This window comes from Brassica rapa, chromosome A02, assembly GCF_000309985.2.
Source record: "Brassica rapa cultivar Chiifu-401-42 chromosome A02, CAAS_Brap_v3.01, whole genome shotgun sequence".
NCBI classification, from domain to species: Eukaryota; Viridiplantae; Streptophyta; class Magnoliopsida; order Brassicales; family Brassicaceae; genus Brassica; species Brassica rapa.
The window spans coordinates 12,300,698-12,360,068 of NC_024796.2; the positions used below are offsets into that span (position 1 = coordinate 12,300,698).

The following is a 59,371-nucleotide window of genomic DNA, read 5'->3' on the forward strand; positions in this document are numbered from 1 at the left end:
AACTTGAGAATTTGATGTTGTTTTAATGGTAGGATGATACATCCTGGAAATGATTTCTTTCAGAGATACTAAGTGATATGTTTGAGACATGAGATGGATGGGTCATGCCTGATGGCTTATGACTTAAGCAGATGGATGGTAGTGTGAGTTATGTTAGAGAAGACGAACGTTGTTTCTTTCAAGTGAATCTTCAAGTTAAGACAAGGTTAGGTGTTGAGACCATATGAACAGAGGCTGGTTCAAGCATACAATAGAGATTCTGAGTTACAAAGACATATATAAAATTTGACGATGGATTTAGAACTATGGATTTAACTTTTACTTATTTTAGCGTTAAACCCATTATGGCCCAACAAAATATTGAACATAAATTTTGTTTCTCTTTTTCCAAACAACATAGAACTTTATTGATCTTTAAAAACACAAATTCATATTACAATTTTGGAATAACCAGACAAAAACAATACCAATAGACAAAATTTTCGAAAAACATATTATTACATAAGTTTATATATGTGCCTTTTACTGAAGTCGATAGAACAAGTGAATTTGACGATGCTTCACAAAATTAAAACTTATTATAAACAGCTACAACTAAACAAATAAATCACTCCACAATATTTGCTATTACTTTATCAAAGTATTACAATAAGGCAGACTCTATTCTTATACCTCCCCTATAATTCAAACAAAAATACTAAAAACTAAAATCAGCTAACTTATATCTCCCATTAAGGGATCCATCGCAGCAACATATACAGAAACCTCCGGAATACTCATCGCGACACACACTGCATAATTGTTTCAAAAGTCTGTGTAATTTCACTCATTTCTTACTGCAACGCCAAAATTTCATGCAAACCTTTTAACTTGACGTCTAAGGAACCGTTTCTCTCTAATCCCAGCTTTCACCGATTGTTAGGAAATTACATGAATCATTGTCAACAACCCCGCACTTGAAAAAATATGTTGGCCATCAACTTTCTCATTTTCACAGTATCAAATCAATATTGTATAGCCGTAAATTAATTATACAAATGGAATTATTTATCATTTGAAATAAACAATGCAAAAAGCATGTATATATGTCAGTTTGTATTTTTGTAGAGAGGGCAGAAATTGAAAATGTAAAATCAATAATTCTAAATACAGAAAAAAAGTTTTAAATTAAATATAGATTTAAAAAAAAATTTATATGAAACAAAAGATTTTAGCTGAAACTTAAGAATATTGACTATTCATCACTTTCTGTTAATTTTAATAACAAATAAAAATCAAATTAGAGTGTGGGGTTGATTGGTTGTTCTGTAGTTTTTGTTTTTGTTTTTGCTTTTACTTTAGAAAATAAGCTGTGAATTGTTTTGCTTCGGCTTTAATTGTTTTGCTATATATTTATTTTCAAAGCATAAAATCTTTAGAAAAGTTGATTTTGAAAACTAATATATTTTTTTAAAAACTTTATACTGTATCTTTAATTTTAAAAGCTAAAATATGATTGTTTGAAAAAAAAATAGAAAAAAATGGATGTCTAAAACATTTACCACCATTACCAATCAACCCCTGAGTTTATTTATTTCAAATTTGTTGGACAACATGATAAATTAATTTGCATATTATTACTTATATTTTTGGTAGTCAATTTTGAAATAATATATATACATGCTTTTATAAAAAATAAACAAGCTAAAATTAATTAAAAATTATAACAAGAAATTTATCCGGGCGTAGCCCGGACAAAGACTCTAGTCAATTTACAACTTATAATCATGAGAGAAATAAGTTTACAACTTTAAATTCATGGAGTTTTAGCACGAAATCATAGTTTGGTGGAAATCTGATGCTATACGATAGTTCTTGTAGGGAAATAGATCGTTCACCCTTTAAATAACTATAGTATCTTTAGCATAATCGAGACTAATTAAATTTAACAGTAATCAGAGTGTTTGTGGCGACTTCACTCATACACGCATGCAATACGCGTTATTACCATTTGCATAGTTATAAAATGGATTAGGGACCACTTAAATAGCCATTATTGTATCGAATGTGTCGTTTATATGGTTCATACGTTCCCCTAAACATTTGCTAATCTGGTTAACAACAAAAGTGAGGTTTTGATATGTCTTTATGATTTTAAAAAGAACACTTGCGAGGCATCTACATTATCTGTAATTTATGAAATTACTGGAAGTATAATTAATATCCTATAAATTAGGAAAAGAAACGTACTAATGTACCTTACCATACACACATGATCAATTCGTCAGCAAATATAGTATACATGATCAAAAAATTATAATTATATATTAAAATAATTAAATTTAATTTATCATTTTAAAAGAATCGTTTAACGTTATATATAAATAAACTAGGCAAGATTCTTAGTATTGTTTAATATATTTATTAATCGATTCTAAAAATATTTGGGCACAAAAGCGAAGCTATTTAATTGGGAGGGATCATTTAACTTCTAAAACGTTTTCAATTTTTCATTTGTATGCTTAATTATCTGGTAAATGATTTGGTCTGGAATACTGAAAATGAAACAACTGACCAAGATTCAGTGCCGTCCCAAACATTTTGGTGGCCTGAAGCATTTTTTTCAAATGTAACCCTAATAAATTTTTATTTGTTAAAAACACATCTTCTAATTCCCATTCAGTCTCTTTTGTGACATATAGTAAATCGTAAATATTTTTATCAACTTCAACTTTAAAAAAAAAATTCTGCAGAAGCAACCTAAATTGGAATTGCTAACATATTTGATAAACAATCCATGAATTATAATAAAATCTCCCATTACTTTCATAGAGTTCAATATTTCAGCAACTCTTTTAACTTCTGCTTGTAGTGCCATTTTTAGAAATTCGATCTCCGAACAGAAATAATTTCATAAATACCACCCGCCAACAACCATTGTTATTCTAAAATTCAATTCAAAAGGACTTTATAACTAATTATTAATCAACTTGTTAACAAGATTTAAGATTTTTCCATACTAAGTAAAGAAATAAAGAAGAAGATTAAATTTTTTAAAAAAATATGAAGGAAGAAATAAAGAAGAAGATTTGTTAACAAGTATTCGTGGTTTTATATCAAGCTAAATAAAATGAAAAGTACTGTACATAAAATAGAAGATGTGGTCTAATTTTATTAAAAAAAAATTGTGGCCTAAAGCTAATGCTTTAGCTTCCTTATAAGAGACACGGGCCTGCCAAGATTTAAAGAACACACACAGTTAGCTAATGTGGATAGAATTTTATACTTTTAGAAATTAAATAATTTCAAATATCTATAAGTATTTTCCACATTTAGAGAATTCAGCTATGCACTACGTATTTTTATAATATGAATAAGAAACAAAAGCGATTTTAATTTGTATAAATATAGAGTGGGTGTATTCTTTTTTAAATAACAACTAAAATATAATATATATATATATAGCTTTTTCCAAATTAAAGGCCTCAATAACTTTACCGTACGTAGTTACAAAAACATAATTTTGAAGTATGAAATTGGAATCATATTTATAATTTAAATGTAACTACATAAAACACTATCTGCGAAACAAGATAAATTTACGAAAATAATACTTTTCTAGGTTAAAATCCGCACCTTCTGCGGGATAAATATTATATATAAATTATTTTTATGTATTATATATTATTTGAAATATTATAAAATGATAAATATATATTAAATATTTAAAAATTTAGTAACTATTACGTATATTATTAAATTGATGCGAACACATAAATAAATTTTATTAATCCGAACAAACACTTTTTCTATTCTATATGGTCTATAATTAAATTTAAATGAGATTAACATAGATATATAGTATATTTTTAATGTTAATATTTATTAAATAATTTTGTCTACTCATATTATTTTTTGATCATTTGTCTCTTTTTATAACAAAAAAAATTAAATCAATGATAACAAAAAAAATTCATTACATTTAATAGTTTTAGTAATTTATAATTTTTTTTATAAAAAATTCATTGTAAAGTTTAAAATTTAAATATTAAGTTGTCAATATTTGTTCAAAGCTTTTATCAAAAAAATTGTTCAAAGTAAATTTCAAAATTACAATATTTTTATATGGTATATAGTTTAATTTAAACGATGTTAATATATATATATATATCTTAATATTTATTAAATGAGACTTCATACTTACATGATTTTGTAATCATTTATATCTTTTTATAATAAAAATTTCAAACCCTGGTTCACGAAAATTTTAATGTGAGACTTTTAACTGTTTTAGTAATTTATAGTCGTTTTCAAGAATTCAAAATATAACATATACGGAAAAAATGATAGATGATACACTAATTTTTATCAAATATCTATTATTTAAAATCATTAACTGTCATATATAATTTAGTTACATTAGGCAATTCTATTATTTTTATTTATGGAAAGAATAAAAAAATTAATAATTAATTTATGTTAGTTTAATAAAAACTTATTATATATTTAGATGGACCAACATATTTCTCTAGAGATTCTAAGAATCATTGTGGTGATGACACATGTTTACCTCAAATGTTGTAATGTTTTTTTTAAATATAGGAGATAAGGAAATTAGACCTACTAACCAAAAAATTAAACATAAAATTCACTAACTACCCAAAACCACTTCCTCTCTCCTACTTTCTCTTCCTATTTTTTTCTTACTTTCTCTCTACAAATCTAATTTTTTTTTTGTTATTTGGCAAATAAGCCCTACTTTTTATGAAACCAAAAAATTATCAGATTTGTTTTTCTTATAAATTTCAGTAGTTTTGTGATTTTTGTCAGACGGCCAAGTTGTTGCCAAATAAACATATTAGAGCCCTAGTGGGATTGACTAGTTGACTAGAGACGAGAAAAAAGAGATGAAAGAAGAAGAAAATGTGGGGGAAGCACATGGAGTGAGCACGACGAGGTCTCTTTGGTTCGCAACCTTTCCATTAGTGCATGAAATCTTTCTATTTTCGGAATGTATTCTCTCTTCCGCTTCCTTTCTCAGTTCATTCAACTCCCCCCTTTCAGTGCCCTTTAAACGTCATCCCCTAAATCTTTAACCAATAAATTTTCCTAGGAGAGCTTTGTGATAACAACACCACGATGACCATATTGCTTACAAAAATATTATATATAATATATTATACAGTCATCTTTCTCATTGGATCCGAACTATGTTTGTCTCCTAAGTCGAAATTTACAGTCCAAATTGTTATATATGAAGGTTTTTGTATACTGTCTATTGGTTTATTGGTGCTTGTTCTTCGTCTTATTTGATTTAAAAATTGAATTCGAATCTGGATATAATTCTCTTCCCAATATTTGTTCTAGAAATCTATGTAATTGCTTACCGATGTATATTTCAGCTGGATTCAAATGATTGATTCTACGTACTATCAGTTATATTTTTTTATTTCTTTTATTCACAACTTGTTATCTTTTGTTACGAAACAATAGTGACGTAAAATATAACAATTACATGATTTAAAATCAAAACCTTCAGCTAGGAACATAGTTTTGGCTTCTTGGCACTACAGAGATACGTAGAGTGAAGTTCTCAATGTTTCCGTTTTTTTCGTACACATCCAAATAGTCCCTGACAAATGGGCCGTTGTAATTTAAACTAGTAATTAGTGCTGTGAAATTAAATCTTACCGCTTGATCCGCAGCAGGGCAGATATGGGTCGAATGTTTTGAAATATTTGTGTTGCAGGACGGATGCGGATTAATTTAATTTTTCATGGGGCGAATGCTGGTCGGGAAAATTTAAATTGTGGATATCCGCTATAAGCCGCAATTTTTTTTAAACATTTTATATAAAATAATAAACTAATGAAATTTTCAAAATATTAAGATATAATTATATATATCTTATATTATTTTTAATAAAATAAAAAGAGATATATAAAATATATGTTTATATTATTTTTAATAAAATAAAAAGAGATATATAAAATATATATTTATATTATTATTAATATTATCTATAGATCCGTGGATTACCTGCAAATTTGATGGCACAAATGCGGATAAAAATTTATATGCAGGTCGAATTTCTTTTTTAGTCTAACAGTTAGATTTTTTAACAAAAACAAATTATTCAATTTGCTGGTTGACAGGTCACGGGTGGCATATTTGATCCGCAATTCAGCCCTACTAGTAATATACTAGTCAAATACATTTAGTGTTGTATTTTCGAACCTCACGTACATTACAACTCTAGTTAGAACATCTCTAACCATGACACCAAATTTGTGTAGAAATTACACTAAATTTGGTGTTTTGGAGTCATATTTATTTTTGTCATCTCCAACTATAATACTAAATATTAAACCAAAAGTAATATTATATATTATTTGATGTTTTTCAATTTTAATAATTTATTTTTATTTTAATTATAATTGATAAATATTTATTTATCACATTTAGATATTATCTTTGTTTGAATTTTGTAATTTTACGTTTCTATAATTTATTTATATTTATATTTTTGATTTAACAATATTATACTTTTATGTAGTTAATGTATATAGATATTAAAAGTTACAAACTATTATTTATGAAAAGTACATAAAAATTATATATTTATCTTATGTTTTGAGTTCTTATTTCAAATTTAATATGCATTTTAATCTTATCCAACCTATGTTATTAATTTTTATATTTTATAAAATACTATTTAGAAATTTATAGTAGTAAAAATAAAGTATAAAGTTCTATGATATTTTATTTTTTAATAATATAAAACATTACCATTTACTGGTTTTGTACTTGAAAATAAAATAAAAATATTTAATTTCTATAAATAATTAAAAATATAAATAATACACTGTATTTATGTTTAGTTACTAATTTAAACTAATTAAAAATAATAATTGAGCTATATTATTAAATGTAAAAATAAAATATGTATATTAAATATTTGGTGTGATGAATAGTAAATTTGGTGGAATAGTGTAATTTTTAGTGTTCCATTGGAGATGAATTTACACCAAATTTGGCGTTTGGAATCCTATTGGAGTTGGCTTTTGTAAGTGCGTAATTGCACATACACTACACTATATACAAATGTGTAGATTTTTATCCTAGTAGGAATATCAAAGGTAGACTACACCGAATACAATCTGTACTGTACTTATCGTAATAGGATATTTCCTTATTCATTATTCAATATCATTTCAAATTGGTAGCAGTGAAAGATCTTGAATTTCCAACTTGGAAAATTAGTAAACAAATGTTGGAATTAGAAGTGACTTAGCTAACATGTTCTTTGTTGCTCTTTTGTCGAAATGTGCTCAGTGATAATGTCATTGCCTTGAACTTCAATCTTTGACAGAGTGACAATCTAGTATCATATGTGTTTTGTTCATTCGTGAAAAATCAGATTTGCAACTATATGAATAGCGGTTTTACTGTCATAAATGGGAAATATAGGAGAATCATGTGGAACAACATCAAAGGAGACAAGTAAGCGCTTGATTCATTTCAATTCATGCAATGCATATGACATGGACCGATACTCAATCTCAGCATAAGACATTGAAACTTTGTTCTGCTTTTTTGTCTTCCAAGAAATCTGAAAGTTACCAAGGAACAAAATGTAAGTGGTTAAACGATTAAAATGTGATCTTCAAGTCTGAATTGACACGAAAGAGAAGTCCTTTAGCAAGATAACCTTTAATGTAATGAACAATATGCAATGCTGCATTCCAATGATCGTGAAGCGGTGTTTGCATGAACTAAGATGCACACTATATATAGCACACTTCAGGTTGCGTGAAAGTAAGGTAGATTAGTTATCCAACAAGACAACGATAAGCCTTCGGGTCATCAAAAGCAAGGACCTGTCACCAAAGAGAGCTTATTGAGTTTAATTAGAGTTGGGCATATGATTACTTGATAATTAACTTATGGTCATTACTTATCTCGTACTCAGTTTGAAAAATTAAGACATTAAGTAGGTGTTGTCAAGTAAAAAATTAATAAATTTTATTATCTGCAAGTCTGGATCAAATATTATCATTATATTTTTAATATTTTGTTTATCTTTTCATTACATATTACTCATTACATAGTTTAGAAAATACTTGTTCTTATTAAAAGGACTTGTTACCCGCTAATTTTTGTTTGTTATTCGTTAAAAATACTTGCTATATGTATCTATATTATTGAAAGAAAAGTATTTTTAAAAAATCTATTTATGCAAGATTATTGCACCCTTTCATTTAACCAAACCTTTTATATAAAACTAAATATCATAATAAACCTTTATAATAGCAAAATAATTGTGGGACCCTTACATAAATTAAATCCATCACTATTCATTTAGCCGAAATTGATTTTTTTTTCTTAATACTAATTACTTCTTATTTCTTTTTTTTTTCTCAGATTACCTTTACAAAACAGGTTAAAGAAAAAAGAAAGAAAATTAATATGTAAAATATTAGGAACCAACTAATATGTAAAGCATTGGGTCCAATTCAGTCTCCATTGGATTCTGGTTGTGTATGTAATTACATATTTATAGATAAAAATATATCAGATAATTTGGAGTTTTCAGTTTAAATATCAGATAATTCGGGTGTTTCGGATAAAAAAAATATTGAATAATTCAAATACTTTTAATATTTTGAATAAAAATATTCGACTAATTTGGTTTTCGGGTAATTCGGTCTATAAATAGAATTTTCAGATATTTAGTTAGTTAAAAATTAAACATAATTAATATTTGTAAGTACATAATTTATATTTTAAAAATTCATCTACCCATTCGGTTCTCAATTCGGTTTCAACTTTTCGGTTCCAAAGATATATGATCTGCTCGGTTATTTAAAAAAATCAGTTTAATTTTGTTTTTGGTTTTTCAGTTTGGTATATTTCAGCTCGCGGTTCTGGATAAATATGTCCAAACCTATATACTATCTTATATAAAATTTTATTTAATTTCAAAAATAAATCCGCGCTTGAAAAGCACGGATTAAAATCTAGTTTTGATTTAAAGTGCTTACAAATAATCAAGTACTTTAATAGATGAGTATTAAATTTTGGCAAGTAATAAACCGAAACAAGTCTTTTTTTTTTACAACAACGAAGAACTAAGTAACGAAACCACCCGATTCAGAAAATCAAACCGGTGGGGTAGAATCGACATAAAGCATAGCTGAAGGAGAACTCCTCGCACCTCGTGCAAGCTTGTCCGCCAAAGTGTTTTGTGCTATTGATATATGTCTGATTCGGACGAAACAAGTAATTTATAAGTATTAATTTTATTTCAGATGCTTAATATAATAGGTATTTGATTTCAAAATCAAATTATTGAACGAATCAAACCGAATAGATAGCTGAAGATTAACAAGTGCTTCTTCGTGCCCAACCCTAGTTAGTACTTAGTAGACACTATATATGTGCTTGTAATTGAGTAATTGCCAACTCTTTTTATTAATAATATGACATTTCAAATTTTTTATCTAAATAAACAGTTTTGCTTATAATTGTATAATTGTGTACTAAGTGTTTTGCTTGTATTTACGGGCTTAAAATTCTACAAACATTTGTTAATAGATATATTATCAATTCAACAACCACTAGAATAAGTTATTTTCATACTATTAGAATATTTAATAATTAATTATATATTAATTTTTTATACTATATTGTTTTTTATTTTAATAAAATGGTTTTTATTACGTAAAATAAATTTGAAAAATCCATATATACATAAAACAATATACAAAGATTTATATTTACTTAAAATATTATGATGTAAAATATTTTGGATGACAGAATATAAAATATTCTTAGATAACAATGATTATCAAATTAATAAAATTTGTTTTAAATTTATGAGTAATAATATATTGAAAAATCTAATCTATTTATTCATTAAGGGTAATAAAATTTTAGACTCTCTAATTTTTTAACAGGAGAGAAAAAATCACTTTACAAATAATAATATATGTATTTTTGAATTTTTTGCTAACTTTTTCAGAAATTATCACTATGAGTGATTTTTGTTGTTCTTAAAAAAATATCTTAAAAGATATAGATGATTCATTCTATCTTATGTGTTATATATATTAAAACAGAGTTGATTTACTATTAAACCAAATATAATATCTATATATATATATAATTATATATATATAATTATTTAATATTATTAAAGAATATATAATATAAATTTGACTATGATATTATCGTTATAATGTTTTAATTATTCTCAAGATAATGATAAATTATCAGTTAAATCACTAAATTTTTTATTAAAATTAATAATTGAGCAAAAATATAAATAAACATAAAATTCTAAGGAGCATGACAAAACATAAAATTCACTTCTCAAATAATAGTATAGATGTCAAACTTTAGTGTATGTTAAAACCAGATTTCAAAAATTCATGTTTTGAATTTAAATTTTGTATTAGTTGTATGTTTTTGTACAAGTGAAGTGTTTATGTATTGATCCGTACCATTGGTCCATGTTTATGTATGAATTAGCTGATTTTCTATTACCGGTTAACGACAACTCAACGTTTGACTAACGGAAATTAGGTTAATGTATGTTAAAACCAAATTTTAAAAGTTTATATATGAAAATTAAATTTTGAACTAGTTAATGTATGTTTTCGCACATATAACATCATTATGTATTGGTCGGGACCGTTGGTCTTTGTAGGAATTGGACGATCTCCCATCATTTCTGCTATCAGATGCTTTGGGCCTTGTCTAATATCACTATTTAAATTGGGTTTAAAGACCAAAATAAACTAGAGTGAGTTACGTATTAGGACACATTTTTCAGTTTTTTGACATTTTAAGACACTTCTTGCTTGAGAGACACAATTCCTTTTCCCAATGCAGTTTTTAGACTATTTTGCCCTTTGTCATTTAACAAGCTAGTTGTGATGTCACTAATAAGAGAAGAGGAAACTAGTTAAAGTAACGATATAGTAACTTGCATTAGATAGTTGTTTTTATTTTATATTGTTATTATTATTATTCATTCCATTTTCTATTTTCTTGTTTTTCTCAAATTATAAGATATATAAAGAAAATATAATTGTTACAGTAATATGTAATTTCTTTTTCTCTTTAGTTTAAGATTAATTTTATATATTTTAGAATTATGTTAAAATTGCATGGACATAAGAACTAGACAGAAAAATGTGGACATGTACATAAATAGTCAAATAAGTAAACAAAAAAGATGCGAACATGAACATAAAAATTCAAATACGTAAAAGTAGTTTAGGTTGTAGTTAGTTTAAAATTATATTTACCCCCATTATGTTTAAGTGATTATTATTTCATTTTCTAATTTGTAAATAAATATATAATAAATGTATAAAAGTCTAAAAAAAAAATTTCTTGTTGTTTTGATATCCACACACACACACATATATATATATATATATATTTATAAATGTTTTTTATATTGAACACAAATTATATGGACATGGATGATAGAAATATGGACATTAAAGATGTGGACATGGACATAAATGTGTGAACAAAAAGACAAACATGTTCATATGATGGTTCATGTGCTTTTGCGGAAAGTTTAGGTGGATGAATGTTTGATCTGTGAGCAATATGCGTGGACATGTCATGGACAGAGGCTCATGTGGATGGGTGTGAATGAGGCTCAAGAACACTATAAATGAAGCATGGTAACTAGCAAGCACATAAATGTGAGGGATGATTATCAAAATAAAGACAAATTTTTATTTTTCAAACAACAAATAGGTTCCTGGTTCAATGTACACACAAATCAATGGACTTTAATCACCCAAACATCATGCCAAAGAACAAAACCAGAAACATATTCTTTTCTTACCTTCTCAATCTTCTCAAAAGAATCAGTTTTTCTTGGAAGCCATCCGTATTTATAGCATCAACGCAGACTTCAGACAACAACGGTGGACAGAGAAGTAAGGAGCCTCCCAAGCAAGACTATATCCGGTGAGCCGGAACATGGCCAGTGTACATCCGACCCTACAACCCACACGAAGAGGAGGACATCAGAGACTTTTCTGATCTCGTCACGGAGCACCAAAGATCTAGGGACAGAGCTCGAGCAAGTACCGGAGACCCAAGACCTGAACTTAGACACCGTTCTTGAGCAAGAGGAGAGCAGAGGAACCGGAGACCACCACGCACCGGAGGAGAAACCAACGACACGGAACGACGAACTCCCAGATCTACTACAATTGCGTAGGAGAGACCAATCGAGAGGACATCAATTGAAAGAAGAGAAAGCGACATAATCTCTCACGGAGGCGGTGAGATAAACCAGCAGTGGGAGAGGAAGATCAATCGTCAAAAACGAACATGGCGTTGAGGGTCCTCGTCGGCTCTTCTCTAAGCCACGACATATGCTTTTGATACCATTACTTGTCATTGCCAAGAACTAGAAGTAGAGAGAGAAGAAGATGCTTCTATGGCTCCATCATCCGGAAAAGCTCTAGTGACGCAGCTGATTGTCTTGTGATGAGAACATAGCTTGTTTCTCGCCGTATGATATAACGAGTCTACAAAACTCTAATATTGAGTTGATTTGAGAGGAACCCACACAATCGTCGAAATTAGGGTTCATAAAATTGGGAAAGTGATTTTGAAAAATTGTCTCGAAACAGGAGAGATAATAAGATAAACGAGATTTGTATTTTTTTATTTGTTTGGGCTGATGAAAGTTCAGTTTTTTTATTTTATTGGACTGTATATTTGAACGGATTGTTTTAGTTAGAAAAGAGTCAGAAGTGAATCAAAACTTAGTTAGGGGTATAACTGACAAAAAACATAGACAATGTGTGTGACCAACAACAAGTGTCCCAAGATGTAAATCGAAAGTGGAAATGTGTCCCACAGTGTAAATTTTTCAATAAACTAAGGCTAGAATTCAAATTCATACCATCTGGGCTTTCTGTATTTTTGCCCATTTACGTGCTTAAAATTATTTGTTTCTTGAGAATCCAATGTTTACTAATCTGCTGCCTTTTATTCCTTCTGAAAATGGAAACTAAAAGAGTAAAAGTTACTGAATAGTTGTAGCTTGAAAGGTACAATTCGTAATATATTCATTAATCTTGTAGAAATAAAATTCATACTTTTTTCTAAATAAATCGACTAAAAACTAAGAAAAGGTTCAAATTTTTGTAAATGTTTTAAAATTACAGATATTAAAAAGACCAGTCTACTAGATTTCTGGTCACCGATGAAAGTTTGTTTTTTGGATTTGTCGGCTAAACGGCAGGCTTTTCACTTTTGTGTGATGGCCCTTCACTTCCGGAATTTATTTTGTCTTTGATTTCTCCAGTCATATGCATAAGTCAAGTCACGTCATTATCCTACTTCTTATTATAACATCTTTCCTCTTCTGCTGTGTATTGTATAATGCATCCAGTTTCGGAGTTGCTTGTATTAAATTATTAAATTACATTAGACCCTAGACTTAAGCAATGCAATGCAATGCAATGCAATGCAATGCAATGTTCAAATTATAATTTATATCAACACGACCATTTTTGTCATCGAACAACCGAGAAACAGGAGTTCTAAAAAAATTGTGTACATGTTGAAAGGCCAATTTTTCAAAATTTAAGGTCACATCAACGACTATGTCCCTCCATATTTATCCCTGGACATTCTATCTATTAAATTTAATTTAATTTGTTATTCGTTTCAATTCGATCCAAAAAATCTAGATATTTATAAATTTTTGAACAAATAAAATACTAAAAATCAATCTATTAACATCGAAGCAAATCACAAACACTATAAATAGATATCCAGTCATTGTATGACACTTATAACTTTTGTTTTATTATAGCTAGTAACTAAATTTAAAATTTACAAACAAAATATATTTTTAAGAAACAAATGTGTATTGAATTTGTATTCATCAAAAAAAACAAGATATCTATAAATATTCGTAAATATCTAAAAATATCTATTTATTTTTAAATATCCAATTTGGATATTTGTATTTTTTCGAAGCAAAACAATTAAGAAAAATTAAATATCCATATCTTACGAAACAAATCAAAATTCGACTATTGCTTTGTGCCCCTATCCATATATATGGGTTGTGAATTAATCATCCACGTGAAACACACTTTGAATATTTCCCATCGGATCAATGTGAACACTTTTTTTGTATGACGGCTTTATAAATGACACTTATAAATATATTGTCTACATGCTTTGTATAGAGGATTCGAACCAGACCACGCAAAGGCGTGCCTACAGTGTATTGAAAAAGGCATTCGCCTCAGGCCTCCGATTAATATGACTATTTTTAGGGTCCCAAAATTTAAAATAATTTCTAGTATAGTGGTTTAGACTTATTAAAAAAAAAACATTTCTACAAAAATTAATTAATTCATTTTTTGAATTCATGTATTTTTTTCTATATGACATAATATAACATATTTACGTTATAAACTTATTCTTTTACAATATTAGACTTGTGTATTTGGTGAAAATAATATATCATATTAAAAAATTATTTTCATTACAGTTGTAAATAAATTTATTTTTAAAACTTGCCTTAGGCCCCTAAAACTCTTCGCACGGCACTGAGACCACGTTAACGTTATCGTGCAAGATTTTACAGATCATGTATATATATTTCAAGGCATGTTTCTAGAATATACCAGCATGGACGCTAAGAATTAAGGATGCTATATAATACATTTTATTAAATTACTAGAGATTTTTTCCGCGCGAAGCGCGGATTGTGTCTTATAAATTTATTTTATTTATAATATTATTTGTCGGTTTGTTTCTTTTACATTAATTTTTTGTTTTTCCAATGTTAGTTTTTCTTAATTTAAATTTAGATGTTTATAGTTTTTCTTTTTTCTGGTTGTAGATGGAGAATTATATTTTTTATTGATAGTTTTTGAATGTGACATAAACTTTTTGAAATTTTAAAATAATGTTATATATAGTACAATTAACACATTAAAGAAGAGAAACATATTTAAGCACATTTTATACAGGTTTTATATACATAATTTTAAACATTATATATGTATATATTATAAGTTTGAAACATGTAAATGCTTTCTAAAGTTAAATACTTGTTCTGAGTTTACATAACTTATCGAAAGTTTTATCTTTTTTATTTAAATCACAGAAAAAAATCAAAAAGTCAGTATAGATGGGTTTTCTTGGGCTTTTAAATCAACACTGAAAATTTACATGAATCATATAACAACAGTTTTATAAACAACTCGATAAATTTGACCGAGCCAAAACTTTTCACACAATATGTTCTTTCTTCTTCAAATTGCGAAGAGCCTATAAGCACAAGAAAAAATCATAATTTTTGTTTTCACTTATATAACATTTTTTTTCCTTTACACACGGAATTTATTACACTGCTATAAGCAATTGAGAACTCTATTCATATAAGATTCACATCTATGCATTTTGACAAAGAAGAATTTTAGCCATCTTTAGTTTCAGAATGAATCAACTTCAGTCATATACACTATATTTTCTCTATGATTCAAATCTTACAATTTTAATATATGTGCAGATTTCCATGTGAAAAAACACGCACGCCATCTATCGTTCAACCTATTACTTTTTCCAAAGTAAACACTATAATCCTCGTTTGGTTAGCTCCACAAACTAATCTCTTTGGATCAGTATAACCTTTCAGAAAATGATAATCTTAACATCTTACAAAAAAAAACAACAAATATTGACTTATTTATATGAATATATATTATTTTAAATCATTATAGTGGACGAAGAAAACACCATAATTTGTACAACAAATTTTCTTAGATTCACTTCATCATATTCACCATTTTACCATTTTAATTACATAATTTTATATGAGCTTCTTCACCTTTCCCGGTTATTTTCTCTTTATTTATAACTACAATATAAAGTTATAAACTATATATATATTATAAATTAATAATTTATTTACTCTTAAAGTACGATTAAAAATAGAACATAATTCAATATAGATATATGATTCTATTAATAAATTAGCAGTTACAAATTTGAAATTTTTAGAAATATCAAAAGTTTTATATTAGTTAATTATCTTCTAAATGATATTTATTTTTAATTCTTTTTGGATGAGAATATTTTAGCTGAGGTGGATAGCCTCAAAAGCCTTGAATTTAGTCCCTTTTATATAGTAGGATTATTTGCAAAGCTATAATGAAATAATAAGGTGGATATATATATATATAGAGAGAGTAACTATTCTATATAATTTCATGTTTTTTGGAAGATTTTGGCTTTTTAAGTTGGAAGATTAGCTATACATCTATATACGTACTTGAACCTGGACCTGAATCGGCCAAACATGAACAATTTATTTGGCTACTTCTATCTGAAGTTGCTTGGGAAAATATTCGTGAATCCGATGCTTTAGTCTTTGTCAACGTCGATTTCTTGTTTATCAAATATTAAAAAATAATTAAAGTAACAAAGAGATTTATTAGAAAACTATTGCAACTTGATGTTAATGTGTATATCGGATCTATAAGGAATCGCCACCAAGGCATATCCTATGGTTTAATTATTCCACGCAATCATTCATCTAAAATCTGAATTTATATACGTGGCCATTATATGTATCATATTACTACTTTTGCTAAATATACTAGTGTATAACTTTTTTATATTGCAATCCACTCATAAAAATTGAATTAATAACATGTCTTTTGATTATCAGGAAGTTTTGGATTGAAGTTCTTAATTCTTTTGGATCTAAGACCATAACGTGTCCTTCATTTGTTTTACAAAGAATGTAATTTTGACATTTAGTTCTTGGTACAAAAAAAAATTGTCATTTTAGAATTTCAATGCAACACTTATTTTAAATTTATTATTAATTACAATATGCATTGATTTTATAAATAATATATTTATCTCAAATACTATTAGTTAAATAAGTATAATTATTAAGAACATAAATGCATGTTAATTATTTTTTAATTTGTATGAAACTGTCAAATTGACATTCTTTGTGAAATGGAAAGTATACTATTTATTTTATCTCAAATTTTGTTCAATCTTCTGATCTCTAGATTTTGTTTTGGGTACTATTCTAGCTGAGCTAATAACTTTTAAAGTTAATGGCATGTCTTTAAATTTCAAGTTTTTTTGGTTATCATAAATGGTTCTGAAAATATTTTATTCGTTTAAAAATAAACCATGTTTAGAAGAAATGCTTCAAAAGGATTTTTTTTTTTTTTTTACATTTTCAATACATCTTTTACTCTATCTGTTTCGCAAAAAGTATCAATTCCGTTTAGTAAAAAGTGTCAATTTGACAGTTTTCACACAGATTAAAAATGATTAAAATGCATTTAAGTTTTTATTAATTACAATTATTCAACGATATTGTTTCAGATAAATAATTTTTTTTATAAAATCAATGCATTTGTAACTATTATTAAAGTAAAATTTGCATTAGAATTGTAAAATGATACTTTGATGTAGCAAGAAAAAAAAATTAAAATGACATTTCTCAGAAACAAAGGGAATATAAAGTATTAATGGTAAATTATAAATTTCAAATAGAATAATGGGCTTTTTGCAAAATTGACCTACAACTTAAAGTCAAACACAAAACTATCCTCCTTTTTTTTTTGAAAATTGGTTTTGCCCTATTCACCCCACAAGTTCATATAATTTACGAAAATACCATCAATTTTTTTTTTTTTTTCGAAAATGACATCTTTACTCTCTCACCCTCATCATCTTCAAGTAATTACAAGATTGCCATTGATATCAATACCACAACCACCATGAACAACCAATTTGAAGCTCTTAATGCTCCCAAAATCGATTTACCCTTCTTCTTTTTTCATTCTTGTGAACTAAACACAACATATCTCTCACTTTCTCTCCACAATGAGCTAAAAAAACCCAAGATTTTGATTCTAAATTTTTTATGGTTCATAGAGTCATAGAAGCTAACGATTCTGGGTGGGTGACTTTCGTTTGTGATTCTGTGTGCTTGGAGAAGCCTTATGTATGCTAAGGAACTTATCTCACCAATTTAAGGTATGACATCAAGTTTTTTTCCAGATCTGTTCGTCAGACGGAAGTCGTCTGGCTGTAGACGACTTACCTGGAAGTCGTCTGGTCAACGCAGAGGTTATTTTTGCAATTGACTTTGAAATCTGTAACCTGAGATGACTGAAAGTTAAGTCGTCTACTATTGTTTGGTTTCAAAAAAAATTTCCAAAGAACCTAGACGACTTACATTTCAGTCGTCATAGGTTAGTTTTGCATTTGACTGGATAATTTCAGAAGTTTTACTTCCCCAGACGACTTACATTTCAGTCGTCTGGCGAAAATTAAAATAATAATATTTTTTTAAAAGTAAACGACTTACAATTAAGTAGTCATAGGTTAGTTTTGCAATTGAAAAAAAAACTTCAAGATTTAATTATACACCAGACGACTTAATTCAGTCGTCCAGGATTTTTTTCCGAGATTCTGGTCAAACCTGGTAAATCCTGGATGACTTACATTTTAGTCGTCTCGTGGACGATTGAATTATAAGTCGTCTGAATAAAATTAAATCTTGAAGTTTTTTTTTCAATTGCAAAACTAACCTATGACGACTTAACTGTAAGTCGTCTACTTTTAAAAAAATATTATTATTTTAATTTTCACTAGACGACTGAAATGTAAGTCGTCCAAAAAGTCAAACTTCTGAAATAATCCAGTCAAATGCAAAACTAACCTATGACGACTGAAATGTAAGTCGTCTAGTTTTTTTGGAGATTTTTTTTTAACCAAACAATAGTAGACGACTTAACTTTCAGTCGTCCGAAATAACAGATTTCAAAGTCAATTGCAAAAATAACCTCTGCGTTGACCAGACGACGTATAGTTTAGTCGTCTAGACAACTTAGATTGAAGTCGTCCGCGTCTTCTCCGCTAGTTTTTAAGTCTTCTACGTTAGTTTTTGAATAACTTGTATTTTTAAGAGTGATAAGTAACTTCAAGATATGTAAAACTCATATTTACAAAATATGTTCTCTCCCTTAGTTTTACTAAATTTGACTAAATTTTTCAACACAAACTTATAAAAAAATATGATATGCTTTGACTAGTTACTATTGTTTGTTTCCATCTCTTAAGTATTATTGTTATAGACAATAATGATGACTATTGTTATGAGTTGGAAGAAGGGTTAAATGCTTCTTAAAATGTTGTATCAATATGAAGCTGCCAACATTCGTGTTTATTAAGATGAGAAAAAGGCCATTGGAGTTTATTATTGCATATGAGAGATCCAAAGATAAGAAAAAGGCTAATGAAGTCTATTCTTGCAATGCCCATTTGCAGGGGAACTCTGGCAACAAGTCCCTGTTTCACCACAGCTGCCAGATAGTTTGGGTATAGAGAGCCTCAAAGTTTGGTTGCAAAGAACGACAACTTCTCAGGTGTTACCTCCAGTAGGTTTAAGCTCTTCACCTGCGATACCATGGATACTTTGGAATGTGTGGACTGCAAGAAATAAATTGGTGTTTGAAGGAAAAGTTTTTCAGGTTAAAGAGATCATCTCGAAAGCCATTGCTGATGCAAGAGAATGGGAAGCAGCTAATCTCAAAAAAGCAAAGGAGCATGCGAAGACAACGGGATCGAAGCTGAGACTACACGCTGTTCCAATGTGCTGGACTGATGGAGCTTGGCAGGAAACCTCAAAAGCTGGAGGCATGGGTTGGATCATCAAGAATGAGGATGGTGCTGTGCTACACAGAGGATCAAGCAACCGGTTGTTTGTCTGCTCTGCCCTTATGGCAGAAGCTCTAGCAATGCGAGAGGCCCTCATCAAAGCTAAAGAACTCAACCTTCAGAGTATCCAATTATTCTCGGACTCTCAGGTCCTTGTGTCGGCCCTGCGATCAGGGTTGGATGTGTTAGAGATTGCAGGTGTCCTTCATGACATCAGGAGCCTTGCCACTCTCTTCTGTCCATTAGCTTTCAATTTTATTCCTCGTTTAGATAATCGTCAAGCTGACTCTTTGGCACGAGCAGCTCTTGAACGTTTGAATGCAGTGTAAAACTCTTATTTAAGAAATGCAGTAGTTGATTGACAAAAAAAAAAAGAAGTCTATTATTTCATTGATTTGTAAATGTGTAAACACATTGTTAGCACATTTAATACATCTTGGAAAACATTATTACTGATTTTACAAAAAATTCACAACTAAAAGAGTAGACATGCAATTCACAAAACAGACCACAAACAAAACTATTATAGATCATTCCTCTACAAAGACAAGCTTGGATTCCACTTGAGTAGACAAGACCATACGACTTTTAAGAAGTCCAGACGACTTCTAAGAAGTCCAGACGACTTCCAGGAAGTTTAGACAACTTTGTCAGAAGACTTTTAGGAAGTTCAGACGACTTCCAGACGACTTTACAGGAAGTCCAGACGACTTTTAGGAAGTCCAGACGACTTCCAGACGACTTCCAGACGACTTCCAGACGACTAACAGGTAAGTCGTCCCAGAAGTCTTCCAGGTCTGAAAAACCTGCATATTAAATCCAGATTTGAAAAACCTGCATATTCAAAAACGTTCAAATGGCTTAAAAACAGAAAAAATGAGTGGAAGATTAGATAAATCTACCTTTACAGAACACACAAAAATACATATCTAAAAATAATAGATCTACCTTTAAATTAGTGGAAGATGAGTATCATCTAATTAAAAACCTGCAAAAAAAATAGATTAGTAAGAAAGACATGAGACAAAACTGAAAAATTCATATAAAGTTTGGTGTTTTCAAGTCAAAGAGATTAGAGTGGGTTTGGAGAGTTTTAGTTTGGAAAAAAAGTAAGAACTTTATACAACAAGAAGTTACCAAATGAAGAAAAATCAGACATAAGAACTTACCAAAACGCTCAGAAAAATCCAGACGACTTCCTGGAAGTCCAAACGACTTCCTGGAAGTCCATACGACTTTGTCAAAAGACTTCCAAGAAGTCCAGACGACTTCCAGACGACTTCCAGACGACTAACAGGTAAGTCGTCCCAGAAGTCTTCCAGATCTGAAAAACCTGTATATCAAATCCAGATCTGAAAAACCTGCATATCCAAAAATGTTCAAATGACTTAAAAATAGAGAAAATGAGTGGAATATTAGATAAATCTACATTTATAGAACACACAAAAATACATATCTAAAATTAATAGATCTACCTTTAAATTAGTGGAAGATGAGTACCATTTGATTAAAAACCTGCAAAAGAGATAGATTAGTAAGAAATACATGAGAGAAAACTGAAAAAGTCATATAAAGTTTGGTGTTTTCAAGTCAAAGAGATTAGAGAGAGGTTGGAGAGTTTTAGAATGATGAACATTGCATTTTTGTTGCAGCCATTTGAGAGGAGGAGAGAGAATATGTAAATTTTTCTTTATATAGGGAGACAAAAAATCCAATTAGGTTAAATATTTTTGATTCAGACGACTTCCTGGACGACTTAAATTTCAGTCGTCTAGTGAAGAAATTAAAACAGACGACTTACATGTAAGTCGTCCAGAAGAGTTTAAAATTTTTAGCGGAAAACTAAATATTTTTAGCGGGAAACTAAAATAGAAGATTTTCCACACGACTTACAAGTAAGTCGTCTGGTTTAAATTATTTAAGCGGGAAAATAATTTTTTTAAAAAATTTTAGGCGGGAATATTTGGACGACTTACATGTAAGTCGTCTGTTTTAATTTCTTCACCAGACGACTGAAATGTAAGTCGTCCGAGTAAAATGATCCGGCTAGGTTAAAACGTACATTGGTAAAATTAAAGGTTCGGTATGATGTGGACGACTGAAATATACGTCGTCCGAGTAAATTATTCAACAGACGACTGAAATATAAGTCGTCCACACCCTAAACATAACCCCTAAACTTAATTATCTAATTAAACACTTCATAAAACCAAATCAAACTTGAAAAGTGTTTACTATACACAGAAATAAACACATATAGGTGAAAACTAATTTTTGAAAAAAACATTTTAGTTTTCCAAAATCTAACCCTAACAATACATACAATACTACAACATATGTTTGCCAAACTCCTAAACCAAAGTATTTCATGATTCACTACTTCCACTCATCTATCTTCAAAACAAATCAATTTTATCATATCTTAATTTATATCACTTAAAACTGTTTATAATTACTTGATTTTTATTTTTCACGCATCAAAATATTTTTTTACAAGATTTATAAATTATTTTTAAAATAAACTGGTACCAGACGACTTAAACTTCAGTCGTCCAGACGACTTCCAACATCTAAGACGACTCAGACGATTTACTGGGGCTATATTCGTAAAAATGGCTTCTGTTTTTTTGTTTGGTCACAAGGGGCTGAGCTGTAATTTCACTAGGCTTTTAGGTTAGTTTTGCATTTGATTCAAGTTTGAGTATAGGTTTGGGATTAAAATCAAGTTGTGGGTTAGTTTTGGCAAAAATCCCTAGAATAATTGTGTTTTTGAATTTTGATTGACTAAAAATTGTGGAAAATAGTTAATTACAAAAATAATCTATTTATAATCAAAAATTAAAATATTTTTGTAACATGTGTGAAAACTCTAAACCTTAGAACATTTTGAAATAGAGAAAGTATATTATAAATTATTCTTAAGTGAAATTATGCATAAGGTTTCTTGCAAAAACATACTAAAAATCAGGGTTTATGATCTCGTCAATAACTGTGTCAATTATTGTATCTAATCAATAATTGGCTACCGGTTAAGCCACCGCATTTTAGAGCATTGGCGGCATAAAGTTGATAAAATCCTACTATATAATAGCAGCTAAATTGTGGCTTTTTAAGCTATGCCACATAGGCACAAATATTCTCATCCAACCAAACTGCCATGTCATTTTGGACTGGGCTTGGATTTTAAAAAAATTTATCAGCTTTGCAGCCCTTTTGACCCATCGTGCAGCTGTCTCGATCCCGTTTCGCAGTCCAGCCCATTTGCCCAGCCCTTTGTCTAGTGCTGGGAATATGAATTATTATCCGTGGGCCCCGCTCCATTTGACCCACTGCGGGGCGGGTGCGGGTCGAGTGATTTGAAAATTTTGGTTTGCGGGTGCGGGTGCGGATTGAGTGATTTTTATGCGGGGCGGGTGCGGGTCAGCCAAAATTTAGTGCGGGTATCCGCCAACCCGTAAAAACTAAAAAAAAAAAGTTTTTTTTTAAAAATATTATTTTTAAATGGAAAATTTTTTAAAAATAATTTAATTTTAATTATAAATAGATTAATATTTATTATTTTTAATAAAAATTATTTAAAATATTAAATTTTATTGTTATTTTTAATAAAAAATATTTAAATATTAAATTTTATTGTTATTTTTAATAAAAAATATTTAAATTAATAATTTTTAATATTATTAATATTATCCGCAGGTCTAGCGGATCACCCGCGGGTTTAAGCGGGGCGGGTGCGGATTTTATATTTTCTTCTTGCGGGTCATGCGGGTCAAATTTTTTGAGTAAAAAAAATCAGTTTACCCGCGGGTTGGCGGGTCAGCGGGGCGGGTTTGACCCGCAACCCAGCTCTACCTTTGTCGATTCTATTTCATTCGCAGGCCCAGCCCATTTTTTATACATATAGCAAGTTTATTGTTCTATATATGATTCTTAGTATTTGAATATAACATATAACATATAAATCTAATAATATTAAAATATATTTTGTTTTTGTTAAGGGTAGTAGAACATTTGACCTGAAAACTGAAGAACTAAAATATAAAAAATGAAAATTATATGATATTCATAAAACTTTCCATCTGCTTTGTCTTAAAAAAATAATAATTACGTTACTAACATTGCATGATGTTACGTACAAACTTTTCTTAGCTTTTATTTTGTAGTTTTATGATAATTACAATAGTATACAAAATGAGAATGAATAATATATATAGAAATTATATCGTTAGTTATTGAAACTACTTTGAAAATTTTAAATATTTATTTTTTATTTTATACAATTTTAAATCTAAATCTCAAATCCCCACCCGTTAATTATAACCCTAAATAACCACATCACACTAAAATATTTCATTTTACTAAATTTAATAAGTAAAATGACACTAATACCCTAGATATATTAAAAACTACATTGAAAGTGGAATAAGCTTATATTGAAAATGGGTGCCCCTTTCATGCTTCTAAGGAATTTAAATCAAAAGAAAGGGTTATGCAATGGAACATGTCTGATTGTTTTTTACCTAGGTGAGCATGTTATTAGAGGTGAAATAGTTACAGGCTCTCATATTGGACATAAAGTGGACCTTCCAAGAATCATACTATCGGAATCAGTAACTAAACATCCATTCACCCTTGAAAGGCGGCAATTTCCAATCAGGCTATGTTACGCAATGACAATTAACAAAAGTTAGGGCCAGAGTTTGAAATGTGTCTTATTGTATTTGCCACAACCCGTTTTCATCCATGGACAGCTCTATGTTGGTCTTTACCGAGTTATTACCCAGTCAGACCTCAAAATTATACAAGGAAAAAATCAAAAGATAGGAAAGGTTAAAAACATAGTCTACAAAGAAATATACGACGGTCTACCTCGCTCCCTTAAAAAATATTATTTTGCAACACAATTCACAACACAATCCAAAAATACTAAATTCCTTTCTCTCTTCCCCAGAATCACGATCAGATGCTCACCCAGAACAGATTCCTCGAAATCACGAACAAATTTCTATACCATAAGATGCAAGTAACCAGTAAGTCTGTCGACCAAAACTCTCCGAACTCAATAATGAATCTGTACTAACAAAATTCTTTTATAATAATAGGCCCGCTCGCCATAGAAAATGCCATCTCTACAAGACCATTCACAATATACTTCGCAGACATCGTCTACGTCTTATCTTATTTTTATTCCTTTTCGTTAGCTACCAAACTCTATTCCCTTTGGACAATTACTTATTTATACTGTCAAACTATTTAGTTTTGAACTGTGTGAACTGGATAACGTTCCCTTTGGATTGGAATGGATTGCGTTTACACAGGTACTAACATTTTATTAAATAATATTTGTTTTAAGCAATAAATATATAATACAATAATTTTTTGTAGATCCAAAATGGTACGTCTAACCATATGGGACAACGAGGCGGCTAATTTCAGGGAGTTAAATCGCATATCTACTAGGAAAAACTAAATCGTAATCATCACAAGTATCATTCCAAGGTTACATGAAGGTAATAAACTAAAGAAAAAGTTTATGTCAAACTAAATGCTTACAAATATTACACTTATACAGGAAAACTATCACTCACAACCACATCAGGATCGCACTTTTACTTTGACACCGACATTGATATCATACAACGCTTCTAAAAGACGAATAAACTGCTATCCTAAGCCTGATAGCAAACGACACCACTCAATACTCAAAAATACTCTTTTCTCCTATGAAATTTGATTGCTCAACACAATATATTATTCAAACTTACTTTTGTTTAGAAAAGAAAAATTGATCGCCGCATCACATTCAAACAAAAACTCTATGGTTAAATCTACGACACACAAAATTAACAAACACTTTCTTAAACTAAAAATTACTAATCAAAAATATAAATTTTCTTAATTTGAACATGTTATCCGCGCGTAGCGCGGACACCGAATCTAGTGATAAGTAACACGTAATTAACTAGCAATTAATTATTTGACTTGGTTTTTTTTTTATCGATGGTTAATTATGATATTACAAACTATGAGAAATATTACATGATGATTATATAGCCGGCAATTCTATCTGTTTTATGAGGATTCACGCTGACTGCATCATCTTGAACCGTCCTATGAAATTCATACCTGACAGTACTCCTTGTACCATGCCGAAGATCTCTTATATGTTTTTCTCCATAAATCTGCATAATTTGCTTTTGCTGGGATTCGAAACCTAGACCTCCTAATGTAGATACATTAATTAACCCTTAGTTAAACCACTAGAATAAAGAAGGTTTTCACATTTGACTTGGTCTTACAACTATTTTCGCATACATTCAGAAACATCTTCAAAATTACAAACTAACCCATAAAAATTCAAAATCCGCCTCAAGATTTAAACTCAAAACTTGGAAATACATAATTGAAATATTAGCAAAATTAATGCCGTGATTATACTATTACTATATGTTGTTTTCGTGGATAGTTGAACAATAAAATTGGTTGGAAACGGCAGCACAGACTATGTGGCGGTGTCTGATTAGCTTAGTTAGTCAAATGGAAACCAAACCTAAACGGCTCAAGTAAATAAGCTTATTATTTCCAATTCAAAAAAAAAAGCTTATTAAAATATTTAATTAACGTTTTTATGTGTGTGAAAATATTTGGAAGTCGGTTTCGTCGCCAGCTAGCTTAACACCAGATAGACGGTGAGGATTAAGTTGTCAGAATATCAAAGAATCTGACGTGGCTTATACTATTCTTCTTCTTGCTTTTGCCACAGCTTCTTCTACCTTTAAAACACCAATCATTGCTTCTCCTTCGCCTGCACCTCCTCTCTCTCCAAATATTTCTTCTTCCTTCTGAAATTTCTGCGTGGTAAAGAAAGGGTAACTTTCTATATATTTTGATATAAAGAGAAAAGCCAAGGAAAAATAAATTTACTTGTGTGTTTTTAATTTATTATTCTTGCAATGGTTTTGTTTTGTGAAATCTTTCTTGGTGAAGAAGGTAGCCTAGAAGACGGAGAGTGGGTTAACGAAAGATAATAGTAGTAATCAAATCACTTCAAGAAAACCAAAAAAAAAAAGAGTTTTTCTTTTCAAATATTTCCTCTGTTTCAGAAGATCATAAGCGAGTTTGCGATTACCTTCTCATCTCTTTCGGTACAAGTTTTACTACTTTCTTGATTTTTTTTTTCTTTGTTATCAAGAACTTTAAATTTGGTTCTAACTTGTTGTTGATCATGATCTTTGAACAGGCATTTAAATCAAGAAACCATGACCACAAGTCTACTAAGCGATCCAACGATGCTAATCTCAACACCAGAGGTCATGATCGCCTCTCACCCGCCGTCTCAAGCACCGACAACACAAATCTCAGGCGACGAGCCAGAGCCTGTGACGTGTGACTGTTGCGGATTAACCGAGGAGTGTACTCAATCGTACATAGAGATGATCAGAGGACGTTACATGGGTAAATGGATCTGTGGTCTTTGTTCTGAAGCTGTGAAGTACGAGGTTATAAGAACTAAACGATTGCTAACTCCAGAGGAAGCTATGGCAAGACATATGAACACATGTTACAAGTTCAAATGCTCAAGCCCACCTCCTAATCCGACTGGACACCTGATCTCTGCGATGAGACAGATCTTGAGAAGAAGCTTGGATTCTCCAAGAATGCCTAGATCGATGCCTAGTAGTCCTTCTAAAGATGAAGATGATGATTGTGTTCCAAATGTTTTGTCTAGGTCTGATAGCTGTTTCGCTAGTTTGACCTAAAAGCTCAACGTTGGTAGAAAATAAGTTTTTAACCGGGTGATAACCGCGGTTAAGGACCACCACCTGGTAAGGATCCGGTTTTCAGATTGTAAGTTTTCGTCATTAACCAAAATTGGTCTCTGTATGTGTTTTTTTTTTGCCGGATTTGCCTACCTGTGGAAAGATTTTGCTAAATGCTTAAAATGTACAAGTCTTGCTTTGTTTCTTGATTCTTCCCAATTGCTAATAACTTTGTCGTTGTGTGCTTAGTAGTTAAACAAGAACAAATAATGTTGATACTATTCGATTAAAGTTTGATGATATAACAGGATATTCTTACTACTTGTATCATATTGAAAAGACATGTATGAACAAAAACCATCGAAGGTAGTAGTAGTAGGGCCATGGTTATCTTCATGATGATTCTCTATCACAAAATAGAAATTGAATAAGGTGCTTCTTTAAGCCATTAGACAATTCACTAATTTCTTTCTTTTTTTGGGTCTCAACTTTCACTTATTTTGATCAGAAGGGCTATAATGCAACGTATGAGTAGGTAATTTACATATACAAAACGTTTTGAGCTGTTTTTTTCTTGTTTATAATTCAATTAGATGGGTTGGTTGTCTAATTTTCACTAACTCACTAAACTATCATTTGTATTAAAAGAATAGTATCCAAACTTGAAACTTATTCTATCATGATAAATCCAAAATAAGAATCATATTTGAGCATAATTGTAACGTGTAAGCGCTCACATATTGGCTAACTACATTGCTTCGACATTTCGATTACTTAACGAGTATATTTTCCTTCAACTTGCTATACAGAATATAATCAAACCGAAAGAACAAAAACATTTAGAAGATGTAAATGTAAAACGTACACAACACAAGTTTCTATATATGTTTACTGAAAGTCTGAAAGTATCAAGTTAACAATAACTTTAGGCAAACAGAAAATTTGAACTCCAAGTTTTGTTTTCTATGTTTCGTGTCTAGAAGTTACTATAGTATCTAATATCTTCTTCTTTTTTTTTTGGTAGGAAGTATCTAATATCTTCTTACCGAGCATCTATTGTCGTTTTACTAATGTTTTCTTAGGATGTGTTGTTTGCTTCAATATGGGTTTTGATTTATTGCTATTTGTTTTAGTCTAAACTGGATATGTTGGATTTCCTTCGGTTGCTTTTGGAACTAGGGAAGTTTTTTTCACTTATCATCAATTATCACTCTGTACATTATATTACTGGCTCTGGTGTGGGTTAATTTGATGTAACTTTTTTGAAACATTATGCTTGAAGTTGAAGTGATAAGGGAAGTGAATAAAAGAAGAAGAGAGACTGGAACATCATAAGGAGTATAAACGAAACAAAGATTTGTTTTGAGAGATTCATGTTAAAAATTTGTGTAGATTTTGAGAACCTTGTAAGACTAGAAAACTGATCTAATACGCGATTATATTTATATGTCATGATGAGTTTGTGGAGATCTGTAATTAAGTGAAACATGTAAATTTACTTAAAAGCATTTTCAATTGCTAGTGTCAATAAAGTTGGAAATTTGAGTGTATTGACTGTTACATTTGGGGATGGCTTTGACTCTTGTACATACATTATGATAAGAGCTTGGCTTTGATACTTTAACTTTTTATGATTAGTTCAACTAATAATTTCGTAAAATAATGGAGTCATGCGTCTGCCGTCCCATGTTTTCTGTCACTTGGGCTCTTTCTTTTTTCGTGTCTATGTCATTTACTTTTAATTTCCATTTGCACAAAAATGAACTTATTTACATATGCAAAAATATATAATCTTTCTTTTTATTTTGTCAAAAAGAGAATATAACAGTATTGTGTATAATTGATTTCAGAACAAAGCCCATAGGCATTAGCGAACAAAGCCCGAGTGCCTGCACATAATGAATACATTGGATAGTACAAGAAACTTGAAATATAATAATTTTTACATCATTTTATTTTAGTTCGTTACAAATTTGGTTCGAAGTCCATGATTGATTTCAGAAGTAACCTTCAGATTTGTTTGAAAGTTTTAAGTTCTAGAGATGTCTACACGTGTTTCACAAAAAAAAAGATGGCTACACAAAACGGCCACTGCAAAAAAAAAAACAAGTTATTCCAAACAGTCAATCCGTTAAGAACTCTTCATAAATCATTTTTTTGATGGATTTTCGACAAAAGCTGATCGTTGGATAATAATAATGATATAATAAAATTATTTTAAAAAAAATTGCCATCTACTCACTTAAACTAGACTAAGTTTTGGTAAGACAAAACGTTTCTCCGGAGACCATTTCCATTTGATTGTGTTTTATCTATATGGATAAAAGTAATTTCTCTATTCCTAGCATCTTTCGTTAACAAGTCCGTCCGACTATTTCTATTCTAAGAGATATGAAACAAGTTCATGTTCTCAAAGTTATCATGTAGACTGCGGAAGTCATCAATCTTTGAAACGAATACTGGCGAATTCATCGGATTTGTAGTTATATCCACTAGATCTAAGCAGTCTGTCTCAAAACGGATCAAAGAGATCATCATGTCTCTCATACATGAAGCTGTCCAAAGTCGGGTAAGGTCGAGATACTTATGTTGCACGTTCAATACCCATTTGATCCTTGACATCACCATTATTGATCTATGAAACTTCGCTTTGGCAAGTTGGGATTCAAAGTATCTAAAGAGTTACAATCTCTATAACTATGGTAGGAGGCAACACTTCCTCCTTTTGGTTAGCCTTTTTTCAATATTTTGTTTCAAGGATAGCAAGTTAGAAAATGTTAATCGGGGAAAAGAATTTTTTATTAAAGAATTTATTGCTCTTCTCCTTCCAAATATATTTCTAATAAATTCATGGGAAGGTGTCAAGTGGTTCCAGTGGGCTCACATTTTTCTTTTCTAAAACAGAAAATTCATTGGAAAATAATTTAAAACAGAACAAAATTGTTAATTAAAGTTTGTAAAATATACAGGTTTGAACTACCAGAATGTGACATATAAATCATTAATCTTTTATAATTTTGCGAAAGTTTCCAATCTAGACCGTTTCTTAATTTTTCCATATTTTCTTTATTTTCCTTTTTAATAAATTTTTGATAGTGAAAAAATTGGTGAGATATAATATAGATGACCTTAGAGATCTCAAACCGGTCAGCTGAATCTGATACATTCTAATCTGAATTTTAAGTGCATATTTAATTCTATCCGAGCATGGTTTGTTCTAAACAACTCCGGACTGCTACGTGCATGTAGATCAGAATCACACTTAAATCTAAGAAACTCTGACTTTTTTACGGATTCCAAAAACTAGCGTAAGTTTAGCACTGTTTAAAAAAATCGGAGACCTAATAAGTAATCAACTATCACAGGTTAATCATAGTTGACACATTCAAGTGAAGCCTTTTGCAAGAAACACGCATCCCATTAGATAGGATACTAACACACTCAACTTGAGTTATGGATGTTAATTTGTCGCTGACTTTAAGAAAGATTTTTCAACTTACATTGTTCATGCTGATAAAAAAAGAGTTATATAAGTAATGAAGGGTTTAGGTAACTAAAGATGTTTCAAATATATATTTCATATCTGCATGTATACGTTCCCTGTATAATTTCATCGATCTTTTTCAAATTGTTGAACATTTCTTTGATATAGAGTGAGACAAAGAGAATTTTTTTTTTTTTTTGGTCACCGACAAAGAAATTATAAACTTAGATTTAATAATAGTAAAAATTTGATGTAGCTTTTACATTGACAAAGAACCACTATAAATCCAATGTACGTAGCTCTTACATTGATAATGAACCACAATAAGTATGTCATTTCTCTTGTTTAAGAAAATTGGATCTGAGATTCAAATCTTTATAACCGGTGAATAAATGCGAGTAAAAACAATCTCTCCGCCGGTGGGAGATAACATGTGGGTATAAGCTCTAATCATATCTCTTATATATTAAAAGAGAAGCATTGTAATAAATACATTCACACTCTAATAGACACGTGGCAGCCTTACAATGATTTGATAATAAATATACTAATGTGTTCACACTATATTCATAAATGTGTTCATACTATATATTTTGCGTTTTTTTTAAATATAAAACTCACATTCATGATTCCAATAAAACTTTAAATTTTCCGGTTCGAATAAAAATAGATAACGAATCAAAAGCCAAACTATATCTATTATTATTTTTTACGAATAAAGTTGAACAAAATATTCATAAATTTTGATTCGAGTCGTTATCCGTTTCGACTTGAACCAAAAAATATGGATATCCGTAACTCTACAAAAGAAATCAAATACTAAAATACAATATCCAAAAAGACGCAAATCACAAATACCAATATTTTAAGGAACATATATCTAATTCAATCTGTTATATGCATATATATACATATATGTAAAGAATTATATATATATATATATGTTATATATATTATACTTTATATCAGTTTTACAATATTTTTATGAATTAAATTTATTATATTAGGTACTAGAATTTTAAAAGTTAAATAATATTTTGTTTTTGTAATAAAATGTTATTATTAAAATTTTCAATTATTTTTAAAATTTTATTTTATTTACGGATCAAATCGGATATTCTTTAAAATTCTAAAACTTTTCGGATATCCGAGTCACCAAATATCTAGGTGGCTAAAGATTGAATCGACACGAATGCTTCCAAATACCCAGATATTCGATCTGTGTCCATCCCTATTTACGGATACAATTTTATTTTCTTTATATGAAAAAATGACTAGTGTCAAGGCTTTTTTTATTTTAAATTTATTTTAATTTTATCTTTCATGTATTATTTTGAACAAAAATGTCATTTAATATTAATTAACAATATCTTTATATATTTGTCAACTATTTTTATATACTTTTTACATACACATATATTTGCACCTTGATGTGAGCACATTGTAACTAAGTTTTCACCACAACTAAAGTATCTAATTTTTTTGAAAGTTGAAATATTTTTTCTTAATGCTTCTTTCACTACCAACCAAATTGTAGTGAAATGATTTGTCTTAATAATTTTTTTTTCTTTTTCTTAAACTATTATCTGTTTAGAAACTATTGGTTCGACATGATGACTATCTAAAATTCATAACATGAAAATAAATAAATAATATTAATTTTTGTTTTACCGAAAAAACAAAAAAATCAAACATTTTAACCGAATAAACTAAAATGAATATTAATTTAAAATAATAATTATATTTTAGAAGATTAAAAACAAAACAAAAAACCGAAAATCGAACAAATATCCAGATTAAACAGATTTAATGTATTTTTATTAAAAATAACAAAACTAATAATCACATCCCGTGCAAGACGCGGGTTATTACCTAGTTATAATTAATACGAGGGAAGTGCTAATTTTATTCTTTAAAATTATAATTAATTACCATATTTTTGCTAGTTACGTATGTTTTGGAGCCCTACTTCGCGGACGGTGTGCAAGTGCAACTTTGCCTCTCTTATAGGCATACTTAGCTAGTTTTTTCTAAATTCTTTCAGAAACAAACCTTTTCTGGGAGATCACTTTTGAGAAATACTCACAGTAGTGAAAACTAAAATTTTAAAGTTTAGTACTCTATTCGAGTGATGATAAACAAAAAGTTGATGTCATGTGGATTTAAAGCTAGGATCGGAATCGAGTGCGTATCATGCATGGATGATCTTTTTAGCCATTTCACTCGTTTTAATTTTAAATAACAAATAGCAAATAAGAAGAGCACTAGATCTTGCGTTGTCTACATACGCATCCACGATAATGAAACATGTCAATTATTCAACTGGGCGACAATTTTATTCAAATGTAACCCTTGAATTGTCAAGTTAGAGACAACGTACGTATTGGGTAAAATAAATATTAGCATACAGCTGTTTGTGTTTCAATTCATATATTTATTTATATTCGACTTTGTAGATTACAACTTCCTCTGAAGTCATAGCGATGTGTAGGATAGAATTTTCATCATGACGAGACGGAGAGAAAGCCTTGTTACTTAAACATTAATACATACGACCATGCTTCCGCCATGCACACCTGAAAAAAAAATTGGTCATACGGATAATATTTAACAAAAATGAATTAATAAAATACATATACAGGTGCAAAATGTTGGAAAAAACATTTACAAATATATCTTTCGCTTCACTAGCTCAATGATGTTTCAGTTATGTTCCCCAAACGTAGTTAGTTAGATCTCTAAGTTCGATTTCATTGCTACGTTTGATGATACATATATGATTTATGTTTTAAGGCCTCTTTCATGTGTTATTGTCCCTAGTCTAAAAACTAAATTTGAACTAAAATGCAATGGTAGACTAGTCGTCTATATGGTGGTCTACGCTGAATTCTCAAAGAAAAACTTTTGAATGTTGTCAATGAAATCTAAAGCACAAACTAAACATATTCTTTCTTTCTTTTTTGCATACACAAACTTAACATATTCACAACTTTCTTTATACTAAATAGTTTTAAAATTTGGAGGCTCAATACAAAGGCGCGACTACGCTAATATGTTTCTCTTCTTATAAGTAGGCGTTGTTAACGACTAATAAGTATATACTAGAAGCTTTAAAGAAGTTTCATAAAAGAAAAAAGTTTCCTAACTACACGAAATTTACAATAATATGATGGAAACCATCCAATATATGAAAATGTGCAACAACTACACGAAGTTTATGGTAATACATGTCACATGTATGAAGTAAATAATAATATGGTGACAACATCACAATCGGGTTTAATTGATTTTAAGCTAAGTTAATGGGGTCAATCCGTAATTTACTAAACTTAATAAACTTAATGGTTTATTAAGTTTAATAGACTTAACTGATTTTATTAATAAACTTTTTAATTTAATAAAATTGAACTTAATAAACTTAATAATTTATTATACTTAATAAATTTATTAAACTTAATAAACTTAATAATTTAATAAACTTAATAAACTTAAACTTAATAAACTTAATAAATTTATTAAAATTAATAAATTTATTAAACATAATAAATTTATTAAACTTAATAAACTTAATAATTTATTAAATTTAATAAATTTAACAAATTTATTAAGTTTATTAAATGATTAATTTTATTAATAAATGATTACGTTTATTAAGTTTATTAATAAATGATTAAGTTTATTAAGTTTATTAATAAATGATTAATTTTATTAAGTTTAATAAATTTATTAATTTTTATAAGTTTAATAAATTTATTAAGTTTATTAAGTAAGTTTAATAAATTATTAAGTTTATTAACAAAATCAATTAAGTTTATTAAAATTAATAAATCATTAAGTTTAGTAAATTACGGATTGACACCTTTTTTTTTTTGACCCCATTTACTTAGCTTAAAATCAATTAAATCCGATTGTGATGTTGGCACCATATTATTATTTACTTCGTACATGTGACATGTATTAACATAAACTTTGTGTACTTGTTGACACATTTTCATACACTAGATGGTTTCCACCATATTAATGTAAACTTCGTGTAACTAGGAAACTTTTTTCAAACTAATAACTACATGCATACAAAGCGACTATATATTGGCCAAACCCAAGAGGCGGCGCGTGACCAACTTGTCGTACCGGAATGGTGGCTATAACAACTTAACACTACTCTAGACTCTTCTTCCTTGAAAACTATACGTAGAGATTCTATCTTCTTAAAAGTGTGCGGGAAAATATTATATATTCATACAAAGTGTGAGCATGATTAGTTTATACAGACAGTTGAACTAAACTAGGCATAGACATATGTGTTTGCGTTTGTGATTTGCAATAGAATTCCTTACACGAATCAGATACCCTGATTAATTAACTATATTAAAGGAAACTAATCTAAAAATTAGAGAGAAGAAAAGCGAGCTCTAGATGATAAGTGAAATATATATATCGCCGATATTTTTGGACTTTTTAAACATTATCTTGCATGCATATGCATGTACATTAGCTTTGTGATTTATCACGATTGATTGATTATACATCACGATTATGACTTTTAATTAGTGCTTACATTACGTTATGCATATATACAGCTCCCATTTTTGTTACATTTTTTACACAATCAATAGTAATTTTATAATGCGCACATGTTCCATTTTTATATGTCCTAGACATTGTCAACTTTCTTGGCGAGCCAAAGATTTAATCGCCATTTGGGGTTACCTTTAAATTATTAATTTTCTTTTTGACTTTACCTTTAATTATTTGGCTGTAGCTCTTATGTATGTATCGCTGTAAAATATCACATCCACTGTTTTAAACTATAGCACAAACCGATCTTCAAAAGCCGATATCGAATTATTAATTTACTGCACTTGTGGTGTTTCTTTAATTCATTAAAAGCCATGGTCAACTTTCTTTGACGATCCCGGGATATAATCACCATTTACGGAAATATCAAGGGTAAATATGTCACTCTACAGATATAAGCATCTTAGTCAATTACTATAACTTTCTCGTTTGCTTCCTTATTCAGCCGCGTTTGTGTCTGACTCGGAACTCAGTTTGACTCAATTACAAGATTTTTTTTTGATAAAAAGATGTTCTTGTTTCTGACCAAAAATAGTCTTGTTAACTTTGTTAAAGCAAAATACTATCTTGCCATGGCCGGTCCTAGCTTGAAACAATTATGAATTAAAAGTTAAAAGATTAATATATTTTTTTTGTCAGAAAAAAGATTAATATTTTTAATCAGTTCAAAAATTAAATAATCAAAGGATTACTATTCCTTCCGTTTCAAAAAATACATATTTTAGATTTTTCACATATACTAAAAAACATATTAAAACTTGATTGTAAATGCACTTTTATTGTGAATAACAATTTTTCATAATTTTTAACCAATAGAAATCCTATAAACACCATTATTTTTTAAAAATTTACAATTTTTTATTAAACCATATATTGAAAAAGTGAAAAATATATCTTTTTGAAATAATTCTTTTTTCTAGAATGTGGATTTTATGAAACTGAGAGAGTATAATTTAGGGGGTGAACTAAATGTTTACTCTCACTATGCTGAATACAGACTTTACACTTTCGTGACGCAAATCATTCTAAATTTCTAAATAATATGTTTCAAAAATATAAATCCTACTATATAAAAGGGGTTAAATTAAAGCTCCCTAAACACTGCCACATAGGCAAAAAAAATCCTCACCAATCATTCAGCCATATCATTTCGGATTGGATTTGAAATTAAAAAAATTTAGTCACCTTTGCAGCCCATTTGACCCATCTCGCAGCCCATTTAAACCATTCTCACCAACCTATTAAAATATCTGGAGTTCTCTGATTCCTATCAGTTTTTATCTATTTGAAGCGTGGATTTAATAACGTTATCGATTGATTCTGATCAAAGGCCCTAAAGCCCCATTCTCAGCCCAAAATAATAAAAATCAATTTTTGGTATTTTATATAAACGTGTATTCCGTGTAGTTGAATAAGAAAGCCTAACCAATAGTAGTTGATACATGGTATAGTTTTCCATCAGTACCCACAGTCAAAATAACAAAATATTTTTCTTTCTAATATCAGAGTCATCAAATGCGAACAAGGTGACACGAAAACGTGGACGGACCGCAAGAGATACGGAATAAAGTGAAAAGTATACACAAAATTTAATAGAGACATGTCTCGCACTAATTGATCAAACAATTACAATTATTCATTTATTTAATCAACTTTTTTGCAGACAGCTCCATCTGCGGGAATTATGCAACAATATTTCGCCCCTTAATTCTTTGACTGTGAGTTATCCATCTATTATTCACAAGAAACTAATACTATATAAATATATTATATATATATATATAATTAATTGATAATTTCGTACATATATTTTACTAATAATGCTTTTATGGGAAAAAATGTTCCTTCCGTAGGTGGCTGTGAAGTATGTGCGTGTATTTATTGACTAGATGAATATTAACACACATTTAAAATTTAAATCCATGCAGTGTCAAGAAAAAATACACGTGGCATGCGAAGGACAATATTGCTATCTAAAAGTCAATGTTTTTAAATCCGACCCGGACACTGAACCGGACGATTTACCGGGTTGCTGGGTTACTGGGTCGACCGCGGGTGAACTGCGGGTTAATAAATAAATAAATTTTATTATATAATAATATATCAGCTATGTACGATAAAAAAATAGAAACTAAAGTTTTAATTTTCTAATTTTTTTTTAAAAACATAAAATAATAGTTTGGATATGTATATGTTTTATGTTTAAAAACTTTTAGAAAATACTTTACTTTTATTTTTATATTTTTATTTTCATTTGACATACAAAATATCAAAAAGTAGTTTAGACTATCTAAAAAATTTTCTCCAACAAAGTAAGATTTACGACATCTCAAAAATCAAGACATAAAATTTATAAATATTTAAATGTCTAATTGAATAATAAATTAAACTTCAAATACAAAATAAACCAAAAATAAAAAATTATTGTAATAAAATGTCGATAACGGAAATAAACTAACACCAAATCACATCAACTAATTTTAGTTATCTCTACCATCATTCACTTCATTTTCTTCAGGTGGCATAGTGAAACTGAAATCTTCATCAAAATCTAAAAATCACAAATATAAAACTGAAAAAGAAAAACCTAACTTTTTTTGTCAGCATCTAACTTCTTAATTGTAAATTTAGAATATAAAATATAATTTAAAAACTTAATCAAAAACTTTAAAAAATGAAGTAAAAGTTATTTATTGGTTCGACCGGTGGTTCAACCAGTATCGGATTCCGGGTTTTACTGGATTTTTACGAGTTTTTACGGGTTTTTAAATATTGGGTTTTTCATAAAATCCAAACCGGATTTTTTCTGAATCATCGGGTTTACCGATTTAACCGCGGGTCCGGGTCGGGTTTCAAGAAGGATGGAAGGCAAGCACCAAATAGTACAACAACAGCTTCACATTAAAATAAATTAATTATGTAGACTAACCAACAACTAGTTTGATTACAGGACCTAACACATCTACGTCCGTAAGAAATAGACAAATCGATAGAGCTCAAGGAAAAGGTACATACTTTCTTACTTTATATGCGTTATATATATATTCACATTAAACCATTAATACAACTTGCATCATCATAAGTTCTTAGTGTTCAATATATTTAAATTAAAATTAGAGGAACTTAAAATCGTTAATATAATCAGTATATTAACATATTTCTTAAATTCAATTAGTTATCTATTTATAAAAAAATGTTGTACACGAAAAAAAATAAGTTTTTAGATCGGGTCAACTAACCATTTACCTGATAATGGAGTTACCACTGGTTCCAAATACCTATTAAATCATCATCTTATAGTCGTCTCTTGACTATTTAATGTTTTCAGCCCTTTCAGATGTATCATCCTCCTCTGAAGCGAGAACAAACCCAATTTTAGAATGTCCATCATGTGGTGCTTTGGTTTGAGAATCTGAGAGCACCGGAAGAGACCCTAAAACAAAAGAATTACACTTCAGCATTTGTTGCAACCAAGGACTGATAAAACTTCCGCCTCTGAGACAACCTCCCCCATTGTTAGAAAAGCTACTGCAATATATACAATTTTGCGAGACAATCCGAGTCTACAATGCCCTCCTAGCTTTTACATCTATTGGAGCGAAATTAGATTACAGTGTTGTTTTTGGCAGAGGGTCATTCACATTTCGTATTCAAGGGCAGACTTACCACCATATAGGATCCCTCATTCCTAAGCCAAGTTTACCACCCAAGTACCTACAAATCTATATTTTTGATACGGCAAGCGAAATTAAAAATCGGCTGGAAGCTTTAGGTCAAACAACCTCTGAAGGAAAAGCAGACGAAGCCACATTAAAAGTCCTTATAGAAATGATGGATGCCAACAATTGCCTTGCAAAGGTTTTTAGACGGGTTCAAGAACGCTATGAGGCAAACTCTGAACAAGATTTTACAGTCTCATATCTGATAAAGGGAATGGCAAACAATATGACTTACCTCAATCAAATGAGGTAGCTGGACTTATTGTTGGCGACATGTCAGACACTATCTGTGAGAGAGATATAGTCGTCCAGTTTCAGTCAACTAATTTGAAGGAGATACGAGATGATCATCCGCTATACATGAACCTCCAGTTCCCACTTTTATTCTCTTATGGTGATTATGGTTTCAATACTGAAATCCTTTTGCATTTAGAGGAAGGAAGCTCGAGGACAAGAAAATTTCTCAGTATCCGATAATTTTATGCTTCCCAAATACAAACGCGGTTAAAAAAAAGAATAACACTCATTAAATCTGGACAATTTTGTTACTTAATTAAACATGTTATATCCGCGCGAAGCGCGGACACCGACTCTAGTTATCAGTAAAAATAAATGAAAAGTTTAAGCTGAACATGTCCGTATTATTCAGAAAATCTAAGACTTGTTTTTTAAAAATCAGCGTACTTAGGTAAACTATGAATATTCCAATTAAAAAAACGTGTGGACTGAGAATAAGCTTTCTCTCTCCCTAAGCTAAAGCATATAAATAGCTGTCGCCTGCACATTATTTGTAATCAGAACGCACTAACAAAAGCTCTCAACTTCTTCTTGAAAGCTTTAACCTTTTTCTGCAATCTCTTATCACTTCCAAGAAACAAAAACCCTCAGATTCAATCATTAGTTTGTACTAATTAAATTCATTTGTGGAATGGCTCTAGCTAAAGAGATAATGGGTTCTCGTCTCATCTTTGAGAGATCATCATCACTAGCTTCCTCTCCGTTTCAGTCTCGTCTCTCCATCAAGAAGAAGACACAGAGAACGCAATTATCTATCAATCCTTTTGACTTGAGCCCGATGAAAGCTGCTATCTCCGGCGGTGTCGTGGCGGCAATCAGCGAAGATTTGGTTAAAACGCTGCGTTTTAAAACACTTGGTAGAAACCAAGAAAATGAGGAGGTGGAGAAGGCGGTTCAATTTAAGGTGAGAGCAGTTGTAACGGTGAGGAACAAGAACAAAGAAGACTTTAAAGAGACTTTGGTTAAGCATTTAGATGCTTTTACCGACAAAATCGGTAGAAACGTTGTCTTGGAGCTTATCAGCATTCAAGTTGATCCAAGTAAGTTATAAGTTAAATTTTAATTTTTAATAATTTATTTATTTTTAGTATAGTTTTTGATTATTTTCTCCCCAAATAAATTTCTAAAAATAGAAACGAATGAGCCTAAGAAGAGTAAACCGGCGGTATTGAAAGATTGGTCAAAGAAATCAAATTCAAAAGCGGAGAAAGTCCATTACGCGGCGGAGTTCACGGTGGACTCGGCCTTTGGTTTGCCGGGAGCCATCACGGTGACTAACAAACACCAAAAAGAGTTCTTCCTTGAAAACATCACCATAGAAGGCTTTGCATGTGGCCCTGTTCACTTTCCATGTAACTCATGGGTCCAATCCCAAAATGACCATCCATCAAAACGTATTTTCTTCACTAATCAGGTAATTAATTAACTCCTAATCAAATACCATCAACAAAGCTGTTAAATGTGAATTTATTATTATACTATATCATATAGTAATATCATGGTGGGTCCAAAACTCGTCTTAATTAACTACCGTGACTTTCAACTACATACTTTGGTCTGAAAATTAAATGTGGTTATAAAATTGTGCAGCCTTATTTGCCTAGCGAGACACCGTCCGGTCTAAGAACATTAAGGGAGCAAGAGTTGGAAAATCTAAGAGGAAATGGTAAAGGAGAAAGAAAATTATCAGACAGAATCTACGACTTTGATGTTTACAACGACATAGGTAATCCCGACATATCAACAGAACTAGCCCGTCCGGTGTTTGGTGGTCGTGAGTTTCCTTACCCTAGACGCTGTCGAACCGGCCGGCGTTCCACAGATACCGACCTAGTGTCCGAGAGACGAGTAGAGAAACCATTGCCGATGTATGTGCCGCGAGATGAGCAGTTTGAGGAGTCTAAGAAGAACACTTTTGCTGCGTGTAGGCTTAAGGCGGTTTTACATAACCTTGTACCTTCACTGAAAGCTAGTATTTTGGCTGAGGACTTTGCTAACTTCGGTGAGATTGATAGTCTCTATAAAGAAGGCTTGCTTCTCAAGTTAGGGATTCAAGATGATATGTTCAAGAAGTTCCCTTTGCCTAAGATCGTCACTACCCTCCAAAAATCTAGCGAAGGGTTGCTCAGATACGATACTCCCAAAATAGTTTCAAGTAAGCACATTCATTTACTTCTAATAATATTTAGTTAAATCTTTTAATTTTATCATTAAGGCGTTTTTCTTTTTGATCTTTGGAGGTTCATTAGTTAACTTACACATGTGCCATCACCACATATTCACATGCCGCTTAATTATGAACTAATCGGAAAAAAATGTAGTTCTATGTACTTGACTATTTGGAACCAACACTGGAACTTCCTTGAATAAAGAAACATGCTTCACGTGCTTAATTCATTTATTTATTAATTCACCTAAAAGGTAATTTGGCTGGTAGTAGTTACATTAGTTTGAGCATATAATTCAATTAAAAGCGCGTTTCTGTTTATATTAATTCTATAAACTGTATACTTAGATCTTATAGCATAGTTTAGTTTATCTAATGGTTCTTTTTACCTTTAATGTTAATTTAGAGGATAAATACGCATGGCTTCGAGATGACGAGTTCGCACGCCAAGCCATAGCTGGGATCAACCCAGTCAATATAGAACGAGTCACGACTTATCCACCGGTCAGCAATCTTGACCGCGAGATCTACGGTTCACATCTAGACTCTGCTCTCACCGAAGACCACATCATCGGTCACCTTGACGGCTTGTCCGTACAACAAGTACGAATATATATCTAGATTACATAAACATAAAAGAAAACAATTTTGACTAAATCATTAATTCATTTTTAATTGAATTTTCAGGCGTTGGAGACGAACCGTTTGTTTATGGTGGACTACCACGACACATACTTACCATTTTTAGACCGAATCAACGCGTTGGATGGACGCAAGGCTTACGCGACTCGAACCATATTGTTCTTGACTCGTCTCGGTACACTTAAGCCTGTAGCCATCGAGCTAAGCCTCCCAAAGTCCAAGCGCGTTGTCACACCACCAATAGACGCAACCTCCCACTGGACGTGGCAGCTAGCCAAAGCCCATGTTGGGTCCAATGACGCTGGCGTCCACCAGCTTGTGAACCACTGGTTACGTACCCATGCGTGTTTGGAGCCGTTTATATTATCTGCTCATAGACAATTAAGCGCTCTGCACCCGATATACAAATTATTGGACCCTCACATGAGGTACACTCTAGAGATCAATGCCGTGGCTCGACAGACTTTGGTTAGCGCGGATGGTGTGATTGAGTCGTGCTTCACAGCTGGTCAGTACGGCCTGGAGATCAGTGCAGCTGCGTATAAGAATCAGTGGCGGTTTGATATGGAAGGCCTCCCTGCTGATCTCATCCGAAGGTAATGTCTCAATAAGTTGTTATAACATAGTATTAAACAAACTCTAGTGCACATAACACTATATTATATGATCTAACTATTTTTTATTTTTTATTTGATTTTCAGGGGAATGGCTGTTCCTGACCCAACACAACCACATGGGCTTAAACTACTTGTCGAAGATTACCCATACGCCAACGACGGTCTCTTGTTATGGTCAGCGATCCAAACCTGGGTCCGAACCTACGTGGAACGTTATTACCCAAACCCGAACCTAGTCAAAACCGACAAAGAGCTCCAAGCCTGGTACTCCGAGTCTATCAACGTAGGTCACGCCGATCACCGCGACGCCGACTGGTGGCCGGAGCTTTCCACCGTCGATGACCTCGTTTCCATCATCACTACCATAGTTTGGCTCGCCTCCGCACAACACGCAGCTCTCAATTTCGGACAGTACCCTTACGGAGGTTATGTCCCGAACCGACCACCGTTGATGAGACAGTTGATCCCCGACGAGTCAGAACCCGAGTTCGCTAGTTTTGTCGAGGATCCGCAAAAGTATTTTTTCTCTTCGTTGCCGAGTTTGCTGCAAACGACGAAGTTTATGGCGGTGGTTGATACTTTATCGACGCATTCGCCGGACGAAGAGTATATCGGGGAGAGACAGCAACCGTCCATTTGGACCGGAGATGCTGAGATTGTTGATGCGTTTTATGGATTCTCGGCGGAGATCGGTCGGATTGAACAAGAGATTGAGAAGAGGAATAAAGATCCTAGCCGTAGGAATAGGTGTGGGGCCGGAGTTTTGCCGTACGAGTTGATGGCTCCGAGTTCTGAACCGGGGGTCACGTGCAGAGGCGTACCTAATAGCGTATCGATTTAGAATAATTTTAATTTCAAATATAGGGAACCTATAAGTAAATAAATAGGTTTTTGAGACAAATAAAACTTGTTATAATTTATTAATTAATTTATTTTTTCTTGGATGCAATTGGTGTATGTCTCCAAGGATTTGCGAAAACTTTATTAGTTGATTATGTTGTAAAATTAAGTGTAAACATTAGTAACATTAATAAATTTAGTGTAAACATTAAGGTATTACAATTGTTGAACTTTAAATGAGATTTGTTAAAATTACTAATTTCTGATATTATTTTAAAATTTTATCACACTTTGCTGTTTTTTTTTGTAAGAATGTTTTGGTAAGGATAGTTATACAAATTAAAATTTATAGATATTAATCAATTAAGTTATAAGAAATGCAATATCATTTTAAGTAATATTATAAACTGTCTATAACGTTTTATAACATGTTTATAACGATAAATAAACTGATGATGATGTAAACTAATGGCACTACATGTTAGAGTAAACGAATGTTGGATTTTTCATGTTACTACGAAAACAAAAGATCCTAGATAAGACGACTGAAAAGGTTAAAGATAATATTTTATTTATTTTAATAGCAAGTGTATAAAGTTTGTTGTTGTTGAGCCAAAAAAAAAAAAAAAGATTTTCGTTTAAGATTTTTTTTAGCTCGGAAGAAAACACTTGATCCACAAGCAGGAGATTGACGTTCTGCTCTAACCATGATGAACCGCACCTGGATTAATTATCACTAGATAGTAGATCTCTAATTGTTTTCGATCTCACTAAAATGTTCCGCTTCTTTCTCTTCTTTAGCAAAATTGTCACTTTGACGATTCATTGCAGTTTCTATTACTGACATATAGAAGTAGACAAGCCCACCAAATGGCGGCTTTATTGTCCTTGTTTGTCAATCAGGACCATGTACAAAACTAGAGGAGACGTAAGCAACCACAGACTGAGACTGTGGTTTTTCTACACGTCATTGAGTGGGGTTTGGTGAGATTAAGAAGTCTTTCTTCATAACCAAGGTATGTAAACCTGTTTTGTCTGAAATTTGGAACATGCTTCCGTATGTATTCAGATTCATAGACATTGACAAGGAGAATGAGCCTACACCACTTAAACTCAGTTGGTGAACTACAGTCAATTCAGGATTTGATGTTTTAAGTCATTGTGATGAAAATATCCAAGTAGTACTGTCCCTTTTGAACACGCACACAATTGAAACTTACACATCTGAAGTTACAAAACTGAAAACTGACTGCTCAATATAGCTAACTTTTTAAGCTACGTTTCTATCACAACATCTGCACAATTTCATGAAATCCTATGGTATTTTCACTTATCTATACCTGTATAAAAAAAAACTAAATAATTATCTTTTGTGTGATTATTTACTCTACTCCCCCTTGGGTGTATAAACTGGTTCCTAGACTCTTGTACAAAGTAGTATCTGAATACACGGTCCGAGACCTCATTGCCTTGTGTTTACGTCTCTTCTTTCGACCTCCTTGATGTTTTGGACATACCTTTGCTTCCTCCTTCACGACTTTGACATCATCCTTACATTTGACGTCATGGACTTCGTTTGAACCTACAACTTGAACAATGTACACAAATGGCCCGTTTTGGATGTCTTTGAGGTCTAGAATTGGCTCCAGAGTCTTGACCACCGTGGTCATAGTGGGTCGCGACTTAGGGTTGTGGCTCAGGCACTGGTAAGCCAACTCAGCTGCTTTTCTGATGCCTTCAAAAGAGTATCTCCCTTCTAGACTTGGGTCTATGATCTGTTCTAGCTTGTTGTTATCCTTTAACATGGGTCTTGCCCATTCCACTAGCTTCCTCCCTCTCTGTGACCGGTACTTTTCCACTGCCTTTCTAGCTGTTAGCATCTCCAAAAGCACCACACCGAAACTGAACACGTCGCTCATAGTTGTCAAATGACCTGAAACGCACCAAGAAACATGTTAGCCAAGAGTGTGATGGCTATGTGCTTTATAACAAGTAGCCTTCACGTTATGCTTTTTATAACCTGCTGAGATGTATTCTGGAGCGGCATAGCCTTCTGTTCCCATCACACTTTTGGTAAAGTTTGAGTCTTCTGCCTCTGATCCATCTGTGGCTAAGCCGAAATCTGAAAGCTTGGAGCTGTAATCCTGTAAGTTTCAGATATAAGGTTTAAGTTATTTGACATGAGAAAAAAAAAATATATATACATGGAGAAATACCGCACGATAGCACTAAAACATGTCATATTCTTATCCTATAATAGTACATAAATTTTTCTTTCGAAATAGTATTAACTAAAAGTTAAAAAGATTTTTTTTTTATATTTGGATTTAGGTTTAATGATAAAAATAGAGGTATAATTAATGTATAGGTTATTTGGAATAATTTAGTTATTTATTCTTTAATTAATGCTGTTTTTGATATTTTTATGCGCTATTTTTGTTATAATTTTTTTATGCTATCTAAGGGATTTTACCATAGATATAAAGATATATTGAGATGCAAAAAGTATGAGGAGAAGCTTCTGAATTACCGAGCTCAAGAGGATGTTTGAAGGCTTAAAATCTCTGTAGATGACAGGTTTCTCTTCTTTGTGAAGGAACTCAAGGCCTTTTGCAGCACCAATCAGAATCTTCACTCTTGTTAACCAAGGCAAGGCTCCACCATACTCTGCATCGTACCAAACATTCACATACTGTTATTAATACTTCTCTCTATAACAATCATTTTTCAATTTTTTGGTATGATTTAGCCAACTCACTCTGAAATAGATGGTCTTCCAGATTGCCTCTTTCCATGTATTCATAAACTAGAAGCCTGTGATCATCCTCACAGCAGTATCCGATCAAGTTCACAAGATGTGGATGCTTCAACTGACCAAGGATTATAACTTCAGCCTGCATAATGTCCAAGAAACATTCTCATATGAGCTGAAATATAATATTTTAAATGTGATAAGTCAATATGCAGATGGAAAAAGAGTTAATACCAGCCACTCTCTATGGCCTTGTCCACCTTCTTGTTTCAAGGCTTTGACAGCAACAGGCTGAGATTTCAAACCAGTCTTGAGGCTATCATCAACAAACCCTTTGTAGACTTCCCCAAATCCTCCTTCACCGAGATAGTTATGCTTTGAGAAGCCTTGTGTGATCGTTTTGAGCTCTTCGTAGGTGAAGATGTGAATGTCTATGAGAAAAGAGTTTGAGAAGTCGTTGAGTGATATGGTTGAACTGCTGAAATCAGACAAGGATACTCTGCTTCGAACAGAGGTTTGTCTGGATAGCAGAAGAAGTTTTTCTTTTGATGGGTTTGTTGTTTTTGTCTTCTTGTTTGTGTTGTTGATGCAGCTTATAGGAAGACATATGTTCTTCCATGAAAATCTCATTGCTTTCTTCTGAGAGAAGTTATCTTTTTGTGTTACTTTGAGAAGATGTTGTCTCTCTATATTGTTTAACTGTTTTGTTTTGATGAATATATAGGAGATGATGAAACTTCTTTGAAAAGGACTATTTGAGATATTGGAGAGAGAGAGAGGAAGCGAGTGGTGAGATATTGGTGAAGACTCGCAAAAGTAAAGTCTGTAGTCTTAAAAAGACATCTATTAGGAGACATCAGCACTAAGCATAACTAATTGTGAATTAAAAGATATGCAAATGAGTAAGATTTTTCTTAGACTCAATTTTTGTTTGTATTTTCAGTTTCAAACTCTTATATTTGAAACAAAAGATAAACTCTATTTTATTAAGTTGCATAATTTCTTAAATACCAAAAAGAAACAAATGTTTTTGCCTTTTTGGTTGGTTATATGATAATTTGATATTAATTTTTTTTATAATAGATAGCTTAGTGTGTCATTATAATGTGCATAGGACACTTTCATAGGCAGTTCTAGATCCATTACAATTTTCTTTGACTATCTCAAGCCAGCTCATTCTTTTTATGCTAATTGGCTACTACAAACACTTGTTAGTTGTTAATGGAATGGTTGCATATGTATGATAAATTCATTTTCTTCTAGAAGGATGTTGCTTAAACATATATTCATTTTCATCTAGAAGAATGTTGCTTCTGCTAAGTTAACATAAATTCATTTTCTTCTAGAATGCTGCTTCTGCTAAGTAAACTATGTTAGTTCTCTCAATAATTATAGTCATTTGGATTGTTTTATGTCTCTTTCTCTCTTTGAAATTGGATATTTAGAATGTGTAATACAATACCTTTGGCTTTGCCACACCATTGACTTAAAACAATCGTATGGTATATTTTCTCCGTTAGGCTGAGTTGTTAAAAAGCAAAATGAGATTTTTTTATACCTTATTAAAAGTCGGTCAATTATGTTTTGTTATTTCATATTATTCGATTATCAATAGAAACAAATAGAACAGTTTGTTTTTAATAATTTCACCTATATCTCACAGATAAAGAAACTTATAGAAATATCAACGAATCATACTGCTCTGCCATTATTGTTTCACTCTTTTGGAAATCATATTAATCTGTTCTTGTCGTGTCATAAGTTCATAACTCATACATATATAACATCCTTTTTTAATTCATACACAACATACGGTTTGCATAATTGCATGCGCAAAAAATTCTGTTCAAATTTTGTTTGGCATTTTATTTTCTGAATCAAAATTAAAACTTTATGTTACTACGTGGTGGCCGTATGAGATAATACAACATATTCTTTTCCATTAAATACATGTTTATACGAAGCCAACGAAGATTAGCTTTTCGTTAAGGTCAATTTGCTCATTATCATTAATTTTTTTTTTAAACATTTTACAATATTTTGAGAGCGACAGGGCAACAAATTTATTGCCATTCTTGAAAATAATATCTACCATAGTTTTGATTTTCAAGTAATCTCTCATTTCTTCTACCTTGTAAAAATAGGGAAAATTCCATAAAAATACCCCAACTAAATTTCATTAAGCTTTTTAATATTCAATTTTTTTGCTACCCAATATAATACCCCAATTAATTAAAATATTCATTTTAATAAACAAATTTTAAAATTGTACTCCTTTTAATACCTAAACTTTGGTTATTTTAATTGAAAATACTAATAAGTTTCAAACGTAATTTAAAAATCTTCAAAATCCAAGAAAAAAATATTAATATTTTCATATTTTATTTAAATATTTAAGAAAGAAGGTAAATAAATTAGGGAGACCATTTTATAATTTAATTTTGAAGGAAAATAAATAAATTTGTTTTCTATTTTAGAAAACAAACTAAATTCAATATTTAAAACTTAAAACTTCTATGACAAAATTGAAGGTTATAAAAAATTTAGTTACTTTTATTTCTCAAATAGAAAATAAAATTATAACTTTTTAGATTATTTTGTAACTTTAGAGATTTTTTAAAAATTTTCGTTTGAAATCTACTAGTATTTTTAAATAAAATAAACAAATTTGGGTATTAAAATGGGCATTGTTTAAAATTTTGTATATTAAAATGAGCTAAATAATTAGTAGGATAACGAAAAAATTGGATATTAAACAGGTAACGAAAATATTTAAAACTTAAAACTTCTATTACAAAATTGAAGATTATAAAAAATTTAGTTACTTTTATTTCTCAAATAGAAAATAAAATTAGAACTTTTTAGATAATTTTGTAATTTTAGATATTTTTTAAAAAATTTTGTTTGAAATCTACTAGTATTTTAAATAAAATAAACAAATTTGGATATTAAAATGGGCATTTTAAAAAAATTTGTATATTAAAATGAGCTAAATAATTAGTTGGGATATTAAACGGGTAACGAAAAAAATTGGATATTAAAAATCTTACATAATTTAGTTGGGATATTTTTATGGAATTTGCCCTATAAAAATAATATCTACTAAGAGTTTTTATCTGATTTTAAAGATACTTGGAAATTTCATATATCTAAAAGTCGAAATATAGATGTGTGTAAAATATAGCTTTTATTATGTTTATCATGGAAAAAGTCTATATATACATCGAAAAAGGAAAAGCTATAGTGTGGTAATCGTTAGTGTTATTGTTTATAGAGAAATTGATACATCCTTTTGATCCAAAAAATTCAAACAAGGATGTGAACTGTAACACTCAAGTGACACATTTAGCACGTGACTTAGATATTTTTCAATTTCGACAAATTTTTGTATCCTATTATCATTTACATTTTTTCGCTTGGAATCATATTATCATCGTTACATACTCAGATATTTATAAATTGCATCTAGAGAAGTGGCAAAATACAATTATTTTACATATATCATATTATATATACGTGATAGTCAAACATATATTTTTGTTTAATGTAGATGGTATTGGTATGGTATATATGATTTCAAAATAATAATTGTAAATTAACCAAACTGAGCCAACTTAGTTGGTTTAACTAACTTGACCTGGAAATTCAAGTGGCACTAGATTTAACTATTGACTATATAAGGATTTCATTACAAAATAAATAATGTGAATGAGATCATTGCATTAATTAAATCAGACCGGCAAGTCATAATAGAAAAAAAAAGATGAATTGGATGACATTAATCGTATTTTCTTTCCACATGAATAGCCAAATGAATAAAAATTTATGTGTATACACGATTTAAAAAAATGAAGAGAGAATCATGAATCATTTCAGATGTTTCAATATAAGAGATCCCGATTTTGAAATATATGTGAAAAATAGGAACATATAATTAAATAAATATTCAGAAAGTGAGTTTTAAAAAAAAAACTTGAGGCAGCCGCAGACCCGCAGAGCGTGGTATAGCTTTTGACCTTGGTCCATTTTACATTGATATTCTAATGGAGCTGAGATAATCACGTTACGTGTATTTGTTTTTGTTTTTAGAAACTACTAAACTCGTTAAGTCCCTTTCTGTTTTAAATTCACGCGGCCAGAAATATATTTTTAAACTTCAACACATTCGTTCGTGCATACACACGTAAAAATGTACAAGTGCCGGAATAATCTTCTAAGCTTCATCATAGACCTTTTCAACTGTACATTAAAGTCAAAGCATCTAGAGTTGATCTAAAAGGATACCTAGAAAAGTAACTAAAAAATAGACTTAATTTTCTTAAAAGATAAAAATGGCTATTTGTTGTACATAAACAATAAGTAAATATAAATAAGAATTATTTTTTTCCAAATTAGAAAGAAACAAAAATTCATTCAAGAGTTACCTTGTAAAATTCAATTAGTTCGTTAGCCCTAAAGTTCTCTGCCTGACAGCAAGTGAGCAAGAGACTGGTATTAGAGTGTATAACACGCAGCCATCCTTCATTCTGTGTCACTCAAAGATGAGAAATTGTACCAGAAATTTCCAAAGGCAAATGCTATTAAATATAAACATTAAACTCATATAATACAGGAGAATCAATATGATTAAGAGACCTTTAAGAACAGAACTATAAGAATATAAATGATTAATCCTGGTCGTCTCTTAGCCGGGATTCTTAACTCATGATTTGACATTTTGTTTTTTAATTTTTCGGCTAAGAGACGGCATGATTAATGGGGAATTCTTAGGTTGAGGTTCTTAGCAGAATATAAGAAACCGTCTCTTAGCTATTTACTAAAAAAGGTAAGAACCCGCTCTTAAATATTATATCTTTTATTTAAGAGACGGTTCTTAGTTTTTCTTAAATTTTAACTAAGAAAAACTAAGAACCGTCTCTTTAATAAGAGATATAAGAGCATGTTTAATCGGGGGGGGGGGGGGAGATTTTTAGGTGGGGTTCTTAGCGGAATATAAGAAACCGTCTCTTACATTTTAACTAACAAAAACTAAGAACCGTCTCTTAACTGAAGCTAAGAACCTCCAGTTAAGAGACTAGGGTTAATGATGGTCTAACCGAGAGGGCACATGACACTATTTTGTTAAAACTTGACTAAAATAAAATAAAAGCATTCAAAATTTATGTTTCTCTGTTTACTTTTTAAGCATTTTCATGGACAAAAAAACATGGAAGTTCATTACATTAATCGAACTTTGGAGATACGACAAAAAAAAATGAGAGAGGTAGACACAATCCCACAACAAAAGGGAATAAAAAAATTAAATCTGCTCTCGAGTTGCTGCACGGGAAGAACTTACAATGCTTTGGTACGAGTAAACTACTTTGCTAAGGTACAACTGCATGTTTGAAAAAGAAGCAACCAAAGAAAAAGTAATCATTATCTGCAGTATGAATCTATATCAAGCTCTTAATAACATTGATCTGGTGGATGGTGACCACTGACCAGTACCGGCCCCGGGTACAAGCTGCACAAGCTTGTGCTTCCGGCCCTACATAAAATATATAATTTTTCAGCCTTAAAATATCACAAATTTTTTATAGCATAATTGGTTTACACCTGAATTTAGAGTGCTTCAGGTGAGAGGTTTGAATCTCTGGAGCCCCTTTTTTTTAGTTACTTGATAACAGGTCCAATATTCTGTTTTTGCTTCCAGCCCTTTATTTTTACGGGCCGGGCCTGGGTGACAACGAACCTTGTTGCATGTTAAGAGCATCTCCAAAAGATACTATATAATTTCGAATATGAAGTTTTATGCTTTTCAAAAAGAAATTTTAAAACTTCAAATTTGAAGTTTTGAGAAGTGAAATTATATATTGAAGTTTCACTACCCAAAACTTCAAATTTGAAGTTTCATATTTTTATTTGCATTTTCGTCCATACAATTACACATCACATTTATGATTCATAAATATTTTTTTGTTTATTGTTTAATACTTATAAAAATTATATCTCATAAATATTTTAAGTTTTGTTTACAAAATTTAAGTTTACACATAAAATTAAATAAAACTTTAAAATAAGATTTTAAATATTTAAAACTAAATTTAGATAACAACAGTATACAAAAGAAACTTAACAAAAAAAACTTTAAAAAAATTACATGAAGACATAACTATTACACAAATTTAAATATTACAACAACACTAATAGTCAAGTAAGTTTGATCCGGAATTTTCAAAATTTTCAAAATATTGTCCAGTTTTTTTTGTGTAACTGAAGATGGTTGTTGTTGTTGATGATGATGTATTTTCGTACAATTCTTTCTTGTTCATATTGAATATATTCACGAGTATTAATATCATCGATAAAAGTTAGTCTTTTAGCAATATTTTATGTTTCTCTTTTATTTTCTTGTTCTAATCTAATGTATTTACAAGTATTAATATCACCCGATTTCAATAATTTTTGTCTTTAATCTAGAAATTAAAATGAAGAGAGTCATTTTTACTTCGAAATGCACTAGTATATCATATATGCATTACGAAAATCATTTTATGGAATAATATGGTCTTTTGCTTGAAGTTTAATATTAATTAAGTTATTTTATTTTAAAATTTATATTTTAATATAATATTTTATTAATTAATATTATTGTAATATATTTATATATGTGCTAGTTATTTACAAGAGTTTTGTGAATTCAAATTAGTTATGATAAATATAAGGACCATATTATAAAATACAAATAGTTTTGAAGTTGAGTTTGAAGTTTTGCTTTTGGAGAAGAACACCTTTAAACTTTAAATATAGAGTTTTGGAAACTTCAAAATAGAGTTTTTTTTGGAGATAGAGCATCTCCAATGGTAAACTTCATTTTTTTCTTCAAAATATGAAGATCTTCAAAAAATGAAGAAGCATGTTCTCCAATAGTTTTCTTCATTTTTTTCTTCAACAAGGAATATTCCAAATATATTCATTTTCTGTTTTATCTTTATTTATCAAAAACATTTTTTACTTTCACTAATTTACTAATTTTACCCAATTATTTTGCTTAAAAATATTTCTCCACAATTGCTAATTAGTATTAAATAAACATTATCATACAATATAATTAGTACACATAACATAAATAAATAACACAAGAACACTACATTTTATAAGGAAGCATGAGATGTATATTTTTCCACATGTGATCAATTAAATTGTTCTGAAGAGTGAAATGAGCTTCTTGATCTTTAATTCTTCTAAATCGAGCTAAAAATTCTTGAAAACGAATATTATCATGCTCTTCGATATTAACCTCTGGAAGTGGAAAAAACATGTTTCTAGTATATTTAATATTTTTAATTGATTGAATAAAATAATAATAAAACTTACAAAGTAAATTGGTAATATTAGCTCTTATAGTTTATTTAAGTAAAAACTAAGAACAAGTTAAAGTTGAGGGACCAATCTGTAATTAAAAAATGTATCTTCAAAAAATGAAAAAGTGAATACTATTTCTTCAAATTTGAAGAAATATTGTTCAATTCTTCAAAAAATGAAGAATTGAAGAAAAAAATGAAGCACCAATGGAGCAAAAATGAAGCAAATTTTGAAGACATTGACAATACTATTTACGTCTGGAGAAAGCTTGCAGAGATACAACATTAGCATATCAACAAAGCCACTGTTTCAAAAGAGAGATTTCTTACCAACCGTTTCTGAGTTCACAGTACATGGCAGACCTTTCTATGGAAACTATCTATGTGTTTGGATGCTATCTAAAAACATGATTTCCGTTTTGCTGAAGCCGAATATTTCGTATAAGGGACTGGTAGAGGTAGTATGCCTTGAGGCCTAGAATATCATTACCATGAATACCAAACAAAGTAAAGAGAAACTATGTTTAAGAACATGACAAGGGGGAAGTCTTTTGTATCTATATATAGGTAGTTTTGAAGGAGGAAAACTTATCAAACCTGCAATTTTTGGTAATACTACTCTGCCACATCTTGTGGGCAATGTTCTGATGGAAAAGTCACCGACAGACGATGCATGAGAAATGCCTTACCAAAATTTTCATACATCAGTTTAACTGAGTATAAGGGACAAAGGTCTCACATCAGAAGTTAGAAGAGATCCTAACTAATATATAAAATAGATGAGTCAATCCACTTATCACCAATTTGTTTTAGGTCAGAATTTCATCTAACTTAACATGGTATCAGAGTCTGATTCAACAATCCAACCCGATCTATTATCGGTCCATCCCAAACTCGGCCCATCGATTCTTGCCCAAAAATTCCAAAATTGACGCTCAAAGAGCCATCATCTCGAGGGGGTGTATTAGGGACAAAGGTCTCACATCGAAAGTTGAAAGGGATCATAACTAATATATAAGATAAATGAGTCAATCCACTTCTCATCAATTGGTTATAGGTTGGAAGTACATCTAGCTTAACACTAAAAAGTGACTAGTTTCCCGAACAAGACAACATGTGTTCATAATAGACAAACACAGAGGGAAGGAAGAAAGTCAGCTGTAAAAAGTGGTAGATAAGAGAATTACGTTTCTTATGCTTATAGTATTTGCATCATTGAAGTCAAAGGATTTATCCAGTACACTGTACAAACAACAGTATTTGCATCATTGAAGTGAAAGGATTTATCCAGTACACTGTACAAACAACAGTTTTTTACAATTACAATTGTTAAACTTGGCAGTAGCAAGGATTCATTTTTAGTGTATCAGAATTACAATGAAAATCCAGCTAGCAACTACATGGTATACTTCTTCCAGTATAACATGGACAGAGATGCTGAACTTGCAGATAAGCTGATTGAGAAAGGCCAAGAACCCATCCATATCCTTTGGCTGCAAAACCATATAAAGAGACTATTTTCCTGAAAATTTATATCAAATTAATATGCTCAACCCATCATTGTTACACAAAAAAAGGTACCCTAATCAAATAGATATTACTTCTAAAGAAGCAAGTGAATCATATAAGTTTCAACCAGTGTTCTAAAAATTGGTCTAGACCAATGGTGGATCCATGTAAAACATAGCGGTATCCCCTGACACCCCCTAAATTTATATGTTAATGAGTTATGTTAAGGACCGCAACAGATGACACATGTAAACTGGTTCAGTCTCCTTGCTCTTGACACCCCTAACTTGAGTTCGACTCCCCTCTACACCTATTTTTACAAAAATTTCTTAAATGTATCTTTGTGATGAAACATAATTCTGGATCCGCCACTGGTCTAGATGTTCAAACAATTGTTATAAGCGTTCTTCAAATTAATATTCACATATAAATGTCAAATTACCGCCTAGCGATTTTCTAAACATTGATTTCAACCAATTGTTATTTTGAGTATTCAAAAGCATAGAGTAACTTATCAGTGAGCTTTGAAATTTTTTTTATACCTCATTGTCAGCAGATATTTGTTCCAAAGCCTTGGGAAGATACTGGGATCTCGGAAGATCAATATCAACCATACAGTGTATGAATAATGTGACCTGAAGAGAAGAGGAACACACTATTTACCAAACTGTGAAGTAATATTTGAGAATTTTTCCAAAACGTAACAAAAATTTAGCATCTTTTTGGTCCTTTGATATAAAACCATTTTTGTCCTTTTTTTTTCTTTTTACCCTTTCCATTTTTGTCTATATATAAACTAGTATTTTTGGATTGAAAAACTTGATAAATTAAAATTTTAAATTATGTTCTATGAAAAGTAGATTTTATCTTCTACGAAAATGAGTTAATAGAAATTGAATTCCATATTAAACAAGTTTATCTACTTGTTTTAGAACGTACAATCTACTTTTAATTAAATTTCTAAATACGAAGATTGCGAATTCTACCAGTTGTAAAGATAGCTACATTTTTTTTTTGTGAAAGCATTTCCTACTTTTATGAGATATTCTAAAATTTCAAGAATGTAAAATCTAGACACAATAAATACGTTTATATGTGACAGAAACGGCTTATGAATTTTTTTTGTCTTGTTTCTGCGCAGTGTAAAATGTACGTTCTACATATAAGAATAACAATAGTTTTGAAAATATGGCAAGTTCATTTAGAATAAATTCTAAAAATATTTTAAAATCTTTTTACCTTCCTAAAATGTGTTTCGGCTATTTTTCTTGCCAAATAATAAAAACCAAAAATAGATTTTTATTTATTTATTTTTATTTATTTTCTAAAAATTTATTTTCAAAAAATAATTGATTCATTTTAAATTATATTTAAAAATATATATGTAGATAATTAAAATTATAATCTTAGATATATTTTTGTTTATTTTTTTGGATTAAGGTACATTAAATCAAATTGTAGAAAATTAAAAAAAAAAATATTTTATAATTATCAAAAAATAAAACTAAACATAATTCATATATTAAAGGGGAAATTACATGTTTACCACTTTCATGGTACCACTTTTCATTTTTACCACCACTAAGGAAACATTTTCAAAAATACCTTCTTCATTAAGTGGCAAAAGATTCTTATGCCCTTGTTATTTTACTTTTTTTTTTATGTTTTTCGAATTATACTTTTACAAATTCGAACTTTTTTATAATTTTTTTTCGAATATTTTTAATTTTTTTCTTCAAATTTTCTTTTTGAAAAACGAAAATTATGTTTGAAACTACTTTTTAAAGTTTTTTATATATTTTTTAAGTATTTATTTATATATTTATTAGAATCCTAAATTTCACATTCTAAAAATACTATCCCACCCCTCAACTCTAAACCCTAAGTCTAGATTAGTTAACCCTAAGGGTATAATTGTCTTTTACCTTTCATTAAAAGTGAGGGTAAATGTGGTTAGTGTAAACATGAAATTCATTAAAAATGAGAGTAAAAGTGGTTAGTGTAAACATGAAAAGTGGTACTATGAATGTGTTATTTGTGGCAATTTCCCTATATTAAATTGATTTGGGGATTTTTTTTTTCTTTGTTTCTATTTAGATTTTGTTTTAATTAGATTTTGATTTATTTATGTTTTTTTTAACTGATATATAAAAGTGAGTTTTTAAATTGTTAATTGATAAAGTAAGGGTTAGATTGGAATTTTAAAACAAATTATACTAAAGTGATTAATTTAGGTTTGTTTTATACTTAGGGGACAAAGAGTTTGTTTTTTTATTCTATTTTGGAAAATTTTCCATAATATTTTAACATAATAGAACATGTAAAGCCAGGGCCGTCTTTTACACATGCAAGCGGAACGGTCGAACATGGTCCAAAATTTTAGAGGATCCATAATTTTTTTTGGTTTTAGTAATAGTTTTAAATTTAAAAACCAGATAACTATATTTAAGTTTAATTTTTATATTTACTAACCAATAATATATATTACAAATTTTATTTTGTTTACATAACCAACAAAAATGCAATAAGTGAGGAAGTAATTAACATTTATGTCAATTATATATTTTGGAAAGTACAAAATAGTTGTCAGTTTTTGTTTTAATATTCAATGTAAATTTAGAAAGTTAATATTCTAATTTGATTATGTTTAGGAAACTATGATTAATTAGTGATTATAAATAAAGAGAGAAATATTTAATTTTCAATATTTTTTGCAAAAAAATAGTAAACGCAAAGAAAAAAAATACTAGTCTAAGCTTCTGTCGAAAAAAAAATGAAGAGTCTCGCGCTACTTGTTTAATCAAATCAAGAGTTCATGGTTTTTTGTTTAACGCTATCCAGGTTATTTGTTTTATTAGTTTTTTTATATAGATTATGACTCCTGATTATGGATACAAAAAAAAATCATAAGAAAAAAAAGAACAAAACTTGGGTCTCTAATTCACCTCAACCTTATATACCAATTAAAGTGCAACATAAGAATAGTAGAAAAAGGAAATAAAATTTAAAAAAATAAAAGGAAAATAGGTGAAAAAAAAGTAAAAGACGTCGCCGTTAACAATGGACGAGAACGTGATCTTTGATTTATCTGTTAGGTCTTGAGTTTCACATCCACGATTAGAGCCGATTTTGTCACCAAAGAATTTGTATCTGTATGTTGAGCTATTCTATTTTATCCTTTTTCAAGTTAAGAACATTCGTATTGCTAATATTGATATCGATATTGATTTTCTGTTTGTGTTGGTATCGGCATCCGGTAATATTGATTCCTTCCTCTTTTTCGTGGGATCATTAACAAGTTATTATATTTGTATTGTTAATTGGTATCAATATCTTATCATCATTCTCCACTCTTAAACATGAAATAAACAGATTAAGGAAAGAATAACATGAATACAGGCATTAACTTTTATGCTACAAAAAAAAAAGGGTACATAATGGGATCACTTTGACGTGCAAAGGGATGAGTATGCTCACTGTTGAGAATTATTCTTAGGTTCACTCCGTAGGATTGTTTTATTTCTAATTCGATATCTTTTAAAAAAAGAAACAAAATATTGTCAAATTATATTATGTTTTTAAAATTAAAAGGTAAAAAAAAATAGCAGTAATTACAAAAAAAAAATATTTTACATCATCAACATAACATTAAACATTAAACCTTAAACCCTAAATCCTAATCCTTAAACCCTTAATCCTAAACCTTAAATCCTTGGATAAACTCTAAACTCTAGGATAAATCCTAAACTCTAAATTAAAATCACTATACACTAAAACACTCAAGGGTTTAGGGATTAAGGTTTTAGTGTTTTTTTATTTAGAGTTTAGGATTTATCCAAGGATTTATGGTTTACCCAAGGGTTTAGGGTTTACCCAAGGGTTTAGGGTTTAGGATTTAGGTTAAAAATATATATATT

General features: G+C 30.2%; 4 protein-coding genes and 2 long non-coding RNA genes across 7 annotated transcripts in view; 4 read left to right on the plus strand and 2 right to left on the minus strand.

Annotated features, from left to right (window-relative positions):
* Nucleotides 1–3,168, plus strand: part of LOC117132137 — an 8,666-nt gene extending 5,498 nt beyond the window's left edge. Inside the window, exon 2 of the long non-coding RNA XR_004455638.1 lies at nucleotides 33–3,168. This is a non-coding gene — a long non-coding RNA (uncharacterized LOC117132137). The remainder of the gene's footprint in view (nucleotides 1–32) is intronic.
* Nucleotides 3,169–8,339: 5,171 nt separating this feature from the next.
* Nucleotides 8,340–14,870, minus strand: LOC108870845. Its single transcript, XR_001957388.2, has 2 exons — nucleotides 12,100–14,870; nucleotides 8,340–12,009 (listed from the first exon to the last, which is right to left on the minus strand). It is a non-coding gene; the product is annotated as an uncharacterized LOC108870845 (long non-coding RNA).
* Nucleotides 14,871–19,214: 4,344 nt separating this feature from the next.
* LOC108870768 lies at nucleotides 19,215–20,072 on the plus strand. Its single transcript, XM_033285186.1, has 2 exons — nucleotides 19,215–19,245; nucleotides 19,354–20,072. The coding sequence occupies exons 1-2, from the start codon at nucleotides 19,215–19,217 to the stop codon at nucleotides 20,070–20,072; spliced, it is 750 nt and encodes a 249-aa protein (XP_033141077.1).
* Nucleotides 20,073–26,431: 6,359 nt separating this feature from the next.
* On the plus strand, nucleotides 26,432–27,717 carry LOC103852786. 2 transcript variants are annotated; one of them, XM_033285487.1, is made up of 2 exons: nucleotides 26,432–26,612; nucleotides 26,984–27,717. In XM_033285487.1, the coding sequence occupies exon 2, from the start codon at nucleotides 27,003–27,005 to the stop codon at nucleotides 27,501–27,503; it is 501 nt and encodes a 166-aa protein (XP_033141378.1). In that variant the 5' UTR covers nucleotides 26,432–26,612; nucleotides 26,984–27,002; the 3' UTR covers nucleotides 27,504–27,717. The 2 variants fall into 2 exon arrangements, with proteins under 2 accessions (XP_033141378.1, XP_009127938.1); XM_009129690.3 differs by having other exon boundaries at nucleotides 26,549–26,888.
* A 12,209-nt stretch (nucleotides 27,718–39,926) lies between these two features.
* On the plus strand, nucleotides 39,927–44,476 carry LOC103852787 (lipoxygenase 4, chloroplastic). Its single transcript, XM_009129691.3, has 6 exons — nucleotides 39,927–40,621; nucleotides 40,715–40,995; nucleotides 41,172–41,736; nucleotides 42,155–42,351; nucleotides 42,436–42,986; nucleotides 43,092–44,476. Exons 1-6 carry the CDS (start codon nucleotides 40,213–40,215, stop codon nucleotides 43,846–43,848), a joined length of 2,760 nt encoding a protein of 919 aa, XP_009127939.1. The 5' UTR covers nucleotides 39,927–40,212; the 3' UTR covers nucleotides 43,849–44,476.
* Nucleotides 44,477–45,018: 542 nt separating this feature from the next.
* LOC103852788 (putative receptor-like protein kinase At1g72540) lies at nucleotides 45,019–52,569 on the minus strand. The gene is made up of 5 exons (XM_009129692.3): nucleotides 46,834–52,569; nucleotides 46,606–46,741; nucleotides 46,378–46,514; nucleotides 45,868–45,991; nucleotides 45,019–45,780 (listed from the first exon to the last, which is right to left on the minus strand). The coding sequence occupies exons 1-5, from the start codon at nucleotides 47,227–47,229 to the stop codon at nucleotides 45,230–45,232; spliced, it is 1,344 nt and encodes a 447-aa protein (XP_009127940.1). The 5' UTR covers nucleotides 47,230–52,569; the 3' UTR covers nucleotides 45,019–45,229.
* Nucleotides 52,570–59,371: the final 6,802 nt, after the last annotated feature.

Excerpts from the sequence above, each read along its gene's own strand:
- LOC108870768 (XM_033285186.1), top strand. The coding sequence starts at position 19,215 with ATGTTGTATCAATATGAAGCTGCCAACATTC. Across the intron at positions 19,246-19,353 it reads ATATGAAGCTGCCAACATTC|GGGAACTCTGGCAACAAGTC; the intron begins GTGTTTATTAAG and ends GCCCATTTGCAG.
- LOC103852786 (XM_033285487.1), top strand. The coding sequence starts at position 27,003 with ATGACCACAAGTCTACTAAGCGATCCAACGATGCTAATCTCAACACCA.
- LOC103852787 (XM_009129691.3), top strand. The coding sequence starts at position 40,213 with ATGGCTCTAGCTAAAGAGATAATGGGTTCTCGTCTCATCTTTGAGAGA. Across the intron at positions 40,996-41,171 it reads GTATTTTCTTCACTAATCAG|CCTTATTTGCCTAGCGAGAC; the intron begins GTAATTAATTAA and ends AAAATTGTGCAG. Across the intron at positions 41,737-42,154 it reads TACTCCCAAAATAGTTTCAA|AGGATAAATACGCATGGCTT; the intron begins GTAAGCACATTC and ends ATGTTAATTTAG.
- LOC103852788 (XM_009129692.3), bottom strand. The coding sequence starts at position 47,229 with ATGAGATTTTCATGGAAGAACATATGTCTTCCTATAAGCTGCATCAAC. Across the intron at positions 46,742-46,833 it reads AAGGCCATAGAGAGTGGCTG|GCTGAAGTTATAATCCTTGG; the intron begins GTATTAACTCTT and ends GACATTATGCAG. Across the intron at positions 46,515-46,605 it reads GGAAGACCATCTATTTCAGA|AGTATGGTGGAGCCTTGCCT; the intron begins GTGAGTTGGCTA and ends GGTACGATGCAG.